Here is a 72,089-nt window from a genome sequence, read left to right on the forward strand (position 1 = left end):
TCTCTTCCCTTATTTTATCGCAATATCTACAGTCTATAGACAGAACGTGTTACTTTTTAGTTTGTCGACGTGTTTAAAAACATAACGTTTTAAACAAGTTATGTTTGCACAATGATGCCCGTTGTCAAGACAACTGGTACAAATGTTGCCTTAGATTGGATTAACAAGATCATGGTTGTACTTGGTTCCATATGTTTTTTCTGCCTCTGCAGTTGAGCAGGAAATAGAATAGTGATTTTACTCTGCTGCAACGACTTACGGGGGGAAACCCCTGAAATGTTTCAAAAGACAATCAGGGATACACACAGTGTATAAAATACAGTCTTCTTAGTCGTATCTATCCATTTAACTGGCTATGCTCATTTGCAATGCTCAAATAAAAATAGACAAAACAGACAAAACTAAAATGCTTAATGCTCACCAGTTGGTTGACCTCAAAAGTGTTTGCTTTTGCTATTGGCAAACTAAAATGCCCTATTGTCACATTGAAGCCAAAAGGTGTGGTGTGAGAGAAGTTTGAATGTGTTCAGACATGTTGCTTTTCCACCAAAGTCAATGAGAAGCACATTACGCCATCCATCCCACACAACAGATACTCTGTACCTGCAAAAAAAACAACAAACTTCTTTACTCCTTTACTTTAGTCTTCTTTACTCAATGGCTGTTTTTAAGTCTTGGGCTTGAAATTAAAGTCTCAAGCTTGATAGTAAAAAGTTCAAATCATTCTATATCCCTGCAAAAGCAGCAATACGTTTAAAGTTGCGTTGTTGTTTTGAATAACAATGCGACAAACAAAAAATGCCTACAATGATTTTATCAAAGCTCAAATCTGACCAAATGTTTTCTTTCCAGTCTCTGAAGAGAGTCTTGTGTAAGTCCAGTCTATCAGCAGGGAGTCCTAGTCAAGTCTCTCAGCAGGGACACACACACACACACACACACACACACTGTGATGGAAAATCTACATGTTGTTGTTTTTCTTTATGAACTTAGGTTTTGCTTACTATTCCGTGTATGTTCTTGCCATCCTGCTCTCCTTCAGGGTCATCCAAAATGTAAACCTTTGTGGTTGGTGATGTAATCTGTTCTCTCTATCTGTTCCTGTGTTATCTTCCTTTGGTTTGGGCCTGTTCATCAACCCTCTGGGGAGCTTCGGGAAACAAAGGGTTACATGGCACGGCCGCGACCCCTTATTTATTACATCCTGAGGAACTTCAATCAACTACGAGGGGAAACCCCTGAAACGTTTCAAAAGACAATCAGGGATACACACAGTGTTATCATATTGCTACTCAAGGCATTCCTCTGCACTTCCAATGTCTTCTTCCTCTTACCTGTAGGGTGAACACAGCTGTAGCACTTATCACTAATAAGGGGTCTGTTCCTTTAAGTATGACAGTAAGCCTGTACAGACACAACTGCTGAAGATACCACACATATATGAATGTTGTTACTGTTAGGTGTGTATTCCATTTGATGTTGTTGCATTCACAGCTGGACTTTATTCAGACTTTAATTAGCGATGCACTCCATAAAGATGACTGATGGCCCATGGTGCGGTATCAACCATTTATTTTCACACATCCACACCACAGATACACCGTAAGAGCTGAAAGCAAATAAAAAGGCACAATCATGCACTCGTAATATGACCATGCTTTCCCCACAGCTAGCTACCACCACGAGGTGAATAGCACTAGCTAGCATTAGCTAACTCCAAAAATGCATACTCTTACACATATATCAAAAACAAAAAAAACAGAACTTAATTCCACAGTTTATCAACACACATACCTGTTCGCCTTCCAGCTAGGTGCTATTAAAAGGATGAACAATGCTTCATATGTTTTGTGAACAGTTCTAAGCATGAACAAACGTGTTCACCTCTTAAACCTTCCTTTCCGTCTGAGTCGCGCACCGAGAGACGGCAGGTAAACGTCTCTGTGGCCTTTCAAAATAAAGGTCACACAACAAGGTGCAAGTAAAATTCGCTATGAATATTAATCAGAAACATATTTAGGGCACCATACAAATTTGAATGAACAAATGTGATATCCAAGGCACTATAAACCAATCTCAATAATATAAAATATGATAAAACAAAATTATATGGGTCATTTACAGATGTATCTGTATAGGCTTGGAATGCAGAACTTTTGAACATTACAACATGCAATCGATGTCACTTTACTGTATTTAGGATTTGATAAAAATATTGAAAAACAAAATAAATACATTATGGGGCCTATTTTAACTGTCTGAAACGCAATTAAGAAGCGCTAAACGGAAGTAGCTTTGTGGGGGGGTCTCTGCCGCTGTTACTATAATACCGGCGGATAAATGACCCTTTTCGGGTTGCCCTGAAGTAGCTTAATTACCCGTAGGTGTGGTTTGGGCGTAACGTCCAATAAACTAATGAGAGTGCCATCTCCCATCCCCTTTAAGAGCCATGAGCGCATTTGAACCTGACAAGTTGATATTTTGACAGCGCGTTTGCAGCCTCTGGTGAGATGCATGGCCACATGAATTTCAAACTTCAAATGGCTCAGTTTATGGCCAAATAATAGGGCCTAATTCACACATGGAATAGCGTTTTCTTCTGCATCTTCCGAAATGCATGTAAATTTCGGCAAAGAAAACAACACACATATGATATGCGGTCCTGTGGCCCCAACTGTTGGTCAAATTTAATAATATTTTAAATACATTAACACACATCGTTTCTTACCAGTATTGTATACATTATCTTTATCGACTTGGGTTCCTAATATGCATGTGGTCCCCTGTTAATGTACATTGCCATGGACTGTATAATGCGTTACGTGTTTAGTTTGCGTGTGTTTAAACAGATAGGGGCACACACGCGCGCCTGCATTCATTCATTCTTTTTAACACTCACTCGCGGTAAAACAATGTTTTCTCACAATCAAATACTCATAAATCCTAAAAGGGATGGGCTTGTACACGATGTCTGTGTCAAGAAAATGTGTCTTCTGTACGGTGTTTGCAGATGCATTGATTTAAATACAACTTATAACCGCTGTATCAGCTGTTCTTTCCCAAATAATTTAACCAACGTTATCATTTACCGTAAAAAGAGGCAGGGATGTAGCCTACTTTGCTGGAGTTTATTATTGTTCTTATTATTATTATTATTATTATTATTATTATTATTATTATTATTATTATTATTATTATTAATATTTTAACGCATGGCATAGCCTACTACAGTGTTCCTTCATGCAGCCACTATGGAAAAAAAATGTTTCCACAATCCACATCATCCTCATAATATTTCAATTAGGCAAATCGTTTGCATAAAATGTCTATAGCCTACTGGTGTGTAAGCTTGGATAACTGCGCTATCCACTAGTGCACTTAGACCAGGTATTTGTCAGTCAGTCGCAACTGCTTTATCGATCTGTAACATAGCACCATGTATCATTTGCGCCGGAACACGCCTCTGCGTGTGTGTGTGTAGACAAACACACACACACACACACACACACACACACACACACACACACACACACACACACACACACACACACACCCAACAGCAGATTATAAGGCTGCACACCGGTTAACCAGCCAAACCAGCCATCACAAAACACACGCAGAGAGATCTCAGGCATGGCAGCGTGTCACACTCCTTCTGTGTATCCTACTCAACCTCGCTCATAAACCGGTTCCAACATCACATCACCGCCCTGCGTTGATTTGGAGGAGCCCAGTAAATGAAATGGATTCACATCAAAACGTCCACACATTGTCCAGCTCGTCACAATTTCAAATGGTTCATCAAACATATTCACTTATTTATAACGCCAGACTATAGATGTATATGTCTGTGTTGATAGAATAATGTATGAAAAAGAGCAGTGGAAAAGTGGAATTTAACCTAGGTATCAGTCCGCCGCTGCCGTAGCCTACTACCAGGAATATAACACTGCTGCTGCTGAGACACAGCAAGTCCCACAAAATGCAATGCAAGGTTGGTTTTATTTCTAACATTATTCTATCAACACAGACATTTACATCGACCGTCTGACGTTATAGTTGATTTAAGAATGTCTTAGCTAGCATTGCCCGTTGCCGTGTGCTAGCCTAGCATGGGCAAACTCTGCAACTAGAAGGACTGAATGAAATGTGTTGAAAACTGTCTCCAATGATAAAGAACACCAAGGCTAATTTGGGAATCAGGCCCTATGTCCAAAATTCCGAACTACCCCTTTAAGGGTGAGATTGCCAAATGCATGTGTGACGGTCGGGATTATTGCCGCAGCTTTGTAGGGGTAACACAGTTCTTGGTCTGGAGAGGACTGAGTGGGACAGGATCTAGGTCCCCCACACCCAATGCCCATGGCTTCAATGTCCAGGTGAGTGGACACGTTGTGCGCTGTTTAGCCGTCTAGATCCACGGTAGCTTACTAGACAGGGGAGAAGTAGGATTCAGGATGTCCTGCGGGATCTCCTACAGTGTGTGTGCAGTGTTTGCGACCTGACACCTCCCCCCACTTTACTAAGGTTTGGCTAAACAGGTGAAGCGCCCCTACCCCCAGATAAGTAGCCCAATACAAAGTAAATAAAATAGAAAATGTCTGTCCTTTACCTCTGATGTTTACTTAACATGCAACACAGCTTACTTCAGAGAAATGGTTCAAAAGACACTTGTTCAACACAGTATACATACATTGGTTCCAATCAACAACAACATTTAGGAAAACAATCACATTTCAATGTTAAATCACCCGACGTGCATTTAACGTTTGAATCACCATCACAATCACAATCCAATTATAACACTTTATATATACAATAACAATTATAATACTCGGGCAAGAAAGACACTTGTTCTTCAGTCCTGAACAGGGGTATGTGCACGGAATGCACAGCGGTGCAATGTTCCTTCCAGCACAGTGCGTGTGGATGTGTGTGTGGGTGCGTGCGTGTGTGTTAGTTCGTTCAGTCACAGTTCTGTTCGGGCTGCGCACGGTGTGTGTGTCTTCTGTTTCAGTGTAAATGGTTAGGTGGGGTGCAGGGGTTACGATACCGCAGCAGAGATCGCACCTCGTGATGTGCGATGGCTGGCAGGGCAAACTTCTCCTGAAACGTCCCCAGCTTTCGGGCAGCTCTAGGCAACCACGTAGGACATCACACGGAGGGTCTCTTTTCCCCGTCGCTTTCACCGACGTCCAGGCTCGCTAACGAAACACCCAAAACCGCCGCACCACTCTCAGCAACCGGGCCGACGCAAACCCTAACCCTTAACCTAACAAAAAAAACTCAACGGAAAAACCAGCATACAACCGCACCACCTCGCCGTGCACACCGCCAGAGTGTACCGTTTGCATTCCTTAATCCAAGTCTGTACATCTTTGGTCATTGTCAGCCAGTAGTAGCTCCGCCTCATGAGGTCAAGGGTGCTCTGTTCCGCGAAGTGACCACCATGTTCATGCTGACTTTCAAACACTCGACGCTGCAGACTCCCTGGGACGATTAATTGCCGTATTTCTTCCCCGTCTCTTGGATTGCTGACAGAGCGAAACAAGACTCCCTTTTGAAGGCTCAGTCGCTCAAACTGTTGGGAGAGTCGCTTTAGCTTTGGATCCATGTCTCTAGTCTCTGACAGAGTGGGCTTTATGTGGTTCCACACAGCTGAACGGACAGGCCAGACACTGGGGTCCCGTTTTTGCTCCTGTTCTATCTCAGGCCAGCTGAAGCCACTCACGGTCCCCTTTATGGCATTCTGTGCCACCTTTTCCACCCTGAGTGCATCTGTTTTGTCCTTAGGCCCTGGCCAGAGACAAGCACGCACCTGGTCTGATCCCATGCGTATGAAGTCTTTTCCTGAATCTTCCTCATCCGGCTCTGTGGTCGCCGGGATTCTTGACAAGACATCAGCGTTCGCATTTTGTCGCCCGGGCTTATAACAGACTTCAAAATTGTACTCTGCAAGCTGGGCTACCCAGCGCTGCTCCACCGCTCCTAGGTTGGCAGAACCCAGGTAGCGCAGTGGGTTGTGATCGGATACAACTGTAAATTTGGAGTACATTAGATATTCTTTAAATTTTTCTGTCATCGCCCATTTTACAGCGAGCAACTCTAATTTGAAAGCACTATAGTTTTTGTCATTCTTTTCAGCTCCACGCAGACCTCGGCTGGCGAAGGCAATGACGTACTCGACTTCCCCCTGCTTCTGGCTTAATACGGCCCCCAGGCCCTGTAGACTCCCATCAGTGGTAAGTATGAAGGGTAAGCTAAAGTCAGGGTATGCAAGAACTGGCGGGTTCATCAGGCTATGCTTCAGTTCTTCAAAGGCATGTTGGCAGTCATCACTCCATCTGAACGGCTCTGCAAACCGGGCTTTACCTCCCTTGCCAACCAGAGCATGGACAGGCCGGGCTAGGTGGGCAAACCTGGGGACAAATCTTCTATAATAACTCATGAACCCCAGGACTTGCCTCACCTCTCTCACTGACTTAGGGGCTGCCCATGTCTCAAGGGCTCGCACTTTCTCATGACCCACCTGGATACCTCGAGCGGATATTATGTGGCCGAGAAACTTCACTTCGTCCCTCAGGAGGTGGCACTTACTGGGCTTCAGTTTTAAACCGTGCTTCCTGAGTCTATTGAAGACAGCCTCCAATCTCTCACAATGGGTGTCAAAGTCATTGGAAAAGATTATGATGACATCTAAATAGATGAGCAGCGCCTCACACGTCAGATCGCCGAGCACCACGCCCATGAGACGCTGGAATGTGGCTGGGGCGTTGCATAGCCCGAATGGCATCCTTGACCACTCAAACAGGCCGAACAGGGTGGTGACTGCAGTCTTCACTCGGTCTGCATCATCCATGGCTACTTGGAAATAGCCTGAGGTTAGGTCCAGGGTTGAAAACAGCTGTGCCTTCACATGCAGCACCCCTTCTTTCTCTTCCAGCTCTACAAGTTCCTTTTGCAGCACGTCCTGTGGCTTACAGATTATGGCGATCCGTGATCTTGGCTTCAGCATCACTGGCTTTTCACTGGAATTCAACACCCGGATAGGCACAAGCCCACCTGTGGTTGTAGCAAGAACATTAGCCACCAGGAGGATCTTCGGCAGGCTCACTCCAGAAGTGGCCTCCACTAACACTTGACAGCTTGCTTTTGAAGGCATGCTGCAATGACCTTCAAGGATGCGTTCGCTGAGTGGGGGAATGATGACTGTCTCCCTGCCTGCCACCTTAACATAGCCTATTCGGTCGCTCTGTCCGAGGGACCCCGCCTCCTTTCTGATGTTTGCTAGCACCCGGTGGACCTTAGCCTCAGTGCCCCGATATTTATCCATCTTTTTCATGCCGTCCGTGGCAACGAAAAGATCCTTCAGTTCACTTAGACATTCATTCCCAGGATACCAGGGGGACCTTTCATCCCTACCACATCTGGGCTTTCATCTTTAAGGACAAAGACACACTTCCTGCCGACGGTTTTCCCCATGCACTCAACCTCCGCCTCTAGGTATCCAAGGAGGGGAATTTCGAGGCCGTTTGCAGCAGTGATCTGGACCCAGTTGGCTGAGGACAACGCAGACTTCCCAAAGTACTCGATGAAGTGGGATTCCCGGATTGTGGTGACCTCTGAGCCAGTGTCCAACAGGCAGTCTGTCTTAACGCCTGCTATCTTCACTTCGACAATCAAGCAGTTTCCAAAGACACTTGCACTCGGGGCTTGAGGAGTGTTATAGGACTGCTTTGCAAAGTGACTTCTAATGACAGGGCCACCTGGACTCGGGTGCATCACCCCTACCGGGTTGTTCCCCACAGCCCCTGATGGCCCATCCCTTCCGAGTGGAGGACGTGCTATGCCCATAGCTCCCCTGTTCAAAGGACAGTATCTGCTTGTGTGTCCAGGCTCATTGCATGTGTAGCAGATAAACTGCCCCTCTTCATTCTTCAGAGGGGGGCTTCTTGCTTTCACGTCTCTCCCTTGTTTCATGGTAGTGCCCCTGTGATTCATCATCTGGAACAGTTCATCCTGACGCATGACTATCTTTTGTATTGCTTCATGCAGTACCTCCATCGTCAACTGCGAAGAGGGTTCATCGATCGCCCTAGTAGCGTTCATGGCACCTCTGGCACGGGAACTGATTTGCATGGCATCAGACGTCTGAACCTCTTCCTCTTCAGACCAGGAGATGGCATCTTGCATTAGCTCAGCAAAGGCAAGATGACCATTTTCCTTTAATCTTCTCTTGATCTCTCTTCTGAGGATATCATCTCGGAGCCCAAGCGCGAGCTGTTCTTTTAACATTCCCTCTGCATTGGGGACACGATTAGAATCTCTACGCCATATCCGCATCAGCTTTTCTTGGATGTCATATGCATAAGAACGTATGGTCTCTCCAGGCATCTGCTTACGTTCATAGAATTATTTGAGCCGGGTGCCTAAAGGCACTTTGTCGCCATAAGTCTTGCGTAGTGCTTCCAATATGCCCGCTGCATCATTAGCTTTGTCGTCCATCATATACTTCACCGTGAGTTTAGCTTCACCTTTAAGGTACTGTTTAATGAACTCCGCTTGGTCGTCTATGGGGACCTTCATGACTTTGAGGACAGATTCCATTGATGAGATCCATTCTTCAATATCCACATCACCTTGCTTGCCATTGAAATCCAAAATTTTGGGGATATACACCGTAGCTGCAGCCGGCTTCTCATTCTGCTGATCTATGACTGCCTTAGCTAACGCTAGAGCCTCTCTTTGCTCACTTCTAGCTTGTAGCAGGGCCTCAGCCTGGTCGTCGAATCTCGCCTTCATCTGCTCAAACTGTTCCCTCAGTTTCTCTAAATCGGCCATGGTTTCCACTAAAAATGATTGCTTAATCCATCCTGTTCGTGACGACAATTGTGACGGTCGGGATTATTGCCGCCACCTTGTAGGGGTAACACAGTTCTTGGTCTGGAGAGGACTGAGTGGGACAGGATCTAGGTCCCCCACACCCAATGCCTATGGCTTCAATGTCCAGGTGAGTGGACACGTTGTGCGCTGTTTAGCCATCTAGATCCACGGTAGCTTACTAGACAGGGGAGAAGTAGGATTCAGGATGTCCTGTCCTGAGGGATCGCCTAAAGTATGTGTGCAGTGTTTGCGACCTGACACCTCCCCCCACTTTACTAAGGTTTGGCTAAACAGGTGAAGCGCCCCTAACCCCAGATAAGTAGCCCAATACAAAGTAAATAAAATAGAAAATGTCTGAAAAAAAAAAAAAACGGGTTAAGAAAAGTTATTTGAAGTTCATTAATAAGAAAATGTGTATGTTAAATGTAAAGGTAAATGTTTGATATAGTTTACAAGGTACTGTTAAAAATACTAGTCCAGTAAAACTTAAGGGGTTTTAAGAGCATTAAAGATGCACTTCTTACAAACTGTTTATTGTATCAGAGACAAGAGAGATGAAAGAACAACACTGTGAGAAAAGGTGTGTTTTGAATTAAGAGTATTTTTTGGTGTATTTTGGTTTGTTTTAAGAACATGTAAAATATGTCTAATTAGACAACATATGCAGTAATATGATACTGAGTTTAAAATGCATGGACAATGTGAAGATAAACAGTAACCTTCAGTAAATAAACATGTTAAATGAAAAAATATAACTAATGAGGATTTGAAAAGACAAGCCACGTCTCCCGTGTCAGCATTCTTTTCTTGTGTTTCAGTTATCTATAATCTGTCCACGGGCGCTCCCACCTGGGACCCGTTACACAATCACACTCCCCTGCAGGCCCATATGCAGATGCATACACACACACACACACACACACACACACACACACACACACACACACACACACACACACACACACACACACACACACACACACACACACACACGTGCAATTGTTGATATGGCTGATCAGTCCGGGCACTGCCTGCGTGGTGAGGTACCATACTGCATGGAGCACGTCTGTGGCATGGATTCTGTTATGATCCATCTATTAATTCATAGGAGAGAAGAGAGAACCACTCTTCAGAAGATATCATATCGTCCCCCAAGAAGACACTGCGTGTGGTTGTTGCATTGCGTGTCGTTGTCTTTAGGTTAATTGACGTCAGTGCGGGACACAAGCGTTTCATTCGCTCGTGTGAACGAAACACTCGGCAGTACCACCCTCTAGTGGTTGTCCATCAAAATGACATCTGCAGTGAATATTACCTTAATATTAGTTACTACCAACTTATTCCCAATAATGTATTACCAATGAAATTTTGGTCAACCATTGACTTGACATCTTATCTTACTACTATATAATAGCAGACCTGTCGCACAAGTTACTCAAGTTGGTCAGTGCGCAAGTGCCAAGCAGCCTGCAGCTCACACACACACACACACACACACACACACACACACACACACACACACACACACACAGCAGGCGTGAACGCACACATACACCGCACGCACGCACATACACACCGCACACACACATACACACACGCACACAAACACGCACACACACGCACAAGTGCACAAACACACGCGCGCGCTGACGCAGACGTTTCAAGCAAAGGCAGCGCAAGACACCGCATACACATCGCACACACGCACGCACACACATGCACACCTGCAGCTCAGACACACACACACACAGTATGCGCAAACGCACACGTACACAACCCGCACGCACATACACGCCGGATACACACACACACACACACACACAAACACACATACACAAACACATGCACACACACACACACACACATACACACAGACACACACAAGGTATAGGTATTTATATAATATTATATCTAATATTAAGGCCAAAAGCTATGTGCACCTCGGATGATATTATGCATCATAAAGACTCCGTCTTACGTCTCTGGTACTTCCACAACAAGTAAAGACTCGTAGTGGGGGTTCACTCGGCCATGGTTGGGAAGAATTGGGGGAAAGGGACTTTGGCCGTGACTCTCTGAAGTCCATATTGAACCAAGACGTGGAGGAGAAAGGGATTGTACACACGGAGCTGAGCTGCCAGACTGTCCCCTCGCCGGAGCTTCCGGACTGCCGGGACTTTCAGAAATGGGGGACTCACTCAAAAAATCAAGTACAGACTTTTTTCAAAGTTTGTATGCGTCTGGTAGCACCGGAGACCCAAAACAGCACCCCACATCCCAGGAAAAGTGTTGTTTTCATAATATGTCCCCTTTAAAGTTACTTATCACTTAAAGTTTAAGTTTGGGATGAACTGGGCAGAAGGGTGAAAACAAAGCAACCTACAAGTGCAACACATTTGTGGGAACATCTACAACAGTGTTGGGAAGAGCTTCGCAAACAATATTTGATTTCCATTAGGAAGTGTGTATGGCTGTTATGTCTGCAAAAGGTGGCTACTTTGATGAGTCAAAAATTATAATACAAATCGTTTAACAAAAGGATTCCAGGATTCTTTATTTTTTTTGTCTACAAATTTTCGTTTATGTTTTCATGTATCTTTGTTGATACTGTAATGATTACGTCAATATTGAAGATATCACTGGACTTACAGGTTACACAAAACGTACCCAAGTAGACAAAGATTAAAGTATAACGTATGGCAAACATTAAATATTAAAATCTCCGAGGTCACCCTAGGTTAGAGAACCAACATGTTCTGTCCTATCAAGGGGTGCCTTCGGCTGTATTACTGTTTTTCTGTTGGCAATACACTGTATCTTTGGAACAGTTGTGTAATGAATTATCTTTGGCACTATTTAGAGCAGCATTACTCATTGCGCGGCTCGCAAGCCACATGCGGCTCGCCAAGCCTCTATTTGCGGCTCGCATGGCGGTAAAAATATACAGTGATATGATCATGCAGTGAATACAGATATTTAAAAAAACAATACAAACAATTATTTAAAAAATAAATCAACAGCGGCATTAAAAGGTGGAAATATAGCCTTGTCTAGAAAATATTTTTAAACTTGCTCGGCTCTACGCTGACAGCGGGGTTGCCAGATTGGCGGTTTTCCTGCATAACAAGAGAGAATGTGCTCTTTGGATGGACTTATTCTTATTAACTTATTCTTCAATAGCTTTCATGTTATGTGACCCAGTGTCTCCACATTATTCCAGAAAATAGCACACAGTCACACAAGTCTTAATTTTCCTCTCAAAGTGTACCAGATTGATGCATTCCAGGTTTAAAGGTACCAAATTTTCTTCCGGGGGAGCATGCCCCCAGACCCCGCTAAGGACCGGGTTCCCTCCACAGTTTCACAAAATTCTGCGGGAAACACTACTTCAGGGAGGACATATTATTAAGCAGGCATACTTATTTATGATTGGATTTATAGCTTTTGATACTTTGCGGTAAAAATGGCTCTCCTGTTGACGTCGTCCTGTCAGTGCGGCTCTCCTGAAAAAAATAGTGAATACCACTGATTTAGAGCATTACCTGTCCCACAATTACTGAAGCCATTCAACATAAACCTCAACTTTTAAAGCAATTAGCATCTGACTGGAATTGTGCAGAAAGGTATTATCTTTCTAGGCTGTTGGAATGGAAAACTAAATTATTAACAGCATATAGAATATTTGAACTGAATGATCATTTACTAAACTGAAACGTTAAATAATGGGATCAGCTGGACTCATTTTCATATTTTGTTTTACAAACTCTAAGGATGGACATGGAAACACAAGCAGGTTTATGATAATGATTTATTATCTGTGACAGTCACACTGCATTAGCAATCAAACCAATGTTATGCAATCAATATTAAAACTGTGCACAGTAAGATGTTGATGCATCTTATTCGACATTCTTCACATAATCTGACTCAGTGGTTTTTACAGTCACTGCAGTGTAAGCCACACCATTGTAGTTGCCGGTGGATTGGAAGAGCAGCTCGCTGCCATTCAGGCATGTGATCTTCACTGTGGCCGAGTAGGGGAGGTTGATGACTGCCCGTCCCACTGACGCCTCAACGCTCACGGCCTTTCCTGGTGGGACCGTCACATTGACCTCATCTGATTCGGTTATGGTCTGTGAGGAGGTCATTGAGGAGGTCTGCTCCGCTCCCACGGTCACGCTAAACCCACCAGTCACCTCCGCCACTTTCGGGATCCCTGCTGTAACAGACATGCTGACGGTGGACTCAATCTTGAAGGTGGTGCTCCAGGTGTTAGACTTGGTCACAGATCTGCTGTACGTAAATTTATGCTCTAGATCCGCAGTACCGCCATTTCCCCAATGCAAAGATTTTATATATTCTTTGTTTACCTACATTAAACAACACAGACAGAAAAACACAAAAAATATGTATATAGTTCGGGCAACACACAAGATAGTGCTTGAACAGAATATAATAGTACAGAAAATATCAACTTATTTATTTAGTCTTAGACTTTAACACTTTATTAATCCCACGGGGGAGAAATTCAAAAGATATACGTGCTGCCACTATTTTATTGACCTAATGTAATTAAGCAAAATAAAAAATACCCATATCAAATGATAATGTTAATACGGTGGACAGCACTCATCAAGTTGTCCTTCATGGAAGGCAAAGTGGGCCAACAAGCATTTGATCAGAACAAATCTTTCTTCAGTCTTCTTCAAAAAAAGCACCTTGTAACAACTGCTGATATAAAAAGGGCTTTATAAAATACATTTGATTAATATATAAGGGTAATCGCAGAGTCGCTCACCAGCTTCCGCAAAAGACTCAAAACTCACCTGTTCAGAGTTCATCTCGAGTCTGCATAGAAACCAATGCACAGCCACCATTGAATGTTGTACGTCCTGGCACTTGTACATTGCACTTATTCAAGGTACTTAATTGTGTAGAATCTACAGTAGCTGCTATCGTTGCTTTACACGGGGAATGGGTTAGCCTAGCGATTGTAATACTTGCACTTGGTTCTATGAACATCTTTACTGTACCGACAGCGATATATTGTTTCACTTCTTATGACAAATGTACTTATTGTAACAAATGCACTCATTGTAAATCGCTTTGGATAAAAGCGTCTGCTAAATGCCCTAAATGTAAATGTAAATGTAATCTGCCCTATGAAAGATAGGTATAAGACATGCTTTTGTTAGTGATAGAAAAGAGGAAGAATACGTGCCAATTTCTGTCCGGGATACAACCTACGACAAAAAGGTGCTATTCATGCATACAAATTATCCCACTTCAATGGGTTAATAAAGAAACACTTGTTAATTGAAATGCGTTGGCCCACTTATCCTGCCATATTCTCAGACTAAGGTCTTCTACAAATAGCAGCACTCACCTGGGGTGTGTACACAGCCAGGCTGGGATAGGTCATGTCGGTTAGCACAGACGACTTGATGGCATTGATGAAGAGGAATCCCATAGAGTCGATGTCTGAGCCAGCCCTCCCCTCCAACCCCAGGCAGACTCCAGACCCCACGTCGATAGAGTACTCTGTCTTCAGGCCCCAGCTAGTCATGTACTGGAAGAACTCGCGATTAGAGCTCGTCCAGAACCTGATGCCACCCAGACGTGTTCCGGCACCGTTCCCCCACAGGGACAGCTTGGTGATGCGCTCGCCAAGTTCGAACGTAAACTCAGTGAAAGTGACTGCTTTTCCAAAGGTCTCCACACGCCCATCGGTCAGTTCTGCCCGCACAGCTTTGATCTGCCAGCCGCCCACTGCCACTCCAATCTTCTTGAGGGTGGCACCATTGTCAAGGCCAGTGAAATAAAATGGACCGCCTCCCTGTCCACCGATGACTTCCAGTGTAGTCGCCATGTTTAATAACCTGAAACAGAAATGTACATCAATTTATTCATGCATCCTCCAAATGCTAGACAAAAGATGCAGACATTTCAAACTGTAAAAGGAAATCAAAGAACAAGATTCAAGGCAGAAAACGTATGGACGACCAAAGCTGGCGTTGTATACATATAAAAGAATACGTTATAATAAGTTTTTTTTTTCTTTTAAAGAAAGTAAGACTAAGTGGATTATTATTATGAAATATTTGTCACAACATAACCTTTCTCAATAATGCAATGTTATTTAATTACTCACCAATTGCCTTAATTATTTCTTAATGGTGATTGTCAGGTGCATTTCTGAATTATCCAGGATATTAAATTATTTAAAAATGGGGGTCATGGGAAAGGAAATGGACATTCTGCAATATATACTGTCTATAGTATATATATATATATATATATATATATATACTGTATGAAGTATATACAATATATATAGCAGCATTATGCCCCACCTAGAATTTTTTTCACCAGCTGCCATTGCACATATTTATGTAAATGTATACTATTAAAAGGAGTACAACAGACAGCGCCGACACAGAATGACATTTGATTGGTCTGCCCCTCCTCTCCACGCATAGACTTCACTAGTCCCGTCTCCGGCTCAAACACTCAAACGTCTAAGGGAAATAACATGGAGTTTGCAAATGCAAACTGCACCATGTGTGATCAATTCAAATGTTAAAATGTAAAACTCATTAACTCATTAATGATTAATGTTCTAATTTTTTATATAAATTCAATCAAGTCAATTTTAATCACCATTTTAGAAAGTGGGCCTATGGGGATTCCGTTGTGACATCATATAGCATTATGGGTGTAGGAGACACATCTTTCAAAGTTTAGCTATACTACTCTGTGAATCGATACGTCGAGGCGACACACAACGCACATCTTCACAAGGTTCACGACTGCGTCGAAGCGTCTGCGGGGTCACAGAGTTTAGATAAATGGAAGAGCGTTACAGAACTTTACTGTCGTGTCCCCTCACAAGCCCACAATGCAGCTCTTCGTTAGGTGGTCTGCCGCGGCCCATTGGCTATCCCGCACCCAGCCCCCCCCCCTCTAAATATCTCTGTATTATTTGTGATTTATTTAAACTGCGGCACACTTACACCTTTCTATGCACTTTCCACAATCCTAATAAAAAATGAAAAATAAACCTAATTTAAAAAAAGTTAAAGTCAATGATAAGTCTTTCAACGGCATATAAACTACTTACCAATCAGTGTGTTCCTGTCCTTGCCAAATGACCAGTATACGGTAAGAGAAGTGTTTTTATAGATAATGTCGATGGTATTCGGAAACGCCCACAACCTTTTTGCCAAGCCTTTTGCCCTTTTGCCCTTTTGCAGAGCCACACCCGCCGGTGGCAGCGCGCCAATAAGATAAATAGTGGATGTATAGAACTATATTGCTATTTATTGTGTTCATTTATTCATTACTGGGAACTGCAAACTAAATTGTCCACTGCATTTTCTATACAGAAGTTATGCTCGGAAATACTGCACTGGCATCAGAAAAGGCCATCTAAGCATCAAGCAAACCCCTGGCTTGGTGGCTCTCAAGGAATCCCATGAATTGTCCCCACATTTCAAAGAAATATTTCATTTTCCCCTTGGAGGCATATGTCAATTTTTCTAAAGCTAAACAGTTGGAGAGACTTTTGAGCCAATGACTCACTGTCGGAGTCTCCATACTTTTCCATGTGACTGCTATGCAGTGTTTAGCTAGTAGGGAGCAAAGAATAACATTTTTTTTGTTCAGACTTGTCATCTTTAAATCTTTGGAAGTACTCAAAGGAGAAAAATGCGGGGGCGGACAGGCAACACAGTGAAAAGATGCAGTGAAACAATATTCCCTCTTCAAGACCACATTTAATACATAAATCTGGGTTATTGTCATCAAAGCGATGTAACAGAGAGGGAGTTATGTATGTACGCATGATCCATTTAAACTGTAATAGTTTATATCTGGTGTTAATAGTCTGGGTTTGTGCATCATGGCAAACTCTCTCCCATTCATCCTCAGCAATCTCTACATCCAAATCTCTAGACCAGGCCAATATACTTTTATCTGATGATTCTTTAGATTCATTCACAAGGATCTTTTATATCAAGTAGACCTGTCCACGTCCGTCAAGAACAGCCTTTTCGAGACTAGACAAAGGTTGTCTATAGGGGGACTGTTTGAGTGCTGTCAAAATATAACTCCCTACAAAATATAATGTTTTAAAGGGATATTATAAATTGTTTTCAAATCATCAAAGCTATAAAGCAGATCATTCTCATTATACATATCCATAACTTTACTAATCCCTCTCTCCGCCCACAATTTAAAGCCAAGGTAATTTTTGCCTGGAGAAAATCTGCAGTTTCCCCAAATCGGTGTAAAGCCTGATATATCTGGTTCTATTTTAAAGTAAGATTGAATTTTATACCAGACTTGTAAAGTCTGTAGCTAACTACTAACAGGCATATATATTTGGACATGACTACACGTGAGTTCCCAGTGTTCGGCTTAATCCAGAACTGCCAAACGTATCCTTCTTCTTCTACTTGGCACAGAACAATGCCCTAGGCTATGACACTGACCTCGAGTGGTCACTACCTATCATTACCTCTCCCCCTTTAAAGATGTTGCCCTTATTATTTCACATGAACTTCTAGTGTCTAGTAAACATTTAAAGCTTCTGTATCAGGGATGTAAATTAACACCCGCCACACGCCATTGGCGGGTGGATTTGTATGGTGGCGGGTGGATTGTGTCACTTCGCCCGCCACTGTGTCGGGTAATACTTTCAAGTCAGGTCCGTTCAAATTTGCATATTTAATACATTCGTCATACGGCGCTGCACAGTTCCACAACCATTACTGTCAACATCCGGCCCCCTTCTTCTTCTACGCCTCTTTTGCTGAACTGCGACTGTCAACATCCGGGATAATATACCGGTAACCATAGAGATAATATGCCGGTATCAACATTCGGTATATTTTTAATAAGAGATGGCAAACATCGGACAGTGGGCAACACCGTGACCGGCTGGTGTTTGACGGGACGAGCCAGACAATGTTCTGTGCTCTCTGTCGTAAACATGCTTCGGATGGCCACAGGTCCAATAGTTTAGTGAGTGGGACACAAAACCTAAAATTGAAAGCCGTGAAGGACCACGAGTCCTCAAAAAGTCACCTTCACGTTTTGAAAATTGCCAAGGGAAAATCAGCGCCCGACCCCACGACAGCGATGAGGACGCTTGTAGCCTCAAAACAGCCCAGCTTGAGTAGCTAGTAATAGCTTGAAAATACTATCTTAGGGGTAGTATTATTGAGGAGATATTCAGGGTACAAATGTTCACACATACGGCCCATCAGGAGAATATCAGGACTTACACGTGTGTCTGAAAGCAGCTAGTGTGTGAGCATTTGATTACATCATAAAATATGACAATTTATGGTAACAAGGGTAATTATTCAATGGAAAGTGTAGTATACTATGCATGCAAATCAATTATTGAATAGCTTTTACTGTTATTCAGGGATGAAAAGTGCATTGACATTTCAAAATGCAAGGCAACTACTATTGGTTAGTTGAAAAATAATAATCATCATTGTGATTAAACATCTCTTCCAGTGTCCTGGCCAAGACAGGCAGCAGTAGCTTACAGTCACACATAGCATACACACAAAACATAAGAAAATTAAAACAACTAAAACAGTCCACAGGGGGAAGGGGGGATATCAATATCGCCATTTGGGGAGGCTCAAGGAGGAGGGCAATATTACGTTTGAGCAACAAAGTGTAGTCTTGTGGTGGACTCTGTAGACATAATTCACCATACTGTGTAAGTGATATGTTTTCGATCTGTGTTTTAGGGACACTGTCTCTTTAAGAATCACGTGACTTCTGTGTTGATATGCCGGTCGGTGCGATGTTTGAATTTAACCGTTTTTATATGACTAAATGAACGACTCGCCGTTGGTTGTCGAGGTGAGAAATTGTCTCTTCCCTCATTTTATCGCAATATCTACAGTCTATAGACAGAACGTGTTACTTGGTAGTATGTCGACGTGTTTAAAAACATAACGTTTTAAACAAGTTATGTTTGCACAATGATGCCCTTTGTCAAGACAACTGGTACTAATGTTGCCTTAGATTGGATCAACAAGATCATGATTGTACTTGGTTCTAGGGCTGCACGATAAATCGTTATAAAATCGCGATCTTGATTCACCCCCGTGTCGATTTAAGTTTTAAATTAATCGATTTATTCAATTCTTTTTTTTTTATGAGCCGAGTCCAACTGACAAACGCGACTTTCTTCTGTGAGTTTAAAACATAGGTCCATGGTTTAAAAGCACTCCCAAGCGCTCTCTCCCTTCTAGGTTCTGAGAAGGGCTTCACCCTCAGCCAATGACGAAGCGCCTTTTAGTCACGTGTTTCACTCATGGAGCAGCAGAGAGCGCAGCAGTTCGGAAAGATAGTGCGACTGCGAGTGCGACAAGAGATGAACAGTGAAGACAAAATGGATTTTGATGATGAGGACCCAGCTACTAGTGGCGAGAATCAGCCAACCCCTCAGACACAAAAGGAACTCGTTCCAAAAAAAAGCTCGCATTCGGTGGTGTGGAAGTATTTCGGCTGTAGTATTTGTATTTGTTTTCGGCAAAACAACGAGGGTCAGTCTAAAGGGATTTGCAAGGCATGCTTTGCAATCATTGCGGCACCGCAAAGTAACACCACAAATCTATACCAGCACCTCAATCGTCACCACAAAGTGCAATATGATGAAGCTGTACAAGGCAAGAAAAAGTCTGAAAGTCGTCCAACATTAACAACACAGACATCCATTACTGACACCTTGCACAAGGCAACCCCATACCCACATAACTCCAGTAGGAGTAAGGAAGTAACGGACGGAATTGCTTACCATCTAGCAAAGGATATGATTATCGATATGGTGAAGTTTAATCTTAATCTGGTGGGGGCAAAATACATCTGTATATCTACCGTTGTCTGTGTTGGTGAAGAAATACCTATGCATTCCAGCTACCAGCTCACCTTCTGAGCGGCTGTTCAGTACAGCGGGCAACATTGTGACATGCCACTGTGCATAACTAAAGCCAGAGCATGTGGACAGACTTGTGTTTCTTGCCAGGAATCTTTAAGTGCCATGTTCAGGGTCACATATAGGGTCATATGAGAGGCCCATGTTCCAAAGAAAGGATTTGTGTTTTATTTACGCTTATTTATGTTAAAGTTGGTTCAGTATACTCGTTTTTGATACTGCACCTTTTTGTTGTCATGGTTCATGTGTGCAATAAAAAAAAAAGAAAAAGAAAAGGTTTTTTTTATTTGTGAGAAAAAAATCGTGACAGAAAATCGTGATATCGATTCTAAGCAAAAAAATCGTGATTCACATTTTTCCCTGAATCGTGCAGCCCTACTTGATTCCATATGTTTTTTCTGCCTCTGCAGTTGAGCAGGAAATAGAATAGTGATTTTACTCCGCTGCAACGACTTACGGGGGGAAACCCCTGAAATGTTTCAAAAGACAATCAGGGATACACACAGTGTATAAAATACAGTCTTCTTAGTCGTATCTATCCATTTAACTGGCTATGCTCATTTGCAATGCTCAAATAAAAATAGACAAAACAGACAAAACTAAAATGCTTAATGCTCACCAGTTGGTTGACCTCAAAAGTGTTTGCTTTTGCTATTGGCAAACTAAAATGCCCTATTGTCACATTGAAGCCAAAAGGTGTGGTGTGAGAGAAGTTTGAATGTGTTCAGACATGTTGCTTTTCCACCGAAGTCAATGAAAGCACATTACGCCATCCATCCCACGCAACAGATACTCTGTACCTGCAAAAAAAAAAAAAAAACTTCTTTACTCCTTTACTTTAGTCTCCTTTACTAAATGGCTGTTTTTAAGTCTTGGGCTTGAAATTAAAGTCTCAAGCTTGATAGTAAAAAGTTCAAATCATTCTATATCCCTGCAAAAGCAGCAATACGTTTAAAGTTGCTTTGTTGTTTTGAATAACAATGCAAAAAACAAAAAATGCCTACAATGATTTTATCAAAGCTCAAATCTGACCAAATGTTTTCTTTCCAGTCTCTGAAGAGAGTCTCGTGTAAGTCCAGTCTATCAGCAGGGAGTCCTAGTCAAGTCTATCAGCAGGGACACACACACACACACACACACACACACGCACACACACACACACACACACACAGTGATGGAAAATCTACATGTTTTTGTTTTTCTTTATGAACTTAGGTTTTGTTTACTATTCCATCTATGTTCTTGCCATCTTGCTCTCCTTCAGGGTCGTCTAAAATGTAAACCTTTGTGGTAGTTGATGTAATCTGTTCTCTCTATCTGTTCCCGTGTTATCTTCCTTTGGTTTGGGCCTGTTCCTCAACCCTCTGGGGAGCGTCGGGAAACAAAGGGTTACATGGCACGGCCGCGACCCCTTATTTATGACATCCTGAGGAAATTCAATCAATAGATTACCATCTGGTTAACAAAGGCTTTTGGTTTATTGGGGGACAGCTGCCATGAAGAACCCAATCTAAGTGTATAAGAACACCTGACTTTAGCCACTCAGCGGACTTCTCCTTGCGAACCTTTAGAAAAGTGAAGTGAGACGCAGGGCGAACTCCCATCTGAGGCCTCAGATTATTGTATTGTATGCTTGAGTTGAGCAAGATGTTCTATGTATTTTCATATGTTATTCTGTGATATACTACATGTATAATTGTGTGTTACAATGAAACTGTTTCCAATGTTTCCTGATCAAATTCCCCAGAGTCAGCTTATAGAGCAGGGGTCTTCAATGAGTTTTGCTATAGGGTCCGTTTAGAGATCAACAACATGATGGGGGCCACAATATAAGGTGCCCAGATTTCTGAGACAAAATCCGGGGACATTTTCGGTTCAGAGGCGTAAAAACCTCCAAATCATGTAGTGTTTTTTTCTTTGAAAAACTAAAACGGGGACACTGCCGTTACCATTCATAAAGCAGTTTCTCTCACCCCATTTCTCCATAATTGCAAAGGAATTGATGAACAATTCGTTTTTTTCTCTGATCCAAGTAGCTGAAATCAAGAACATCCATAAAATCAGCTGTAATAAACAGGGATCAGCCAGACACTTCACCCAAACAAAGGCCTCCTCCTTACACCATATGATTTTCACAAGATTTAGAGAAGACTTTTAAATGGAAAATGCCACAGTTCATGTTGAATGACAAATTGAGGGTATATGGTTTTAAAAAATACTAGAGTTTTCGCAGGCGTTGCATGCGTTCAACCTCTAGTTGTAATTAAACCCATAGCAATAATGTGGAAACCCCAGTCGATAATCTAACAAATTTCTGAGCGCATAATATAATAACATTTTGCCTATAATTTCAACGTATAACATTCGTTTACCAACAAATGACTCTTAAAAGCAGTGCCAACATTTTAATATTTTCAACCATTTAGCCATCAAAAGGCAACAGGCTGATTATCATTTAGGGGGCCACTCAATGACATGCAGAACCGTCATCAACAAGACCACTGAAGTGGTGTGAAAAATACCAACTTTCTACTCCTCATTCACATATAAGGTAATTTACATTTCTTACAGAGAAAATACTACCTCAGGGGTAGTATTATTCAGCAGATTTTCAGGGTACAAATGTTCACACAACGGCACATCAGGAGAATATCAGGACATACACGTGTGTCTGTAAGCAGCTAGTGTGTGAGCATTTGATTACATCATAACATTTGACAATTTATGGTAACAAGGGTAATTATTCAATGGAAAGTGTAGTATACTATGCATGCAAATCAATTATTGAATAGCTTTTACTGTTACTCAGGGATGAAAAGTGCATTGACATTTTAAAATGCAAGGCAACTACTATTGGTTAGTTGAAAAATAATAATCATCATTGTGATTAAACATCTCTTCCAGTGTCCTGGCCAAGACAGGCAGCAGTAGCTTACAGTCACACATAGCATACACACAAAACATAAGAATAATAAAACAACTAAAACAGGCCGCAGGGGGAAGGGGGGATATCAATATCGCCATTTGGGGAGGCTCAAGGAGGAGGGTAATATTAAGTTTGAGCAACAAAGTGTAGTCTTGTGGTGGACTCTATAGACATAATTCACCATACTGTGTTATTGATATGTTTTCGATCTGTGTTTTAGGGACACTGTCTCTTTAAGAATCACGTGACTTCTGTGTTGATATGCCGGTCTGTGCGATGTTTGAATTTAACCGTTTTTATATGACTAAATGAACGACTCGCCGTTGCTTGTCGAGGTGAGAAATTGTCTCTTCCCTTATTTTATCGCAATATCTACAATCTATAGACAGAACGTGTTACTTTTTAGTTTGTCGACGTGTTTAAAAACATAACGTTTTAAACAAGTTATGTTTGCACAATGATGCCCGTTGTCAAGACAACTGGTACAAATGTTGCCTTAGATTGGATTAACAAGATCATGGTTGTACTTGGTTCCATATGTTTTTTCTGCCTCTGCAGTTGAGCAGGAAATAGAATAGTGATTTTACTCTGCTGCAACGACTTACGGGGGGAAACCCCTGAAATGTTTCAAAAGACAATCAGGGATACACACAGTGTATAAAATACAGTCTTCTTAGTCGTATCTATCCATTTAACTGGCTATGCTCATTTGCAATGCTCAAATAAAAATAGACAAAACAGACAAAACTAAAATGCTTAATGCTCACCAGTTGGTTGACCTCAAAAGTGTTTGCTTTTGCTATTGGCAAACTAAAATGCCCTATTGTCACATTGAAGCCAAAAGGTGTGGTGTGAGAGAAGTTTGAATGTGTTCAGACATGTTGCTTTTCCACCGAAGTCAATGAGAAGCACATTACGCCATCCATCCCACGCAACAGATACTCTGTACCTGCAAAAAAAAAGAAAAACTTCTTTACTCCTTTACTTTAGTCTCCTTTACTAAATGGCTGTTTTTAAGTCTTGGGCTTGAAATTAAAGTCTCAAGCTTGATAGTAAAAAGTTCAAATCATTCTATATCCCTGCAAAAGCAGCAATACGTTTAAAGTTGCGTTGTTGTTTTGAATAACAATGCAAAAAACAAAAAATGCCTACAATGATTTTATCAAAGCTCAAATCTGACCAAATGTTTTCTTTCCAGTCTCTGAAGAGAGTCTTGTGTAAGTCCAGTCTATCAGCAGTGAGTCCTAGTCAAGTCTATCAGCAGGGACACACACACACACACACACACACACACACGCACACACACACACACACACACAGTGATGGAAAATCTACATGTTGTTGTTTTTCTTTATGAACTTAGGTTTTGTTTACTATTCCGTCTATGTTCTTGCCATCTTGCTCTCCTTCAGGGTCGTCTAAAATGTAAACCTTTGTGGTTGTTGATGTAATCTGTTCTCTCTATCTGTTCCTGTGTTATCTTCCTTTGGTTTGGGCCTGTTCCTCAACCCTCTGGGGAGCGTCGGGAAACAAAGGGTTACATGGCACGGCCGCGACCCCTTATTTATGACATCCTGAGGAAATTCAATCAATAGATTACCATCTGGTTAACAAAGGCTTTTGGTTTATTGGGGGACAGCTGCCATGAAGAACCCAATCTAAGTGTATAAGAACACCTGACTTTAGCCACTCAGCGGACTTCTCCTTGCGAACCTTTAGAAAAGTGAAGTGAGACGCAGGGCGAACTCCCATCTGAGGCCTCAGATTATTGTATTGTATGCTCGAGTTGAGCAAGATGTTCTATGTATTTTCATATGTTATTCTGTGATATACTACATGTATAATTGTGTGTTATAATGAAACTGTTTCCAATGTTTCCTGATCAAATTCCCCAGAGTCAGCTTATAGAGCAGGGGTCTTCAATGAGTTTTGCTATAGGGTCCGTTTAGAGATCAACAACATGATGGGGGCCACAATATAAGGTGACCAGATTTCTGAGACAAAATCCGGGGACATTTTCGGTTCAGAGGCGTAAAAACCTCCAAATCATGTAGTGTTTTTTTCTTTGAAAAACTAAAACGGGGACACTGCCGTTACCATTCATAAAGCAGTTTCTCTCACCCCATTTCTCCTAAATTTCAAAGGAATTGATGAACAATTCGTTTTTTTCTCTGATCCAAGTAGCTGAAATCAAGAACATCCATAAAATCAGCTGTAATAAACAGGGATCAGCCAGACACTTCACCCAAACAAAGGCCTCCTCCTTACACCATATGATTTTCACAAGATTTAGAGAAGACTTTTAAATGGAAAATGCCACAGTTCATGTTGAATGACAAATTGAGGGTATATGGTTTTAAAAAATACTAGAGTTTTCGCAGGCGTTGCATGCGCTCAACCTCTAGTTGTAATTAAACCCATAGCAATAATGTGGAAACCCCAGTCGATAATCTAACAAATTTCTGAGCGCATAATATAATAACATTTTGCCTATAATTTCAACGTATAACATTCGTTTACCAACAAATGACTCTTAAAAGCAGTGCCAACATTTTAATATTTTCAACCATTCAGCCATCAAAAGGCAACAGGCTGATTATCATTTAGGGGGCCACTCAATGACATGCAGAACCGTCATCAACAAGCCCACTGAAGTGGTGTGAAAAATACCAACTTTCTACTCCTCATTCACATATAAGGTAATTTACATTTCTTACAGAGAAAATACTACCTCAGGGGTAGTATTATTCAGCAGATTTTCAGGGTACAAATGTTCACACAACGGCACATCAGGAGAATATCAGGACATACACGTGTGTCTGTAAGCAGCTAGTGTGTGAGCATTTGATTACATCATAACATTTGACAATTTATGGTAACAAGGGTAATTATTCAATGGAAAGTGTAGTATACTATGCATGCAAATCAATTATTGAATAGCTTTTACTGTTACTCAGGGATGAAAAGTGCATTGACATTTTAAAATGCAAGGCAACTACTATTGGTTAGTTGAAAAATAATAATCATCATTGTGATTAAACATCTCTTCCAGTGTCCTGGCCAAGACAGGCAGCAGTAGCTTACAGTCACACATAGCATACACACAAAACATAAGAATAATAAAACAACTAAAACAGGCCGCAGGGGAAGGGGGGATATCAATATCGCCATTTGGGGAGGCTCAAGGAGGAGGGTAATATTAAGTTTGAGCAACAAAGTGTAGTCTTGTGGTGGACTCTATAGACATAATTCACCATACTGTGTTATTGATATGTTTTCGATCTGTGTTTTAGGGACACTGTCTCTTTAAGAATCACGTGACTTCTGTGTTGATATGCCGGTCTGTGCGATGTTTGAATTTAACCGTTTTTATATGACTAAATGAACGACTCGCCGTTGCTTGTCGAGGTGAGAAATTGTCTCTTCCCTTATTTTATCGCAATATCTACAGTCTATAGACAGAACGTGTTACTTTTTAGTTTGTCGACGTGTTTAAAAACATAACGTTTTAAACAAGTTATGTTTGCACAATGATGCCCGTTGTCAAGACAACTGGTACAAATGTTGCCTTAGATTGGATTAACAAGATCATGGTTGTACTTGGTTCCATATGTTTTTTCTGCCTCTGCAGTTGAGCAGGAAATAGAATAGTGATTTTACTCTGCTGCAACGACTTACGGGGGGAAACCCCTGAAATGTTTCAAAAGACAATCAGGGATACACACAGTGTATAAAATACAGTCTTCTTAGTCGTATCTATCCATTTAACTGGCTATGCTCATTTGCAATGCTCAAATAAAAATAGACAAAACAGACAAAACTAAAATGCTTAATGCTCACCAGTTGGTTGACCTCAAAAGTGTTTGCTTTTGCTATTGGCAAACTAAAATGCCCTATTGTCACATTGAAGCCAAAAGGTGTGGTGTGAGAGAAGTTTGAATGTGTTCAGACATGTTGCTTTTCCACCAAAGTCAATGAGAAGCACATTACGCCATCCATCCCACACAACAGATACTCTGTACCTGCAAAAAAAACAACAAACTTCTTTACTCCTTTACTTTAGTCTTCTTTACTCAATGGCTGTTTTTAAGTCTTGGGCTTGAAATTAAAGTCTCAAGCTTGATAGTAAAAAGTTCAAATCATTCTATATCCCTGCAAAAGCAGCAATACGTTTAAAGTTGCGTTGTTGTTTTGAATAACAATGCGACAAACAAAAAATGCCTACAATGATTTTATCAAAGCTCAAATCTGACCAAATGTTTTCTTTCCAGTCTCTGAAGAGAGTCTTGTGTAAGTCCAGTCTATCAGCAGGGAGTCCTAGTCAAGTCTCTCAGCAGGGACACACACACACACACTGTGATGGAAAATCTACATGTTGTTGTTTTTCTTTATGAACTTAGGTTTTGCTTACTATTCCGTGTATGTTCTTGCCATCCTGCTCTCCTTCAGGGTCATCCAAAATGTAAACCTTTGTGGTTGGTGATGTAATCTGTTCTCTCTATCTGTTCCTGTGTTATCTTCCTTTGGTTTGGGCCTGTTCATCAACCCTCTGGGGAGCTTCGGGAAACAAAGGGTTACATGGCACGGCCGCGACCCCTTATTTATTACATCCTGAGGAACTTCAATCAACTACGAGGGGAAACCCCTGAAACGTTTCAAAAGACAATCAGGGATACACACAGTGTTATCATATTGCTACTCAAGGCATTCCTCTGCACTTCCAATGTCTTCTTCCTCTTACCTGTAGGGTGAACACAGCTGTAGCACTTATCACTAATAAGGGGTCTGTTCCTTTAAGTATGACAGTAAGCCTGTACAGACACAACTGCTGAAGATACCACACATATATGAATGTTGTTACTGTTAGGTGTGTATTCCATTTGATGTTGTTGCATTCACAGCTGGACTTTATTCAGACTTTAATTAGCGATGCACTCCATAAAGATGACTGATGGCCCATGGTGCGGTATCAACCATTTATTTTCACACATCCACACCACAGATACACCGTAAGAGCTGAAAGCAAATAAAAAGGCACAATCATGCACTCGTAATATGACCATGCTTTCCCCACAGCTAGCTACCACCACGAGGTGAATAGCACTAGCTAGCATTAGCTAACTCCAAAAATGCATACTCTTACACATATATCAAAAACAAAAAAAACAAAAAAAACAGAACTTAATTCCACAGTTTATCAACACACATACCTGTTCGCCTTCCAGCTAGGTGCTATTAAAAGGATGAACAATGCTTCATATGTTTTGTGAACAGTTCTAAGCATGAACAAACGTGTTCACCTCTTAAACCTTCCTTTCCGTCTGAGTCGCGCACCGAGAGACGGCAGGTAAACGTCTCTGTGGCCTTTCAAAATAAAGGTCACACAACAAGGTGCAAGTAAAATTCGCTATGAATATTAATCAGAAACATATTTAGGGCACCATACAAATTTGAATGAACAAATGTGATATCCAAAGCACTATAAACCAATCTCAATAATATAAAATATGATAAAACAAAATTATATGGGTCATTTACAGATGTATCTGTATAGGCTTGGAATGCAGAACTTTTGAACATTACAACATGCAATCGATGTCACTTTACTGTATTTAGGATTTGATAAAAATATTGAAAAACAAAATAAATACATTATGGGGCCTATTTTAACTGTCTGAAACGCAATTAAGAAGCGCTAAACGGAAGTAGCTTTGTGGGGGGGTCTCTGCCGCTGTTACTATAATACCGGCGGATAAATGACCCTTTTCGGGTTGCCCTGAAGTAGCTTAATTACCCGTAGGTGTGGTTTGGGCGTAACGTCCAATAAACTAATGAGAGTGCCATCTCCCATCACCTTTAAGAGCCATGAGCGCATTTGAACCTGACAAGTTGATATTTTGACAGCGCGTTTGCAGCCTCTGGTGAGATGCATGGCCACATGAATTTCAAACTTCAAATGGCTCAGTTTATGGCCAAATAATAGGGCCTAATTCACACATGGAATAGCGTTTTCTTCTGCATCTTCCGAAATGCATGTAAATTTCGGCAAAGAAAACAACACACATATGATATGCGGTCCTGTGGCCCCAACTGTTGGTCAAATTTAATAATATTTTAAATACATTAACACACATCGTTTCTTACCAGTATTGTATACATTATCTTTATCGACTTGGGTTCCTAATATGCATGTGGTCCCCTGTTAATGTACATTGCCATGGACTGTATAATGCGTTACGTGTTTAGTTTGCGTGTGTTTAAACAGATAGGGGCACACACGCGCGCCTGCATTCATTCATTCTTTTTAACACTCACTCGCGGTAAAACAATGTTTTCTCACAATCAAATACTCATAAATCCTAAAAGGGATGGGCTTGTACACGATGTCTGTGTCAAGAAAATGTGTTTTCTGTACGGTGTTTGCAGATGCATTGATTTAAATACAACTTATAACCGCTGTATCAGCTGTTCTTTCCCAAATAATTTAACCAACGTTATCATTTACCGTAAAAAGAGGCAGGGATGTAGCCTATTTTGCTGGAGTTTATTATTGTTCTTATTATTATTATTATTATTATTATTATTATTATTATTATTATTATTATTATTATTAATATTTTAACGCATGGCATAGCCTACTACAGTGTTCCTTCATGCAGCCACTATGGAAAAAAAATGTTTCCACAATCCACATCATCCTCATAATATTTCAATTAGGCAAATCGTTTGCATAAAATGTCTATAGCCTACTGGTGTGTAAGCTTATGTTGCAGTTCCGACCTACCATGGTACGTCAAAATAGCAACACTAACTGCGCTATCCACTAGTGCACTTAGACCAGGTATTTGTCAGTCAGTCGCAACTGCTTTATCGATCTGTAACATAGCACCATGTATCATTTGCGCCGGAACACGCCTCTGCGTGTGTGTGTGTAGACAAACACACACACACACACACACACACACACACACACACACACACACACACACACACACACACACACACACACACACACACCCAACAGCAGATTATAAGGCTGCACACCGGTTAACCAGCCAAACCAGCCATCACAAAACACACGCAGAGAGATCTCAGGCATGGCAGCGTGTCACACTCCTTCTGTGTATCCTACTCAACCTCGCTCATAAACCGGTTCCAACATCACATCACCGCCCTGCGTTGATTTGGAGGAGCCCAGTAAATGAAATGGATTCACATCAAAACGTCCACACATTGTCCAGCTCGTCACAATTTCAAATGGTTCATCAAACATATTCACTTATTTATAACGCCAGACTATAGATGTATATGTCTGTGTTGATAGAATAATGTATGAAAAAGAGCAGTGGAAAAGTGGAATTTAACCTAGGTATCAGTCCGCCGCTGCCGTAGCCTACTACCAGGAATATAACACTGCTGCTGCTGAGACACAGCAAGTCCCACAAAATGCAATGCAAGGTTGGTTTTATTTCTAACATTATTCTATCAACACAGACATTTACATCGACCGTCTGACGTTATAGTTGATTTAAGAATGTCTTAGCTAGCATTGCCCGTTGCCGTGTGCTAGCCTAGCATGGGCAAACTCTGCAACTAGAAGGACTGAATGAAATGTGTTGAAAACTGTCTCCAATGATAAAGAACACCAAGGCTAATTTGGGAATCAGGCCCTATGTCCAAAATTCCGAACTACCCCTTTAAGGGTGAGATTGCCAAATGCATGTGTGACGGTCGGGATTATTGCCGCCGCTTTGTAGGGGTAACACAGTTCTTGGTCTGGAGAGGACTGAGTGGGACAGGATCTAGGTCCCCCACACCCAATGCCCATGGCTTCAATGTCCAGGTGAGTGGACACGTTGTGCGCTGTTTAGCCGTCTAGATCCACGGTAGCTTACTAGACAGGGGAGAAGTAGGATTCAGGATGTCCTGCGGGATCTCCTACAGTGTGTGTGCAGTGTTTGCGACCTGACACCTCCCCCCACTTTACTAAGGTTTGGCTAAACAGGTGAAGCGCCCCTACCCCCAGATAAGTAGCCCAATACAAAGTAAATAAAATAGAAAATGTCTGTCCTTTACCTCTGATGTTTACTTAACATGCAACACAGCTTACTTCAGAGAAATGGTTCAAAAGACACTTGTTCAACACAGTATACATACATTGGTTCCAATCAACAACAACATTTAGGAAAACAATCACATTTCAATGTTAAATCACCCGACGTGCATTTAACGTTTGAATCACCATCACAATCACAATCCAATTATAACACTTTATATATACAATAACAATTATAATACTCGGGCAAGAAAGACACTTGTTCTTCAGTCCTGAACAGGGGTATGTGCACGGAATGCACAGCGGTGCAATGTTCCTTCCAGCACAGTGCGTGTGGATGTGTGTGTGGGTGCGTGCGTGTGTGTTAGTTCGTTCAGTCACAGTTCTGTTCGGGCTGCGCACGGTGTGTGTGTCTTCTGTTTCAGTGTAAATGGTTAGGTGGGGTGCAGGGGTTACGATACCGCAGCAGAGATCGCACCTCGTGATGTGCGATGGCTGGCAGGGCAAACTTCTCCTGAAACGTCCCCAGCTTTCGGGCAGCTCTAGGCAACCACGTAGGACATCACACGGAGGGTCTCTTTTCCCCGTCGCTTTCACCGACGTCCAGGCTCGCTAACGAAACACCCAAAACCGCCGCACCACTCTCAGCAACCGGGCCGACGCAAACCCTAACCCTTAACCTAACAAAAAAAACTCAACGGAAAAACCAGCATACAACCGCACCACCTCGCCGTGCACACCGCCAGAGTGTACCGTTTGCATTCCTTAATCCAAGTCTGTACATCTTTGGTCATTGTCAGCCAGTAGTAGCTCCGCCTCATGAGGTCAAGGGTGCTCTGTTCCGCGAAGTGACCACCATGTTCATGCTGACTTTCAAACACTCGACGCTGCAGACTCCCTGGGACGATTAATTGCCGTATTTCTTCCCCGTCTCTTGGATTGCTGACAGAGCGAAACAAGACTCCCTTTTGAAGGCTCAGTCGCTCAAACTGTTGGGAGAGTCGCTTTAGCTTTGGATCCATGTCTCTAGTCTCTGACAGAGTGGGCTTTATGTGGTTCCACACAGCTGAACGGACAGGCCAGACACTGGGGTCCCGTTTTTGCTCCTGTTCTATCTCAGGCCAGCTGAAGCCACTCACGGTCCCCTTTATGGCATTCTGTGCCACCTTTTCCACCCTGAGTGCATCTGTTTTGTCCTTAGGCCCTGGCCAGAGACAAGCACGCACCTGGTCTGATCCCATGCGTATGAAGTCTTTTCCTGAATCTTCCTCATCCGGCTCTGTGGTCGCCGGGATTCTTGACAAGACATCAGCGTTCGCATTTTGTCGCCCGGGCTTATAACAGACTTCAAAATTGTACTCTGCAAGCTGGGCTACCCAGCGCTGCTCCACCGCTCCTAGGTTGGCAGAACCCAGGTAGCGCAGTGGGTTGTGATCGGATACAACTGTAAATTTGGAGTACATTAGATATTCTTTAAATTTTTCTGTCATCGCCCATTTTACAGCGAGCAACTCTAATTTGAAAGCACTATAGTTTTTGTCATTCTTTTCAGCTCCACGCAGACCTCGGCTGGCGAAGGCAATGACGTACTCGACTTCCCCCTGCTTCTGGCTTAATACGGCCCCCAGGCCCTGTAGACTCCCATCAGTGGTAAGTATGAAGGGTAAGCTAAAGTCAGGGTATGCAAGAACTGGCGGGTTCATCAGGCTATGCTTCAGTTCTTCAAAGGCATGTTGGCAGTCATCACTCCATCTGAACGGCTCTGCAAACCGGGCTTTACCTCCCTTGCCAACCAGAGCATGGAGAGGCCGGGCTAGGTGGGCAAACCTGGGGACAAATCTTCTATAATAACTCATGAACCCCAGGACTTGCCTCACCTCTCTCACTGACTTAGGGGCTGCCCATGTCTCAAGGGCTCGCACTTTCTCATGACCCACCTGGATACCTCGAGCGGATATTATGTGGCCGAGAAACTTCACTTCGTCCCTCAGGAGGTGGCACTTACTGGGCTTCAGTTTTAAACCGTGCTTCCTGAGTCTATTGAAGACAGCCTCCAATCTCTCACAATGGGTGTCAAAGTCATTGGAAAAGATTATGATGACATCTAAATAGATGAGCAGCGCCTCACACGTCAGATCGCCGAGCACCACGCCCATGAGACGCTGGAATGTGGCTGGGGCGTTGCATAGCCCGAATGGCATCCTTGACCACTCAAACAGGCCGAACAGGGTGGTGACTGCAGTCTTCACTCGGTCTGCATCATCCATGGCTACTTGGAAATAGCCTGAGGTTAGGTCCAGGGTTGAAAACAGCTGTGCCTTCACATGCAGCACCCCTTCTTTCTCTTCCAGCTCTACAAGTTCCTTTTGCAGCACGTCCTGTGGCTTACAGATTATGGCGATCCGTGATCTTGGCTTCAGCATCACTGGCTTTTCACTGGAATTCAACACCCGGATAGGCACAAGCCCACCTGTGGTTGTAGCAAGAACATTAGCCACCAGGAGGATCTTCGGCAGGCTCACTCCAGAAGTGGCCTCCACTAACACTTGACAGCTTGCTTTTGAAGGCATGCTGCAATGACCTTCAAGGATGCGTTCGCTGAGTGGGGGAATGATGACTGTCTCCCTGCCTGCCACCTTCACATAGCCTATTCGGTCGCTCTGTCCGAGGGACCCCGCCTCCTTTCTGATGTTTGCTAGCACCCGGTGGACCTTAGCCTCAGTGCCCCGATATTTATCCATCTTTTTCATGCCGTCCGTGGCAACGAAAAGATCCTTCAGTTCACTTAGACATTCATTCCCAGGATACCAGGGGGACCTTTCATCCCTACCACATCTGGGCTTTCATCTTTAAGGACAAAGACACACTTCCTGCCGACGGTTTTCCCCATGCACTCAACCTCCGCCTCTAGGTATCCAAGGAGGGGAATTTCGAGGCCGTTTGCAGCAGTGATCTGGACCCAGTTGGCTGAGGACAACGCAGACTTCCCAAAGTACTCGATGAAGTGGGATTCCCGGATTGTGGTGACCTCTGAGCCAGTGTCCAACAGGCAGTCTGTCTTAACGCCTGCTATCTTCACTTCGACAATCAAGCAGTTTCCAAAGACACTTGCACTCGGGGCTTGAGGAGTGTTATAGGACTGCTTTGCAAAGTGACTTCTAATGACAGGGCCACCTGGACTCGGGTGCATCACCCCTACCGGGTTGTTCCCCACAGCCCCTGATGGCCCATCCCTTCCGAGTGGAGGACGTGCTATGCCCATAGCTCCCCTGTTCAAAGGACAGTATCTGCTTGTGTGTCCAGGCTCATTGCATGTGTAGCAGATAAACTGCCCCTCTTCATTCTTCAGAGGGGGGCTTCTTGCTTTCACGTCTCTCCCTTGTTTCATGGTAGTGCCCCTGTGATTCATCATCTGGAACAGTTCATCCTGACGCATGACTATCTTTTGTATTGCTTCATGCAGTACCTCCATCGTCAACTGCGAAGAGGGTTCATCGATCGCCCTAGTAGCGTTCATGGCACCTCTGGCATGGGAACTGATTTGCATGGCATCAGACGTCTGAACCTCTTCCTCTTCAGACCAGGAGATGGCATCTTGCATTAGCTCAGCAAAGGCAAGATGACCATTTTCCTTTAATCTTCTCTTGATCTCTCTTCTGAGGATATCATCTCGGAGCCCAAGCGCGAGCTGTTCTTTTAACATTCCCTCTGCATTGGGGACACGATTAGAATCTCTACGCCATATCCGCATCAGCTTTTCTTGGATGTCATATGCATAAGAACGTATGGTCTCTCCAGGCATCTGCTTACGTTCATAGAATTATTTGAGCCGGGTGCCTAAAGGCACTTTGTCGCCATAAGTCTTGCGTAGTGCTTCCAATATGCCCGCTGCATCATTAGCTTTGTCGTCCATCATATACTTCACCGTGAGTTTAGCTTCACCTTTAAGGTACTGTTTAATGAACTCCGCTTGGTCGTCTATGGGGACCTTCATGACTTTGAGGACAGATTCCATTGATGAGATCCATTCTTCAATATCCACATCACCTTGCTTGCCATTGAAATCCAAAATTTTGGGGATATACACCGTAGCTGCAGCCGGCTTCTCATTCTGCTGATCTATGACTGCCTTAGCTAACGCTAGAGCCTCTCTTTGCTCACTTCTAGCTTGTAGCAGGGCCTCAGCCTGGTCGTCGAATCTCGCCTTCATCTGCTCAAACTGTTCCCTCAGTTTCTCTAAATCGGCCATGGTTTCCACTAAAAATGATTGCTTAATCCATCCTGTTCGTGACGACAATTGTGACGGTCGGGATTATTGCCGCCACCTTGTAGGGGTAACACAGTTCTTGGTCTGGAGAGGACTGAGTGGGACAGGATCTAGGTCCCCCACACCCAATGCCTATGGCTTCAATGTCCAGGTGAGTGGACACGTTGTGCGCTGTTTAGCCATCTAGATCCACGGTAGCTTACTAGACAGGGGAGAAGTAGGATTCAGGATGTCCTGTCCTGAGGGATCGCCTAAAGTATGTGTGCAGTGTTTGCGACCTGACACCTCCCCCCACTTTACTAAGGTTTGGCTAAACAGGTGAAGCGCCCCTAACCCCAGATAAGTAGCCCAATACAAAGTAAATAAAATAGAAAATGTCTGAAAAAAAAAAAAAACGGGTTAAGAAAAGTTATTTGAAGTTCATTAATAAGAAAATGTGTATGTTAAATGTAAAGGTAAATGTTTGATATAGTTTACAAGGTACTGTTAAAAATACTAGTCCAGTAAAACTTAAGGGGTTTTAAGAGCATTAAAGATGCACTTCTTACAAACTGTTTATTGTATCAGAGACAAGAGAGATGAAAGAACAACACTGTGAGAAAAGGTGTGTTTTGAATTAAGAGTATTTTTTGGTGTATTTTGGTTTGTTTTAAGAACATGTAAAATATGTCTAATTAGACAACATATGCAGTAATATGATACTGAGTTTAAAATGCATGGACAATGTGAAGATAAACAGTAACCTTCAGTAAATAAACATGTTAAATGAAAAAATATAACTAATGAGGATTTGAAAAGACAAGCCACGTCTCCCGTGTCAGCATTCTTTTCTTGTGTTTCAGTTATCTATAATCTGTCCACGGGCGCTCCCACCTGGGACCCGTTACACAATCACACTCCCCTGCAGGCCCATATGCAGATGCATACACACACACACACACACACACACACACACACACACACACACACACACACACACACACACACACACACACACACACACACACACACACACACACACGTGCAATTGTTGATATGGCTGATCAGTCCGGGCACTGCCTGCGTGGTGAGGTACCATACTGCATGGAGCACGTCTGTGGCATGGATTCTGTTATGATCCATCTATTAATTCATAGGAGAGAAGAGAGAACCACTCTTCAGAAGATATCATATCGTCCCCCAAGAAGACACTGCGTGTGGTTGTTGCATTGCGTGTCGTTGTCTTTAGGTTAATTGACGTCAGTGCGGGACACAAGCGTTTCATTCGCTCGTGTGAACGAAACACTCGGCAGTACCACCCTCTAGTGGTTGTCCATCAAAATGACATCTGCAGTGAATATTACCTTAATATTAGTTACTACCAACTTATTCCCAATAATGTATTACCAATGAAATTTTGGTCAACCATTGACTTGACATCTTATCTTACTACTATATAATAGCAGACCTGTCGCACAAGTTACTCAAGTTGGTCAGTGCGCAAGTGCCAAGCAGCCTGCAGCTCACACACACACACACACACACACACACACACACACACACACACACACACACACACAGCAGGCGTGAACGCACACATACACCGCACGCACGCACATACACACCGCACACACACATACACACACGCACACAAACACGCACACACACGCACAAGTGCACAAACACACGCGCGCGCTGACGCAGACGTTTCAAGCAAAGGCAGCGCAAGACACCGCATACACATCGCACACACGCACGCACACACATGCACACCTGCAGCTCAGACACACACACACACAGTATGCGCAAACGCACACGTACACAACCCGCACGCACATACACGCCGGATACACACACACACACACACACACAAACACACATACACAAACACATGCACACACACACACACACACACACATACACACAGACACACACAAGGTATAGGTATTTATATAATATTATATCTAATATTAAGGCCAAAAGCTATGTGCACCTCGGATGATATTATGCATCATAAAGACTCCGTCTTACGTCTCTGGTACTTCCACAACAAGTAAAGACTCGTAGTGGGGGTTCACTCGGCCATGGTTGGGAAGAATTGGGGGAAAGGGACTTTGGCCGTGACTCTCTGAAGTCCATATTGAACCAAGACGTGGAGGAGAAAGGGATTGTACACACGGAGCTGAGCTGCCAGACTGTCCCCTCGCCGGAGCTTCCGGACTGCCGGGACTTTCAGAAATGGGGGACTCACTCAAAAAATCAAGTACAGACTTTTTTCAAAGTTTGTATGCGTCTGGTAGCACCGGAGACCCAAAACAGCACCCCACATCCCAGGAAAAGTGTTGTTTTCATAATATGTCCCCTTTAAAGTTACTTATCACTTAAAGTTTAAGTTTGGGATGAACTGGGCAGAAGGGTGAAAACAAAGCAACCTACAAGTGCAACACATTTGTGGGAACATCTACAACAGTGTTGGGAAGAGCTTCGCAAACAATATTTGATTTCCATTAGGAAGTGTGTATGGCTGTTATGTCTGCAAAAGGTGGCTACTTTGATGAGTCAAAAATTATAATACAAATCGTTTAACAAAAGGATTCCAGGATTCTTTATTTTTTTTGTCTACAAATTTTCGTTTATGTTTTCATGTATCTTTGTTGATACTGTAATGATTACGTCAATATTGAAGATATCACTGGACTTACAGGTTACACAAAACGTACCCAAGTAGACAAAGATTAAAGTATAACGTATGGCAAACATTAAATATTAAAATCTCCGAGGTCACCCTAGGTTAGAGAACCAACATGTTCTGTCCTATCAAGGGGTGCCTTCGGCTGTATTACTGTTTTTCTGTTGGCAATACACTGTATCTTTGGAACAGTTGTGTAATGAATTATCTTTGGCACTATTTAGAGCAGCATTACTCATTGCGCGGCTCGCAAGCCACATGCGGCTCGCCAAGCCTCTATTTGCGGCTCGCATGGCGGTAAAAATATACAGTGATATGATCATGCAGTGAATACAGATATTTAAAAAAACAATACAAACAATTATTTAAAAAATAAATCAACAGCGGCATTAAAAGGTGGAAATATAGCCTTGTCTAGAAAATATTTTTAAACTTGCTCGGCTCTACGCTGACAGCGGGGTTGCCAGATTGGCGGTTTTCCTGCATAACAAGAGAGAATGTGCTCTTTGGATGGACTTATTCTTATTAACTTATTCTTCAATAGCTTTCATGTTATGTGACCCAGTGTCTCCACATTATTCCAGAAAATAGCACACAGTCACACAAGTCTTAATTTTCCTCTCAAAGTGTACCAGATTGATGCATTCCAGGTTTAAAGGTACCAAATTTTCTTCCGGGGGAGCATGCCCCCAGACCCCGCTAAGGACCGGGTTCCCTCCACAGTTTCACAAAATTCTGCGGGAAACACTGCTTCAGGGAGGACATATTATTAAGCAGGCATACTTATTTATGATTGGATTTATAGCTTTTGATACTTTGCGGTAAAAATGGCTCTCCTGTTGACGTCGTCCTGTCAGTGCGGCTCTCCTGAAAAAAATAGTGAATACCACTGATTTAGAGCATTACCTGTCCCACAATTACTGAAGCCATTCAACATAAACCTCAACTTTTAAAGCAATTAGCATCTGACTGGAATTGTGCAGAAAGGTATTATCTTTCTAGGCTGTTGGAATGGAAAACTAAATTATTAACAGCATATAGAATATTTGAACTGAATGATCATTTACTAAACTGAAACGTTAAATAATGGGATCAGCTGGACTCATTTTCATATTTTGTTTTACAAACTCTAAGGATGGACATGGAAACACAAGCAGGTTTATGATAATGATTTATTATCTGTGACAGTCACACTGCATTAGCAATCAAACCAATGTTATGCAATCAATATTAAAACTGTGCACAGTAAGATGTTGATGCATCTTATTCGACATTCTTCACATAATCTGACTCAGTGGTTTTTACAGTCACTGCAGTGTAAGCCACACCATTGTAGTTGCCGGTGGATTGGAAGTGCAGCTCGCTGCCATTCAGGCATGTGATCTTCACTGTGGCCGAGTAGGGGAGGTTGATGACTGCCCGTCCCACTGACGCCTCAACGCTCACGGCCTTTCCTGGTGGGACCGTCACATTGACCTCATCTGATTCGGTTATGGTCTGTGAGGAGGTCATTGAGGAGGTCTGCTCCGCTCCCACGGTCACGCTAAACCCACCAGTCACCTCCGCCACTTTCGGGATCCCTGCTGTAACAGACATGCTGACGGTGGACTCAATCTTGAAGGTGGTGCTCCAGGTGTTAGACTTGGTCACAGATCTGCTGTACGTAAATTTATGCTCTAGATCCGCAGTACCGCCATTTCCCCAATGCAAAGATTTTATATATTCTTTGTTTACCTACATTAAACAACACAGACAGAAAAACACAAAAAATATGTATATAGTTCGGGCAACACACAAGATAGTGCTTGAACAGAATATAATAGTACAGAAAATATCAACTTATTTATTTAGTCTTAGACTTTAACACTTTATTAATCCCACGGGGGAGAAATTCAAAAGATATACGTGCTGCCACTATTTTATTGACCTAATGTAATTAAGCAAAATAAAAAATACCCATATCAAATGATAATGTTAATACGGTGGACAGCACTCATCAAGTTGTCCTTCATGGAAGGCAAAGTGGGCCAACAAGCATTTGATCAGAACAAATCTTTCTTCAGTCTTCTTCAAAAAAGCACCTTGTAACAACTGCTGATATAAAAAGGGCTTTATAAAATACATTTGATTAATATATAAGGGTAATCTGCCCTATGAAAGATAGGTATAAGACATGCTTTTGTTAGTGATAGAAAAGAGGAAGAATACGTGCCAATTTCTGTCCTGGATACAACCTACGACAAAAAGGTGCTATTCATGCAGACAAATTATCCCACTTCAATTGCTTTTCGGAGTTAATAAAGAAACACTTGTTAATTGAAATGCATTGGCCCACTTATCCTGCCATATTCTGACTCAGGTCTTCTATAAATAGCAGCACTCACCTGGGGTGTGTACATGGCCAGGGTGGGATAGGTCATGTCAGTTAGCACAGACGACCTGATGGCACTGATGAAGAGGAATCCCATAGAGTCGATGTCTGAGCCAGCCCTCCCTTGCAACCCCAGGCAGACTCCAGACCCCACGTCGATAGAGTACTCGGTCTTCAGGCCCCAGCTAGTCATGTACTGGAAGAACTCGCGATTAGAGCTCGTCCAGAACCTGATGCCACCCAGACGTGTTCCGGCACCGTTCCCCCACAGGGACAGCTTGGTGATGCGCTCGCCAAGTTCGAACGTAAACTCATTGAAAGTGACTGCATTTCCAAAGGTCTCCACACGCCCATCGGTCAGTTCTGCCCGCACAGCTTTGATCTGCCAGCCGGCCACTGCCACTCCAATCTTCTTGAGGGTGGCACCATTGCTAAGGCCAGTGAAATCAAATGGACCGCCTCCCTGTCCACCGATGAATTCCAGTGTAGTCGCCATGTTTAATAACCTGAAACAGAAATGTACATCAATTTATTCATGCATCCTCCAAATAATCGACAAAAGATTCAGGCATTTCAAACTGTAAAAGGAAATTAAAGGACAAGATCCAAGGGTGAAAACTTATGGACAACCAAAGCTGGCGGTGTTTATACAAAGGTCGATCAGCAAAGTCACAACTTTTCTCTGTTTTGGGACCTCAGTGGTGGAACGAGCTCCCTACCGAAGTCAGGACCGCAGAGTCGCTCACCAGCTTCCGCAAAAGACTCAAAACTCACCTGTTCAGAGTTCATCTCGACTCTGCATAGAAACCAATGCACAGTCACCATTGAATGTTGTACGTCCTGGCACTTGTACATTACCCTTATTCAAGGTACTTAATTGTGTAGCATCTACAGTAGCTGCTATCGCTGCTTTATACGGGGAATGGGTTAGCCTAGCGATTGTAATACTTGCACTTGGTTCTATGAACGTCTTTACTGTACGGACAGCAATATATTGTTTCACTTCTTATGCACTTATTGTAAGTCGCTTTGGATAAAAGCGTCTGCTAAATGCCCTAAATGTAAATGTAAATGTAGATAAAATGATACAAAAATTAAAGGGGTTGGCGTTAGCACTATGCCATTTCCAATGCTAACACAAACATAGTATGAATATTACCGTACATGTATAAACATTACCAGGCCATTGGATAAGGCACACACACACAGTGTGTGTGTGTGTGTGTGTGTGTGTGTGTGTGTGTGTGTGTGTGTGTGTATGTGTGTGTGTGTATGTGTGTGTGTGTGTGTGTGCGTGTGTGTGTGTGTGTGTGGTAATCGTGAGAATTCCCGGTGGGCCGTTAACGTTTTGGGGCTACCGGGCTGATTACTGCGGGATAACAATATTGTGTTTATAAAAGTTCGGCCAGCCAGAGCTGTGCGCTCGCAGCCTCTGACTTGCTGTCTGAGTCCCACATACAAACACACGCAAGCGTTCACAACCCGTTAACGTCGCAACCAAGTCTTTATTAGCAGAGGGGAGTAAATGAGCGGCCCCTCCCCAAGTGGCACAACCAAGATGTGCCCCCTCCCCCGCCAAGTGGTACAACCCAGGTAGGCCTTAAGCTGCTATTGGTCAGAAAGCTAATGACGTAACAGCTATGACAACATTGAACTCTGGTGCAGCGTAGAGAGTGTAAGGGTTATCCTGGGAACGGTTAGTTTAGTGATGCTAATAAGACAGGGCTAGGAGGTAGCAGAGAAAACACAGCTACCGGTGTGCACACTGCACAATGTTATAAGTTCAACAAAGGATAGGATGCAGTTTCTAGGAACAAGTTGTGAAATTACAGGACAAATGTTATGATTACAATTTATGGAGAAATATAGGAAAATATATGCTATAATATGTAGGCCACAGAATCCACTTGTGATTTTTTCAGAAACTAGAATTGTGTAGTGCAGTGTTTCCCCCACGCTCACAAAGCAGCGGCCCGCCGCCGCTGCTGAATTTTCTCCGCCGCTGCAATAAACATCCTTCTCCTAATTTTTTTAAATTTTTTTTACGTAGCTCCTTTTAGAAAATGTACAGCGCGTAACGTCAATTGCGCAGCACGCGGCACATCGTCACGTAACCAACATCAAAGAAGAAAAATACACAGCGAGTGTGGCAGTTGTTGGCAGTAGGCTGCCCTACACGGTTGCAAAGTTACATTGATTCTAGCAGTAACGAGTGAAGCGGAAGATCGAAGAAAGAAGGAAAGAGTGAGCCAGACAGAGAGACAGACAGAGAGAGAGAAAGTAAGTTGCTAAAATGTGTCGCTACATGACCACCAGTGTTAAAAACCCTCTGAGCCCAATCATTTTATTGTATCTGTAAACCGCAACCTCCGTGCCGTTTTTCCTCTAGTATTGTGTGTGTGTGTGTGTGTGTGTAGGCCTATGTGTGTGTGTGCGTGTTGTCGCTCTTTTTGGGATAGCAACCATGTTTAGTGTTTAAGCATTAGGCAAAAATCTGTAAATAAATTGTGCAAATTATATTTGCGTTGTGGCATTTTTTGTTTAAATATTACTATACAAAAATATAAAAATCTGTAAATGAAGACACAAAAAGCAAAGTTACAACACCAATAATCCCATCTACAGTAATACACAGGACTGTTTGAATAGGATTTAAGTGCATATTCTCCTCTCAAAGTGCACCAGATTCATGCATTCCAATGTAAAGGGTACAAAAACATTTCGGCCGGGGGGGCATGCCCGCGGACCCCCCTAGAGGGTTCGGGGAGCACACCACCGCTGCTGAAAAAAATCCTGCGGGAAACACTGTTGTGGCTTGTACACATTAAAAGCACCCGGGGGGGAGCGGGTTAATATTAACTACATATAAATGATTATTTTGATACAAATTGTGTTTTTATTTCTCTAGAAGTGTTACAATGTTTATTAAAAAGACATTATCGCTTTTACAAATGGATTTGTCTATTTGAGTGAAATCAAAATCATGTTTTTTAACGTATGGCCTTGATGCCCTGGCATGTGGCCTTGTTGAGGCCATCCAGTTTCATTTCTTGCTCTAAAAATAATTCCACAGGTCTGGACCTCAGTGACCTCAGAGCTGGCTACCGGCATGTATACACATATGAAGCGGAATTTACTTATATAAGAAGCTAGCGAGCGTGACTGTTCCCCTTTAAGAGGTACGATTTAAGAGCTGTTATTGTTGTGTAATTGTTTACAAATGTGACAACCGTCTATCATCTATTAATGAGTGAGATGCACTCTGAAAATCAGTTTGGAGTTGACTGCATCTGCCTCTGTATCACTGCAAAAAAACGCAAGCAAAAATTACAGTAAATTAAATGAACAGTACATTTTACTGTTGTAGTTGGTTGAGGTGGAGTTCATTCTGAACTATTTTGTTTTAAACTGTAATGGTTATTTTCATTACGGATTATTCTGCTGATTCTTTTCTCCATTAATTGATTGATTGTTTATTTAGCGAGAAATGCCGTCAGGATTACCCAGAGATCAAAATCCCATAGATCCCGGTTAGACCACCCTGGATCCTCCTTACCTGTCTTGGTGGCTCCGCTTCTGGTCTTTCTTCCCTTTCCAGGAACTGCTGGAATCGTCAGTACGGATCTGACCTCACTGTAGAGAGCCCCTTTGAGTCTTCTCTTATAGCCGACCCTAACCACGCCCCTCTGCCCACACCGCAGATGCTAACCCTTACCCTACGGAGTGACGACACCAGAGATGTTCGCTGACATAAGTTATGGCAAGATAGGGGAAGTTGTCCGCCTCCATTCATTTCAATGAGGGAAGGGCGGCAGAGGGGAGGCGGTTACAAAAGCGGCTGAAAACCAGGAAGCGGTTGATGCCCACGTGAACGCGCACAGATTTTGCCCTACCGCTCAACTTTCCCCGTGTCGAAACTGTCGGTGGCAGCCGCCCGGCGGCAGCAGCAGCAGCAGCAACGGCAGCCGCTTATGAAAAAGCCTGGCCTTTCACACCGCCGCGCTGAACCCTCCGGCAGCGAGGCGGTTATAAGGGCGGTTGCCACGCGGCGGTGTGCAAGCACCATTACTCTGCTAAAAAACACCTGTCTTAACGCACTCAGGGCCGGCGATCGGCATAGGCGACCTAGGCGATCGTCTAGCTGTGTGTTCACACCAAACGCGACGGGGCGACAAGATCCCATTCAAAGTGAACGTAGAGACGCGTATTGGGCGAATTGTTCGCTAGAGAAAACCGGCGACAAGTTTTGATTTGTCGCGCCACACTTTCGCCCTGCACAGGCGAGCGCGTTCACGAGGATTTGTGGCACGACAAATTCACTCGAGTTGAAATATTTCAACTTTGACGCGAAATCCGCGTGATGACAGCCAATCAGCGTTCAACAGCGTGGCCACTGAGTGACATGTGTAACGTAACAGCCAATCAGCGTTCAACCGGCAAACTCGTGAACCGCAGCATGGAGGAGAAAGTGATTGTTGCCGTTTGCGACTCCCGGAGCTCTATATCAGACATGCAAACGGCGCGCTTTTTGGCGCGAGTCGCTTTTTTATCATACATTTTGGGGACCTGTGTGGTTGGTGCAGATCCGAAGAGTTTCTTTTTTTTGGCGCGTGCAGGTGTCAATAATCCGTAATCTGACTGAGACCCCTCGAGCCTTCGAAGTAAAGAAAAGTGATTCCGGAAATGATTTGTTAGGGGACCAATCTCAGCCCTTGCCGTCGCGTCAACGGATAGTTAAATATTGGATGCGCATGCGCACGTAGAGCTACGGAGAAGGTCTCCGACAGGGTCTCTCGTAGGCGTCGATTCACTGGGGACGCTGTGGACAAGTACCTACTAGTTCAGGTAACTTTGATAACTTGTTTAACTAAGTGGATGTGGTAGGCTACACCACTGGATGAGACCACTGCCACATAAATAAAGGTATGACACAATCTTTTTGCTTAAGATTAGCTGGTGCTGTGGCGAGTGTTTTTTGCAGTCAAGTGGTCGGTTCTTTTAACTCTTGCAATTGATTTTAGCCATAGCCACCAAGTAACATAACTTATCCACGGTTTGCGTTCGTACAGTGTTGGGTATATTGGAGATGACGATAGTGGAGTCGGTGGAGTCAGTCTCTTGTTGACACAAAGTGACTTTTGGTCATTCTTGCTTTGCTTGAATTCTGTAATAATTGTGGTGGGGAGTGCATGAGTTTTGGTCAGAATGCCTGATGTAGATTGGATGGATGCGTGTTGTGAATTGAAAACAGCCAGCTCATGATGTGATATAGCGTTCACTGACAGGGGATATCGTCTTTTATTTCTGAAAATAAGCCCAGACAGGGCGAACCGAATCTTGCTTCGCCCTGAAGGGGCTTACTTTCCTGATAATAACCGGCGTTCTATACGTTATCCCTTACATACAATACATGTCAGACGGCTAGAGTATACCAAGAAAAGTTGAAGATGATTTAACTTTATGCAAATTACTACTTCATTCTATCGTTCTGACTTTGCTCCTATCATTATTGTTGTCATGCTGGACCAGCTATGCTGAACTTCTGCATTCACTTTAAGAATGAGAGAGTTTGAGGAGAAGGATGCACTTATTGTGCAGCAGCTGGGCGCAGGGTGCAAGTGCAGTTGGAAGTGGTCATGGCTAAAATTAGAAGCCACGACTGAGGTGAATTCAGTGAAGCATAACCTTCCACTGTCTGACTTTTCAAAAAAATTGAGAAAAAAGGATGTGCTAAATGCACACTGCATTAAAGAAATTTATTATGCCAGCAGGGGTGTACATGCCCTGAATGCACACTGTAAGGCAGACATTCATCGGGAGAAAGTGACAACAATAACAATAACTACACAAAGTGTTGCACAGCTTCTCCGAAACCCTCTTCCAGAAACCCCCAAAGCAGCAGATAAGATCAGGGACAGTGCCAGGCCTACACTGCCAGTACATGTGTGTGATCGCATATCCAATGCAGAGGTGTGTTTGTCTGTGAAAATAAATTAACTTAGTTTAAAAAGTCACTTTAACATAGTAACTAATATATTTCTTATAGGCAATGATCCTGGCTTATATCGCTGAACACTCCCTACCTCTCTCAATTGCACCTGATCTAGTGGAACTGACTCAGAAACTGTCTGCTGACAAAGTAGCACTGAGTAGTGTCAACCTTTCCAGAACTGCTGCCTCATACAAGATGGTGCATGGCCTGGGCCACAAATTATCTGAGAGAACAATCTCCAACTTGAAGCATTATCCTTTTTCATTAAATGTGGACGAGAACACATGCAGCAGCAACAAAAAGGTGCTTGCAATGCTTGTAAGCTACTTCGACCAAGAGCAGAAGAATGTTGTGGTTGAACACTTAGGCTCTCTTGAAATTCTTAAAGTCAATGCTGCTACCTTGGAGAAAGCCATCTGTGACTTCTTCAAGGAAAAAGAAATTCCCTGGTCCAACCTGGTCAGCATAATGTTGGACTCATGCAACGTTATGCAAGGCGGCAAATCGGGATTGGAAACCAGAATCAGACAGAACCATTGCCCAACACTTCTCGATGTAGATGGTGATTCCTGTCACCATGTGTACAATGCTGCAAAAAAGTTTGCAGAGCCCTTTGAGAACTACCTGGAGCAGTTGTTCATAGATCTCCATACTGACAACAAGTGGTCATCAGATCAGGTAAATAAATGTACATTTTACACTTTTAGCTTAAGTGAAATTACTAGTTTGTTTGCATATTTTCTCTAATGCTTTGAATGGTGTCACTTAGTAATCTAAGAGGATATGTTATGTCTTAATTTGCAGCTCATGTACCTCAGAGAAGTCGCAGAGTACATGGACATACCTGCCACAAATCATTTTTGGGGGGATAAAAGCTAGTTCAGTATTTACTGAAATTTGCCTTTTTTGTGCATTTACGGGAAGTAAAACCCTGGTCCACAAGCTACATGAAAAGCAGCTTAAATTGTTTGTCAACTTTCTGGCATGCTTTGTCAAACCTGAGTATCTGAAGATGTTGCCCAAACCATTGGTGGAATTGTACTTGACCAACCTACTAATTGTTATACTCTGCGTACTTTGTTCATATAAGTGAAAGAGTGCCGAGTAGTTGTGGAAAGAGGCCAGGTTACCCTAACAAAAAAAACACTGTCACAGTAGTTTGATGGTAATATGGCTTCACTATAGAGAAAGTGTGCTGCATCTATTAACCCTTAAAAAAAACTTTTTTGCATTTCATGTTTTACAGACAAACAAGGATTTTCTTCAGAAATTGGCCAAGGCCTACGTGGCTTGTGGCAAGTGCATGCAGACAAAACTGCCACTTCGAAGTTTGACTCTACAAGCCTTGTCCTCTATCGATCCTATTGTGAGAGGCCATTCGGAGGCAGGGGCTCAACTGAAGAGGCTGGCTGGGCTCATGAAACACCTCGTTCCTCAGGAGAGTGACATCACCAGGGAAATAATTCGGTACACCATCGACCCAACACTGGCCCAGTACCAAGAGGGAGACAACATGGTCATGTGGTGGGCCAATGTTATGAGCACAGGGAAATATCCAGCCCTCAGTGGGGTTATCAGAGGTGCCATATCCATCTTCCATGGGCCCATGGTTGAGTCTTCCTTCAGCCTCATGGGAGACATAATTGACCCTAAAAGTTCAAACATGAACATTTCTACTTTTAATGCGATCCAGACAACTAAGTATGCCATGAAGTCAAGGTGCATGACTGCTACCACAATGTTCCAAAGAGCTGATGTGAAGTTTGGACCAGTACACAAGAGACTGTGCCAGAACATGAGGTCTGCTGGAAGAAGGGATAAAGCACAGAGAGAGGAGAGGCTGTTGGAAAGAGGAAGGAAACAGGTGGAGTATGGCTACCAGAAAACATGTGCAAGTGCACAAGAGAGCAAGAGGACTGCACAGGAAGAGGACAAGAGAGCACGGCTGAGACATGCAGCTAAGCAGACGAATGCTGCTAGGCGTAAAGCGCTAGAAACCCTCCAAGTGAATGCAAAGAGATCAAGGCAGTGATGGATGCCTGGCATCTTCGCTTTAAGCAGAAATGTGTACAGATAATTGTTATAAAAATGTTTGGTGAAAGGAAAAATAAATAAAACAGAATTCACTACTTAAAATCTGTCCGTCTGTCTCTTATGAAGCAGTGTATATTAAATTGAATTTCCTATTTATTGAAGCATATAGCATAGGCCTTCTCATGTTAATAGGATATTACGCCGTCATATTTTTTCCGACTTCGGGTAGCTCTCTCTTTTTTTGTCATACATGTGTCTGCATCCCTGCTATATATAATTGTTCAGAGCGGACCAGTAACCTTTCTTAAACGTGCAAACAAAATAATCGTTGAGTTTTTACATGTTCTAGAAATGTTCATTAATTGACCGTCCTAATGTTTATTTTCTTGTCTTCTACTACTTTATTACAGTATGGACGGGGGAGATTTGGACGTAGCCTACAATCCCAGGTGTGGAGAACACTAAAGAGCCATCTCTCATTCATCGAGTGGACTCATTGGTTGGAGAATGACCATAAAGATTCTGCTCCCCTAGGCAGATTGCTGCATGACATTCGCCACTTATTCAAATTGTAGCCTACAGGTTGAAGCAGTCTGCATTCTGGTCACTTTGCCATAACACTGTCATGTGTTTTATCAAAACACCATCAGTAACATTTAAATTGAGTTGATGTAGACAGCTCTTTTGTTTGTCCGACCTTTTCAGTGTTCAGTGCCTGTTTGTGAGAAATGCATTGTTTGAAAGGTAAGCCTTTCTTTATGTTTCATGTTAATATGCCATTCATCAACAGTGGTTTGGGGTTTTATAACTAAAATTAACGTGCCTAACTACTGGTGAACGAATGATTCAAAAGCTTAACTACTGGTGAACGACGTTGCAGGACATATACGGTACAAGTTTGTGTTGATTGCATGGAAAAGGGAATAATCTTAACAAATTATATGGTAAGAGCCTGGTAATACCATGGAAACAAACAAGGCTTCCTTTTACAGTACCGTTTCAGCTTACTTACTGGGTAAATTGTCATGTTTTACTTGGTAACGTTGCAGAAAATATTTGGTACAAGTTCCAGTTAACTGCATGGACAATGGAATAATCTATTACAAAGGATATGGTAAGAACATGGTATTACCATGGAAACAAACAAGGCTTCGTACCCAGTATTTAAGGAGATGTACCATGACACTAGAGGAAAACTGTTCCTGCGGCGGTTGTTACCAGGTAAGTATTGCTATAATTTTTCAACTTAAATAAAAACAATTCCATAGTTTCTAAATCTAATAAACCCTTTATTAATGCGTGTATCAATGAACAATAACAGTGAGGAAAAGCAATTTATTGGAAAGTACTATTGTGGAGTGCGGTAAATGACGAGACAAGAGACGGAGATGGGTCGGGTCAGCTTTACTCTCCACTTCAAAACTAAACAAGTTACTCCAGCATGAGTTCAAACGTAACAGCCGTAAACCAGAACACCCGTCAACCCGAACTGTCGTAAACCCTTTTCCTTAAAGGAAGCGTCCCTTGGTGAATGTCTTTATTATGTTGTTGTGGGTCACCACACAGGCCCCCCCAGAATTCACCCAAACCAACAGGTCCAGAACCGACAGGGAACCTACAGAGAACAATGGACACCCACTAGTGTTAAACAGAACATGCTAGCATATAACAGCCCCCAGAAAAATCAACGCCTAGGGGGGTGGACCAGGCGGCCTGAACGGCTGCGCCTAACAGGAGAAGGGCAAAAGGCAGGAGCAGGTGTCGAGGCCGCCGCAGGGCCAGGTGTCGAGGGTGCCGCAGGGCCAGGTGTCGAGGGTGCCGCAGGGCCAGGTGTTGAGGCCGCCGCAGGGCCAGGTGTTGAGGCCGCCGCAGGGCCAGGTGTCGAGGGTGCCGCAGGGCCAGGTGTCGAGGGTGCCGCAGGGCCAGGTGCCGAGGCCGCCACAGAGCCAGGTGTCGAGGCTGCCGCAGGCGGGCGCCCCCGCCGCGGGGGCTGAGCAAGCTGGAGCGGTTCGCCAACATCCACATGAGCAGGCTTGAGCCGGTCAATAGCTACCCGCTCAGGCCTGCCCCCCATATCCACAGCAAAGTTCTTAGGCCCACCCTCCAAGACGCGGAAGGGGCCATCGTAGGGGGGCCGAAGCGGGGTACGGTGGCCGTCGTGGCGGGCGAAAACGTACTTGGCTGACGGTAAATCCCTGGGAACGTAGGACCGGGGGAGACCATGGTGAGACGTTGGAATGGGAACGAAAGCGTCCGCAATGTCCCGGGACGCAGCACGATGGGAGGCAGCCGACTATGGGGCCGTGGTGTCCGGAAGAAACTCCCCAGGGACGCGCAGGGGCTGGCCTTACACCAGCTCTGCCGACGAGGCCTGAAGATCGTCCTTGGGGGCGGAGCGAAGGCCCAGCATGACCCATGGGAGGCGGTCAGCCCAGTCGCTGCCCGTAAGGCTGGCCCTGAGCACGGCCTTCATGTCCCGATGAAACCGCTCGCAAAGCCCATTGCTCTGTGGGTTACAGGCGGTGGTACGGTGGACCTTCACCCCCAGGACCTCGGCGACCGCAGTCCAAAGCTCCGACGTGAACTGCGGCCCCGGTCCGAGGAAAGGTCGGATGGTGTGCCGAAACGGGCCACCCAAGCCATAACGAACGCCCGGGCCACCTCAGCTGCTGTAGTGGAAGACAGGGGAACCACCTCTGGCCACCTGGTGGTCCTGTCCACCATGGTGAGGAGGTAGGTGTAACCACGGGAGGGTGAAAGCGGGCCCACCAGTTCCACATTCACATGGTCGAAACGCCTCTCCGGCACTTTGAAGAGAGCCAAGGGGGCTTTGGTATGCCGAGTCACCTTTGCACGCTGGCACGCCACACAGACAGCGGCCCAGGCCCTGACGTCCTTCCGCAGGCCAGGCCAGATGAACTTGGCCCCCACCAGCTTGGCAGAGGCCTTCACCCCCGGGTGGGAAAGGCCGTGGATCGTTTCAAAGACCCTACGCCGCCAGCCAGCAGGCACAATGGGGCGCGGTTGGCCAGTGGAGACGTCGCAGAGGAGCGTAGTGTTGGCCGTGCCAAATACCACATCCTCCATGAGGAGCGCCTTGGGGGCCTCCCTGTAGGCCTGTACCTCAGAGTCCGTAGCCTGATCCCCAGCCATAGCTGCGTAGTCGAGGCCCAAGTGGACGGAACCAATAACCACCCGAGAGAGGCAGTTGGCTACAAAATTGTCCTTGCCGGCCACATGCTGAATGTCCGTGGTGTACTCAGAGATGGTGGAGAGCTGACGCTGCTGCCGACCAGACCATGGCTCCGAAGACTTGGCCATGGCGAACGTCAGCGGCTTGTGGTCAACGAAAGCCGTGAACCGACGGCCCTCCAACAGGAAACGGAAATGACGGGAGGCGAGGAAAGAGCCAGGAGCTCCCTGTCGAAGGCGCTGTATTTCCTCTCGGTGTCACGGAGCTTTCTGCTGAAAAAGGCCAGCGGCTGCCAGGCTCCGCCCACCCACTGCTCACACACAGCCCCTACGGCGTAATCAGAGGCGTCCATAGTAAGAGCAACAGGGGCGGTCTGAGACGGGTGCGCCAGCAGAGCAGCGTTGGCCAACGCGGTCTTGGCAGCATCGAAAGCAGCCGTCATCTCTGTGGACCAATCCAACACGTCTGCCGGCCTCCTGCCCCGCAAGGCGTTGTACAAGGGTCGCATGAGCTGGGCCGCATGGGGGAGGAAACGGTTGTAGAAGTTCACCATGCCCAAGAACTCCTGCAGGGATTTCACAGTGCGCGGGCGTGGGAAACTGGCGATGGCGTCCACCTTGGCCGGGAGGGGAACCGCCCCCTGCGGGGTGACGTGGTGGCCGAGGAAAGTGATGGAGGACCGGCCAAACTCGCACTTGGCCGGGTTGACAATGAGACCATGCTCACTGAGCCGACCGAACAGCTGCCATAGATGCGTCAGATGGTCGTCGGCAGACGCACTGGCAACGAGAATGTCGTCCAAGTAGACGAACAGGAACGGCATGTCCCGCAGCACAGAGTCCATGAGGCGCTGAAACGTCTGTGCTGCGCCCTTGAGGCCGAAAAGCATCCTCAGAAACTCAAAAAGTCCAAAGGGCGTGATGACCGCCGTCTTTGGGACATCCTGCGGGCGGACGGGCACCTGATGGTAACCGCGTACCAGGTCCACCTTTGAAAAGATGGCGGCGCCGGCCAGGTGTGCGGAGAAGTCCTGAATGTGCGGTACCGGGTACCGGTCGGTGGTGGTGGCGTTGTTCAGGCGACGGAAATCACCACAGGGCCGCCAACCGCCATCAGCCTTGGTCACCATGTGCAGGGGGGAGGCCCACGGACTGTTGGAACGGCGTACGATGCCGAGGCGCTCCATGGCGGCGAACTCCTCCCTGGCGATCGCGAGCTTGGCAGAGTCGAGGCGCCGGGCCTCGACTCTGTACAGACCGGGGGGCCAACCGTGGTGATGACTCTGCATAAACCGTGGTGATGACTCTCTTAGCCACAGCCAATGAAAACCTGGGCGTGGTGATGTCGGGAAACTCAGCCAGCAGGCGTTGATACAGGTCCCCGGTGGCGAACGTGTTCGCAAGACAAAGCCCCCCCACCCCGCCCAGCGTGCAGGGGTACGAAGCAAAAGAGAGGGCATTGATCAGGCGGCAGTTCGTTACATCCACCAGCAGCCTGTAGGCGCAGAGGAAATCCGCTCCCAGGAGTGGCGTAGACACGGCAGCCATGACGAAATCCCAGCCGAAACGCCGGCCGCCGAAACACACCTCCACATACCTCGTGCCATAGGTACAAATGGGTGTGCCGTTGGTGGCGTCCATCGGGGGGCCATGGCCGCCAGCCACAGTGTCTACAGGCGTCGCCGGCAGGATGCTGCGCTGAGCCCCAGAATCGACCAGCAGCCGCCGGCCGGACAAGGCGTCAGTGACGAACAACAGCTTGCAGTCCCGACCAGCGCTCACAGCTGTTAACGAGCGCTGGCCCGGACGTTTCCCAGGGCCCCAAAACTGTAAGGCTGGCGACACTGCTTGGCCTTGGCCCCAAACCTGGCATGGTAGTAACAACACCTGTCGTCACGCTGTCGGCGGGCTGTCACAACGGCTGCGGTGTCCGGGTCGTACCCCGGGGGCGGAAGCGGGGCCGACGTGTGCTGGGGGGGCAGCAGCGCATGGACAAACTGCTGCCTGCTGGCGAGGAAAATCCTGTCGGCCTCCACAGCCACCGCCCGGTAGTCCTTGGAGGCAAAGAGGGGGGAGCTGGCCAGAGCGGTGCGCACGGGTGCTGGAAGCTGCCGCAGGAATATGTGGCCGAAAAGGAAGGAGGGATCCGCCGAGCCCAGCACGGCCAGCATCCTCTCCATCAACTCGGACGGCTTGCCGTCACCCAGGCCGGTCAGGGAAAGCAGGCGGTCCGCCTTCTCCAGCTCCGACAGTTCAAAAAGGCCCAGGAGGAACGTCTTGAGTGCGTCGTACTTGCCGACAGCTGGAGGAGCCTCCAACCGCGCCATAGACCTGGCCGTCGTCGCGGCATCTAAGGCTGCTACCACGTGGAAATATTTTGTGACGTCCTGCGTTATTCCTCTCAGCTGGAACTGGAATTCGATGTGCTGGAACCACGACCGTTGGCTGTGCTGCCAAAAGTCTGGTAACTTGACGGTGGCAGCATAGATAGCGCCGACGTTAGCCGCGTCGGTAGCCACGCCGTCAGCGGCGGCTGGCGCCACAGCGGGCGCGTTGTCATCACCGTCGATGTGCAACTTATTATGTTGTTGTGGGTCACCACACTATATTCATTTCTAGATAATACATAATTAAACTTGGGCTGTTACCAACATAAACCATGGATAACTACAGTTGTAACTTGAATTGATGGGTAATAGAAGAGGTTTTTCTAAGAATTGGTTGAATACTTTCCTAGGAAGTTCACAATTATATCTGAGTTATTACCAACCTAAAACAGTTACAACTGCACCGTACTTAGTTCAATTGATGGGTAATAGAGGTTTTTCTTAGTACTTCAGCTGTAGTTCCTTAACTTCTTATTACCAGTGGTAATTACCCAATAATATACTATGATTTACCATAGATTAACCAGGTAAATATCTAGTAATTAGGGGACTGTAAAAGGAAGGGTTACCACAAAGGGTGTACATGAAGGAGTTGGATATGCCATCCAACCTCAGAAACATTATTTTGAAACTTCCCTATAAGCTAAGGGAAAGATGGAGGACGGTTGCATGTGATCTGCAGGATCAAAAAGGACGAGTTTTGTTCACTGACCTTGTGACCTTTTTGGAGAAACAAGTTGCGATTGTTTCTCACCCGCTTTTTGGCAACATTCAAGATTCACAACCTGCCAGCCACAATAAAGCCCCCAACACAGATTATGAAAATCAAAGGAGAGAAAGAAGCACATTGGCCACCAGCATCACTGCAGTGAATGAAGGAGATTGAAGCTATGACGACAATGAGATCAAGTCCTCTTCTGATCAAAGTAACATCAAATGCTGTTTATTTTGACAACAAACAAGTCACTCGATGGAGAAATACTCACTCTTTAAGATGAAGATGCATCAGGACAAAATATGTTTCATGAAGAAAAAATGGATTTGTTTTCGGTTGCCTAAAGGCCGGCCTCATAAGTAAAGACTGCAGGAGTCCCTTGGATTACAATGTGTGTCAGAAGAAGAGTCCCTCAGTACTTCACATTGAGATAAAGGATAGAGGTACATCCTTTAAAGAAGTACAAGCATCTGTGAGTTCTCCACTAAGCGTTTCACCTGGACAGCCTCAGGACATGTGGGCATATAGGGGCCAGTGATGAGGACAATGCCGTCTTTTCCATTGTTGCAGTCAAAGTTAAAGCACACATAAGCGACACAATTGTGCAGACGTATGCATTTCTGGACCAGGGGAATTTGGGAATTGCCAGTACATTGTGTAGAAATGGAGCAACAGTTGCAACAGACCAAGAAAGATCTTTCTGAGATGGAGAAATTGCACATTGAGAAATTAACCACCAGACACAAAGAGGAACAACAGTTGAGGAAAGGGCTGGATGATGAAAAGGCTACCCACGCAAAAAAGGTTTTCATATGATATTTCCATGCAAAGAAGAAAAAGTTTTGTGATTTTACAGAAGGAGCCAAGAACTGCAAAAAGAACTGCAAAAAGGAGCCAAGAAAAGCAAAATTATCTGATAATAATTATCTCAGATAATTTTGCTTGTTTCATATAATTTCAAGAACTGGTTATCTGATGCCGGCAGGGCCAGCGCTGGCCATTTTGGTGCCCTAGGCGCAGGGGCTTTCAATTACGGGGTTTGTCGTATTGCCCTCCAAGCTTAAGTAAGGATTTTAAATCCGCACTAACAGTTAATCCCCCGTTCTCTCCCTTGTCTGTTCCATTTGGGAACATGTTTGATAATCATGTTTTATTTTGCTTGTTTCATATAATTTCATTGATTAATTAAGGGCGCCCCCAACACATTTGCCGCCCTAGGCGAATCGCCGGCCCTGAATGCCGGTCACCCACATGTGCACAACAAAATGAAATGTTAATGAACCTCCAGACAACCAGAGTGTTGCTTCTGATGGGATTATTCCAGAGGACAGTGTTTCAAACATTTCATCTCCTAAGGGGTCTCATTACAAAGCCAATTCTCATGTATCCAAAGCCTCATCATCCACTCCCTCTGCAAGAATAAAATTTGAAGCTGATAAAGCAGCACTCACGTAGCGAATGGCTGCATTAAAAATGAAACACTCTCTGGAAGCCAATGGAGAGGAACTTAGAAAATAAAAGGAAAATTTTGCTCTGGAAACCGAACTGGCAGCAGCAAATGCAAAACTTCATGTGCTGGAAGTCAACTCAAAGTGTGCTTCTAAAGCATCCAACGTAAGAATGAACTCTTATTTTGAAAGAAACCGAGCTCAAATAACAGGCCACCTGAATCCACATGCAGATCTTTTGTCCCAACAAATGCAAATACAAGAGAAATTCTGGCTGGACCACAGTCTCAAGGGCCGGTTGTCAGGCCTAAACAAATGACTGTGATATAATTTGACTTCAGGCCAGCAACAGACATTCAAGCACATGGCACACAAATGGTACATGATGCTCAACAATGTGGACGTGAATCCTATCTCAATCTAGGAGGCAACCGTAACACCCAAAACGATATTGTGAACATCATGCAGCGTCAGAATGACCGCACAACATTGCTGGTTCAGAAAAATTTGTCGTTTGCTCGGAGATGGTTTCCTCTGTATCGGAGCAAAGCCTTCTGCACCATGATCATGGTCCTTGTTGTGCTTTTTTTCAGTAAGTATTTGTTGTCATGATTAGGAGAAAGGACATCATCGTTTCCTATTGTTTTCATTCTAATGAGAAAAAAGCAGCACTTTTCTCTGTATGAGGGATAGTTTATGGCTGTTCCCAATTCAAAGTGAAAACTTCCCTAAGATGGCTTTACACTTGGATATAATGCTGTTTGTTGTAAATGTACAAATGTACGAATGTTAAATCATTTCAATCAGCTGTACAGTTGGATCATTGCTGTTTGTGCAGTTTGCACATGTTTTGGCCTTAAAAAGGTTGGTTGCATTCAATCATTCATTCATTCATTTACGCTGTTTGGGAGGTCCAGAAGTACTCCTCGCCCCAGACAGCACAGGAGGCCACACTGAACCGCACCCTGTTTGACCACCTCCACATGAAGCTGTTCAGAGCCCAGAGGAACATCTACATCTCAGGGTTCTCCCTCTTCCTGTGGCAGTCAGAAGAAAGTAAGTAAGTACAATTTATTTATAAAGGCACATTTAAAAAGAGTTTTCACTGGCCAAAGTGCCGTACATGGTGCAAATATACTGGTCACTGTTGAGAACATATAAAAGAACACATACCACATACATAGACAGTACATGAGAAACATAAAAATAACAACATTGAAATAACAACAAGGCGGCAGTTCATTCCAAAGGCAGGGGGCAGCCACAGCAAAAGCTCTGTCACCTCTCTGTTTTAATCTAGTGTGTGGAACGTGCAGGAGACCCATGCTACATGATCTAAGGGACCTGGGAGCTGAGTGGTGGTGGATGAGCTCTGTAAAATCATAAGTAGGGTTTTAAAATTAATTCTGTGCTGGATGGGCAACCAGTGGAGGGAAGCTAGGATGGGGGTTATATGACCCCGCTTTCTGGATCCAGTCAGCAGCCTTGCTGCAGAGTTCTGGACCAGCTGAAGGTGCGAGAGGAGTGATTGAGGAGTCCTAGGTAAAAGGAGTTGCAGTAATCCAGCCTTGATGTGATGAAAGCATGTATCACTTTTTCCAGATTGTGAAATAACAAGTGGGGTTTCATCCTCGAAATTACTCTGAGCTGGTAAAAACAATTTTTTGCTTTGACAAGCAAATTGCTGCTGTAGTCACGAGCAGACTACAGCAGCAATTTGCTTGTCAAAGCAAAAATTTGAGTCAAAGATGACATCCGGGTTTCTGGTGTGGGGTTTGACATAGGGGGTGAGAATACCTAGGTTGGCCGTGCGAGGGGCTTTAGATTTGGACGCGCCAAATATAATGACTTCCGTTTTTTCATTGCTAATTTGGAGGAAATTACTTCCCATCCAAACTTTTACCTCCTCAAGGCAGTCAAGGAGGGGCATGTGAACTTCACTGTGGCCGAGTAGGGGAGGTTGATGGCTGCTCGTCCCACTGACGCCTCAAAGCACAAGCTCTTTCCTGCTGGGACCGTCACATTGACCTCATTTGCTTCGGTTATGGTCTTTTCATTGGTCATTGAGGAGGTCTGCTCCGCTCCCAACGTCACGCTAAACCCACCAGTCACCTCCACCACTTCCCGGATCCCTGCTGTAACAGACATGCTGACGGTGGACTCAATCTTAACGGTGTTGCTCCAGGTGGTAGACTTGGTCACAGATCTGCTGTACGTAAATTTCTCCTCTTGATCTGCAGTAGTGCCGTTTTGATATAACAGCGATTTTATATATTCTTTGTTTACCTATATACCCAACACACAGACACAGAAAAATACAAAAAAAATATGCATATTGTTCAGGAAACACACAAAATAATACTTAATAACCAGTACAGAAAATATAAACTCATTTATTTTGTCTAACATTTAGACTTTAACACTTTACTAATCCCCCGGGGGAGAAATTCAAGAGATTTAAGTGCTGACACTATTTTATTGACCTAATGTAATTAAGCAAAAGACATAACTGTCAACCCCATATCAAATGATAATGTTTATACGGTGGACAGCACTCATCAAGTTGTCCTTCATGGAAGGCAAAGTGGGCCAACAAGCATTTGATCAGAACAAATCTTTCTTCATTCTTCTTAAAAAAAAAGCCTTGTGACAACTGCTGATATGAAAAGGGCTTTATAAAATACATTTGATTGATTATATAAGAGTAATCTGCCCTATGAAAGATAGGTATAAGACATGCTTTGTTAGTGATAGGAAAGAGGAAGAATACGTGCCAATTTCTGTCCTGGACACAACCTACTACAAAAACAGGTGCTATTCATGCAGGAAAATTATCCCATTTCAATTGCTTTTCGGAATTAATAAAGAAACACTTGTTAATTGAAATGTATTGGCCCACTTATCCTACCATATTCAGACTCAGGTCTTCCACAAATAGCAGCACTCACCTGGGGTGTGTACATGGCCAGGGTGGGATAGGTCATGTCAGTTAGCACAGACGACCTGATGGCACTGATGAAGAGGAATCCCATAGAGTCGATGTCTGAGCCAGCCCTCCCCACCAACCCCAGGCAGACTCCAGACCCCAGGTTGATAGAGTACTCGGTCTTCAGGCACCAGCTAGTCATGTACTTGAAGAACTGGCGATTAGAGCTCGTCCAGAACCTGATGCCACCCAGACGTGTTCCGGCACCGTTCCCCCACAGGGACAGCTTGGTGATGCGCTCGCCAGGTTCAAACGTAAACTCAGTGAAAGTGACTGCATCTCCAAAGGTCTCCACACGCCCATCGGTCAGTTCTTCCCGCACAGCTTTGATCTGCCAGCCGCCCACTGCCACTCCAATCTTCTTGAGGGTGGCACCATTGTCAAGGCCAGTGACATTAAGTGGGCCGCCTCATTGTCCACCGATGACTAGTCGCCATGTTTAATAACCTGAAACAGAAATGTACATCAATTTATTCATGCATCCTCCAAATGCTCGACAAAAGATTCAGGCATTTCAAACTGTAAAAGAAAATTAAAGAACAAGATCCAAGTGTGAAAACTTATGGACAACCAAAGCTGGCGGTGTTTATAGATAAAATAATACAAAAATGAAAGGGGTTGGCGTTAGCACTATGCCATTTCCAACGCTAACACATACATAGTATGAATATTACCGTACATGTATAAACATTACCAGGCCATTGAATAAGACACACACACACACAGTGTGTGTGTGTGTGTGTGTGTGTGTGTGTGTGTGTGTGTGTGTGTGTGTGTGTGTGTGTGTGTGTGTGTGTGTGTGTGTGTGTGTGTGTGTGTGTGTGTGTGTGTGTGTGTGTGTGTGTGTGTGTGTGTGCACTCTGATTACCACACACACACACACACACACACACACACTACGTGTGTAGTGCTGATCGACCTTTGCTTGCTCTTAGCGATGGCGGTACCAGACGTCCAGCTGAGGTAGTTGAGCGGAGGGATCGAGCTGGGGTGTGTGGCTTTACTAATGCTTGGAGGTAGGCAGGGGCAGTTCCATCGACTGCCTTGTATGCCAGTACCATCATCTTGAATCTGATGCGAGCTATTACAGGGAGCCAGTGGAGGTCTCGGAAGAGGGGGGTTACATGTGAGAACTTTGGTAGGTTGAACACGAGGCGCACTGCCGCATTCTGGATGCGCTGCAAGGGTTTAATCGCAGAGGCAGGGAGTCCAGCCAGGAGCAAGTTGCAGTAGTCGAGGCGGGAGATGACCAGTGATTGGACTAGAAGCTGAGCTGCTCTTGTTGAGGTTAAGCCTCAGGTGATGGGCAGTTGTCCAGGTGCTGACTTCAGCCAGACATTCAGATATGCGTGTTGCAATCAGGGCTTTGTCAGATGAGGGAAAGGAGAGAAATAGCTGAGTGTCGTCAGCATAGCAGTGATAGGAAAAGCCGTGGGATGTAATTACAGAGCCCAGAGATCTGGTGTAGAGGGAGAACAGAAGGGGCCCCAGTACCGAGCCTTGAGGGACACCTGTATCAAGCGTGCAAGATTTGGACAAGGAGCCATTCCATGTTACCTGATAAGTGCGATTCATCAGGTAGGACGTGAACCAGGAAAGGGCAGATTCAGCTATGCCAAGCTCGGGGAGAGTGGCGAGGAGGATCTGGAGGTTCACAGTGTCAAATACTGCAGACAAGTCAAGGAGAATGAGAACCGATGAGAGGGACGAGGCTCTGGCCGCCCGGAGGGACTCAGTCACCGCGAGGAGAGCCGTCTCAGTGGAGTGTGCTTTTTTGAAGCCTGACTGGTGAGGGTCAAGCAGGTTGCTAGATGAAAGATAGGAGGACAGTTGGTTAGCGACGGCACGTTCCAATGTTTTAGAGAGGAATGAAAGAAGAGATACCGGTCTGTAATTCTGGATGTCAGTGGTATCAAGCGTTGGTTTTTTGAGGAGAGGCTTTATTCTGGCAGTCTTGAAAGACGTTGGAACAATGCCAGAAGTGAGGGAGGAGTTAATAAGTGCGGTTAGAAATGGCAGGATGTCGTTTGACACAGCCTGGAGGAGGGAGGAAGTGTCAAGGGGGCAGGTGGTGGCATGGTTAGATGTTATAATTCTGTTGACCACGTCTGAGGTGAGAGGGATGAATTGGGTAAAGACAGAGGTGGGGGTCGGGGGAGGGAGGATGGTGGCAGTGATAAAAGAGGAGCTAATGTCCTTTACTTTCTGGGTAAAGTAGGTAACAAAGTCATCAGCAGTGAGGCAGGAAGAAGGAGGAGGGGAGAGAGGGTTGAGGAGGGAAGAGAACAAGGAAAACAGTTTCCTGGGGTTTCTCAGCTGCCCGCAAGAGAGTTTTGAGGTTGCGGCGGGTGGTGACAATGTGGGGACTAGAAAGGAGGAGGGGAGAGGACTTTAAGGGGAGAGAAAAAGCAACAAAATGATGGTCAGACACGGGGAGTGGGGTAACAGAGAGCAGAGGTGCCACAGGACCTTGTGAATATCAGGTCAAGCTGGTTCCCTGCCCTGTGTGCGGGAGGAGAAGGGGATAGTATTAAGTCAAAAGATGGCAAAAAAGTTGGTTAATTCAGGTGAGTGCAACTTCTCTGGCAGGATGTTAAATGGTGTGCCATTTTCAGGAAAGCACCTGAGAATGGCTTCCATTTCGTCATAGAAGTCACGAAGGGGACCAGGGGGACGGTAGATTACCACAATGAAGAGATTAATAGGAAGGGTGACAGTGACAGCGTGGAGTTCAAATGCAGATCTGGCCAAGTGTTCTAGTGGAAGGACCTGATAGGTCCACATCGGAGAGATGAGGAGTCCGGTCCCTCCGGACTCCTCATTCTAACGATAATTGAAGTACGACACATAGCTACTATACCGTGGCCTCTAAGGTCTTCCTCGAGAGACTCCCACAGAGACTCCCTTGGTCTTTGTTTCCCGGGTCTTGACTCCCACAGAGAGACTCCCTTGGTCTTTGTTTCCCGGGTCTTGACTCCCACAGAGAGACTCCCTTGGTCTTGGTTTCCCGGGTCTTGACTCCCACAGAGAGACTCCCTTGGTCTTTGTTTCCCGGGTCTTGACTCCCACAGAGAGACTCCCTTGGTCTTTGTTTCCCGGGTCTTGACTCCCACAGAGAGACTCCCTTGGTCTTTGTTTCCCGGGTCTTGACTCTCACAGAGAGACTCCCTTGGTCTTTGTTTCCCGGGTCTTCGTTTGCTGGGTCCTGACGCTACTAACACTTAGCCTTTAAATGCACATGGTAGCTCAGGCAGCCTTAGCTCCGCCCAGTCAATCAAGCCTATTGTTCACACCTTGTGACCGAAACTACACTCAACGACTATCAACAACAACACAGCAAAAACCAACACTGCAGGTACTAGGGTTAAAGTTAGTACAACCAATTGCAATGCCAAACACTATAATTCTTAGCTTCAAGACTCACCACAGCTAGATATGAGACGACCTTCTTAAAGACAAAATGTAATGTAACTGAGTTTGTCAGCTTCCTAACTTTGCTAAATAGGCAGCCTTAGCTCCGCCCAGTCAATCAAGCCTATTGTTCACACCTTGTGACCGAAACTACACTCTACAACCTTACTATCTAAAACCAACACTGCAGGTACTAGGGTTAAAGTTAGTACAACCAATTGCAATGCCAAACACTATAATTCTTAGCTTCAAGACTCACCACAGCTAGATATGAGAAGACCTTCTTAAAGACAAAATGTAATGTAACATATATGCTTTAATATGTAGGCCACAGAATCCACTTGTGATTTATTCAGAAACTAGAATTGTGTAGTGGCTCGTACACATTAAAAGCACCGTGGGGGGAGCGGGTTAATATGAATTACATATAAATGATTATTTTGAAACAAATTGTGTTTGAATCTCACTAGAAGTGTTACACTGTTTATTAAAAAGGCATTATCGCTTTTAGAAATTGATTCTAATGGGGGATTAATTAATTAACTAATGGGGATTAGCAATGTGTGGGTCTATTCCGGTCATGCGCAATGAGTGCACTCTGAGGTAGGGAGACAGACAGGTAGTGTCAAGAAAATAAGCACGTAAGCTGTAATAACTGCACATAGCCACAAGGGACGCAGGACCAAACATATAAGCTGTAATAACTGCTCATGGCCAAAAGATGACAGCATCATCACACTTATGAGGAAGCCGAAGGCAGGCTCTCAAAACCATAGCCAGTCAGAGCACGTAGGCCACGCCTACTCCATATCTAAACAGAGCAGGACCCCGATGAGGGGAGAGAACCTCTGGAGGCAGGGCAACCTCGGATGCTATGCTAAGCGTCGCTCCTCGCGTGAGTGTACGATTCCCCTCCTATTGCTTCATAGTTACCATACCGATACTAGGCCAAATAAAGTAAGATAAAAGCGATCCAGTACCTTTTCTAAATAACGCAACGCCAGTAGTTAGGAAAAACTCACAACCGAGAGTATAGTAGTCGAACATAACTTTACTGAGGATCCACACAGGGGAGCGGGGAGCGCGCACGGAGACAGGCAGGAAAACACCAAAAAAAAGGAAAGGCAGGCGACGGCGCATGCGCCGATGAGGGTAAAACAATAACAAGCCAGCGGACTGGCGTGACCACCTTTCTTCCCCACCCCCTCCTAACCAGTGGGAGGCATCAGTGCAATACAACATAGCAGCAGAAACCACATGCTGAACCCATGGCGACCAAACATACAAATAGACGACCCATCTAGGCAAACTACACAATACACAGCTTCACAACCCAACGCATGAGAACAAAACAACATCACATAAACACAGTATAACGTCATAAGATATTAGAAAAAGGATACGCCACAGGTCCATCACAAGTCCACGACATAGTCACTGAGATGAGATGGCAGGCGGCGCGGCCTGGCGCATCGCCTGGGGGGAGAGGGCGCACTACCAAGGCCATCGCACGCCGTCCCCGGAGCCTCCAGCAGATCGAGCGATGGGGCAGTAAAGTCAGTTGGTTGACACACCGGCACAAGGCGGGGCCCAACGGGGCTCACAGGGGTGGGCACTGATGCTATTTCAGGGGGAATAGCAGGCGGCACGGGGGGTTCCACCTGGGGCGCAGCCAGGGACCTAGGACTGTCGTCGTCAGATGCGTCATCGTAGCTGGTGGACCGAATGGCATCATGGCAGGTGACAGGGACTTTGTAACAGTCCGTCGACTTGACTCGATAGGTGAAGTTCCTAAGTTGTGATCCGGCGAACTTGCGCAGACCACACCAGAGACCCTCGATGGAAACGACGAGATATCGGTCGCGGTTGCATGCTTTGTTGCGGTCAGTGCGAATGTAAACTAGATCGCCAACCTCGATTGGAGAGGGGACCAAGGTCCTCCCATGAGGGGCCTTAGATTTCTCACTGTGAGCGTGATTGTTGCTTCGCACATCGTGTTGTCTGCGTATAAGCTCCTCATCAGCTAGGGGCAACTGAGTGCAGGTGAACTGGTCTCTCTGTGTCCACATTTCCCGGGCAGACAGGCCACGTGAACGGAGTCTGGAGTTCAAGCAAGCGGTCGCTATGGCCAAGAGTCTCGCTGATATAGGACCACCCCGTGGCTGCTGCCGGAGCAGTTCCTCCTCTAACTCCTGCACTGCCTTCTCTGCGACAGGGTTTTTATTAAGGTTCTTCGCTCGCCCCAGCTCCAGTGAAATTCTGTGCTGGGCAAGGAGCGAGTCGGTGACCAGGGCCCTAAAGGCAGGGGCTGGGTCTGTCCGGATCACGGCAAATAGACCATCTAGGGGGCGCAATTCCACACATAGCCTGATGAGTCCATCCCACAGGGTCTGGCTACCCTCATCCTCCACGAGCATGGCCACTGTAAAGGATGTCACACACTCACGTACCACTAGCACTAACTGACGTGCTCGCTTCATGACGTCAGCAGCGAAGGTGATGCCGACAGCAGCTGGGGGATCAGACGATGACTGTTCCACAATGACCTGGGGGGTGTGACGAAGGGCAGCACAGGAATGACAGCCATCAGTAACCTGGCTGACGGACTTGTCGAGGTCAAGGGCAGAGAAGTATCTCCCTACTGTCTTCCTGAGCTGATTCGCCGTTGGGTGACTAAGCTGCAAGTGTAAAGCGGTCACCAGGCCATCCAGAACCTGTCTGGGGACAATGATGCACTCCCTTGATGGGGAGAGAGGCTCATCACGTTTCACGATGAGCATGCCATCACTGGCTATGGACGCTATGCTAAGGTATCTTTTGATGTCCTTGATTTTGTCATCTTCTTAGACGGCCGTGTCCCTTGAGTGAGATGAGCATGGGTGCGACGCAGATCAGAGCATTCAGACTGTAGGGACCGCCATGCTGTCCTGCTCGTGAACGGAAGTCTTGCGCGACCAGCCAGGATATCATCACTGGACAGCAAGCGCACGACTCAGTCCTGAGTCCGTTGCACAAAGCTGCACACTTGGCACGCCATGTCAGTGCAGTCAGGAGGGTTACGGCTGGCAAAGTCAGATGGGAGAATGGCAGCGCCAGCCACATGTCGGACCGATACTTGGAACCTGCTTGCCGTAGATAGGAATATAGACACATGGGGACTAGCAGAGAACTCACCCCTGCAAAGCTTCTCATAGGCTTGCACACATGGTTTGCTGTCGGTCAGGACACAGGCCCTGTGCGATGACTGAATGATGTAGGGACCAAAGTGTTTGACAGCCGCAGCAATGGCAAGAGCCTCCACCTCACAGGGCAGCCATGTTAATTGATGGTTGCGTAACTTAGCGCTGAAAAAGCCAGCAAGGGCAAGCTTTTTGTTGCGCATTATGTACAGGGTAGCGGCTATGCCAGGTCTCCTAACGGCGCCATCAGACACAATCCATAGCTGATCATCTGGACGTGGCAGCGTGACTGAGCGGCTGGAGGAGAGGCACTCCTTAACTTTACTGAAGGCACAGTGTATTTCTTCAGTCCAAGTAATGTTCTCCTGTGACGTCTTCCCTGCGATGGCATCGTCCAGAGGAGCAAGGAGGGCAGAGCAGTGTCGGATCACACGGGCCATTACCTTAACCGCTCCAATGAAAGACTTCATGCCTCCTCGACACTCGATGGGGGCTTGGCTGAAGCTTACCCTGGGACCACACCCACCCCAGCACGTTTGTAGAGTGAGGGTTAATGACAGTCTTTGACGCCGAAAGGCGCAGGTTGCAGCGTCTCAGAGCATGTAGGACCGAGGACCAGTTATTCACCAGCTCCTCTGGGGAGTTGCCGCCACAATACAAATCATCAGCGAGCTTCGCCACCACACCGGCTTGAAGCAGATCACCCAGCACACGGCACATGAGTTCTTCGAGAGCCGTCTCTGATCCAGGCATGCCCATAGCCGAGCGTGCATAGACACAGACTTCTTGGAAGGGAGTAACAACGCCACAGTATTTCATGGATTCGTGCGACAGTGGTATTTGGTAGAAGGCATTTGTCAAATCAGTCGCTATCAGGTGTCTCCACTGAGCAATTTGACGTATGGTGCTGTCCACATCAGGCATTAGAGATGGCTGGGGTTTTGAATATCGGCCAACATCAGCAAAAGCAGTCACCAGACGATAACCGCCACTCTGTTTTCTGACTAGGAAGGGTTGAGATATTCCACTGACACACCTACATCCTCTGGGCGTCGGAAGACCCCCAGACTCTCCAGCTCATCGAACTTCTGTTGCAACTCGGTAAGTTTGTCTCTGCCATATAAGGGTAAGCGGCCTTTGCGTTGAGGAGGCTCAACCAGACCCATGTTCACTTTGGATTCGAATGGGCCTACAGCGCCATTGTAACCCGAGATAGCAGGTTTGAAAACCTCATCATATTCGTCCAGCAAGGTATGAAACCTATCTTTAAAGCCGGGAGGGAGTAGGTTGTCTGGATCCACTTGGATGCCCCGAGAGTGTTTAACACCTGTAGTTAGCACAGGGAGGTGTCTGACTATGGGCGTGATAGTGTAAGAGTCCGGTGCTGGGTGTGGTGTGGACGGTGGTGAGAGGGGTCCACTTGGCAGAAGTGCTGGTGGCGCTTCAAGACATGAGGCTCACTCGAGAGGTTTGGGATGCGGACCCTGCCTGCAACGCTTGATATCACTCCAGGGTGAGGCCAGGCATGTGACATTTCACACTTGTGCGCACTGTGCGCATCCAGGCGGGGTTCCAAGACATATGCCGAATCGGACGGAGCATCAGGTGGGAGGCATATCTCCACAAACTCACCCGGCCAAATGGTGGTTGAAGTGGGAGGGGCATGGAACTGTATGGTGCGGCGGACAGCGTTCCTGATGAGTTGGGAGTCAGCGGAGCCGTAGGGGAATGCTGTACCATCGGCTACGGTGACCAGTCTTTTAGCAGGACGCAAAGAAATGTCATTTGAGGACATGAAGGGGGTGCCTGCCAGTATGTCCACATCCAAGTGTTCAACTACGAGGCCGTCAAAGTGGAATTCATTTGAGTCACGACAGAACGTGAGGCGGGTCTCTCCTACCACCTTCATGGAAGAGGAACCGTCGGCCTGGTGAGCCGACTGGGAGCTCGGGGTCACAAGAGCACCAAGGCGGCGTGCCGCTGACAGTCTTATCATGTTGCACGTAGCACCATTGTCAAGAATAATGCGTGCATGGTGGTGTTTGCAAAAGGTGTCGATGTATGGAGATTGCCGAACTTGTACAGCGCGAGCAGTGTGGGGCTGTGTCGGCTCAGGGCACTCGTGAGGAAGTGGCTCATCAGGATACTCATGGTACACGGCTGTGTCGTCAGGATCCTCGTCAAGCACAGAAACAATCTGTCTTGCCTTCAGCATGAATCTACGGTCCTGTTCGGGCAAGTACTTGCATGCGCTGAGGAAGTGTGTGTTGCCCTGTAGTGCTATCTGTCTTGTCGCGCTCAATGAACGACTTCGCGAATGTTCTTGAACTCAATGAACGACTTCGCGAATGTTCTTGAACCTTCCTACGTCAATCGACGCGATCGTCCGCGATCATCTGTTGCCAGGCAGGTTTGGAATGGATTACGTATGGATTACGTACCCGGTACAAATTTGGCACCCGGTACAAATTTGGTGTGACAGCGCCGAAACTGACTCGCTTGTTTGGTAGCTGGAGGCAGGCTGCTTCCAGAAATGTGTATCTCACTCAAAAAATCATGTACAGACTTTTTTCAAAGTTTGTATGCGTGTGGGAGCACCATATACCCACAACAACACCCCAAATCCCAGGAAAAGTGCTGTTTTCATAATATGTCCACTTTAAGAAAAAGTAAGTGGTTGGAAACTAATAAAGTGACAGCTGAATCAAAAGCGCAAAGCATTGCCAAAAATGCAGAAATGTAGAAGTTCAAATGTATTGCCCTGCACTGCTGGTGTGTGTGTGTGTGTGTGTGTGTGTGTGTGTGTGTGTGTGTGTGTGTGTGTGTGTGTGTGTGTGTGTGTGTGTGTGTGTGTGTGTGTGTGTGTGTGTGTGTTTAAGAGAATAGCGAGCCGGTGTGTCATTAAAAGTAGCCCAATAGAGCGGGAAAAGCAGCCCAATCTGGCAACACGGCCTGACAGCCTCACGCTCCAGCGTCAACTTAAATCAATGAGACCAACTGAAAACGAAGCCGGAAACTAAAACTGTTATTCTGAATAAAGTTTAAATTATATCGAAATTCCGTTTGGATATTATTGAAGATACAAGTGTAGATATTTTTAATGGTTTGAACGATGGTAAAAGCAGTGGCGGCTCCTGACAAATTTCTCAGGGGGGGCAGAAGTTGTGATGATGGCTAAGATGACCCATTCAATGGGAAGAAGAGGAAATGACACACTGCTATTATTATGAACATAACTGTATTTGGCTGGCAATATGCAATCAATACAACTATTTACAATTCAACATTTGGAGAGTACAACATAACACATCTCACCATCTAAGAACACACTCACTCATCACTTTTATTGAAATTTAGCTCGCCTCTCTTTCAAGCAAGCAAAGCGATCAATCACCGTCTCGTTGAAATCAGGCATGTTCCTGACCAGCTCTCTCTCCATGGAAAGCATGCCCAATGCATTCAGACGTTCCTGTCCCATTGTATTTCTCAGGAATGTCTTGATCCTCTTTAAGGTGGAGAAACACCTCTCAGCTTCAGCTGTTGTCATCGGAGTGGTTATGAGGATGTTCAACAGCGCCACAGTCTCAGAGAAGGTTTCCTGGAGGTTGTAGCTCTGTATAACCTGGTACAGAGCCAGTGCACCGTAGCTGCCCCTGAAGTCTGGACTTTCATAGATGAGAGAAAGCTCAGTCCTGAGCCTCTCCTTGTGTAGCATGGGGTATGCCCTCACGGTGGTATTCAGAGCCTCTTCAGGGAATGTTGTCCGATGCTGGTCAAACAGCTCTGCCTCTAGCAGCACGGCACTCACAAGGTGGCTGGTGAAGGCGAACCTGGCTTTGGCATGGCCCAGGATTGTGTCACAGATCTGTTAAAATTATAAAAATGTATAGTCAGTAACACACAATTGTTAAAAAAAAAAGAAAAGAAAAATCTACTAGTGATGGCATGAATGTGGCCATGATCTACTGTATCTACTGTCTCACAGTTCCAAAGTATTTATTTTGTTATTCATGCAGACTTATTACTGTATCCTTGTGTGCTTATAATGGACAAGTAATGGGTGAGTAATTACTGAATCCAACTGTAAAAACAGAGGCTGTGACTTTATCACTTGGTTCCAACACTTGAGTATGCCTACATCATTGGTCAGTAATGAATGCAGATACCTCTTTTGACTGCTCTGCTTCTCTTGTTCTCCCAAGGCTCTCCTTGATCTTGTGGTACCTGGGGCTTCTTGCTGCTGCTGTTGAGAGGAGCTTTGGTCCCTGAAGGGAGACAGATCAAAGGTGTTAGAATATGAATGAGACAGTATGTCAGTGATATTATCAATAATAACTATCTTTAAAAAAAAATTATCTTACCTGATGGCCTGAATACTGCTGGTGAAGTTCTGCAGGGCACGTTTGATGAACACCATGTCAATGTCCCTCTTCTGCAGCTGTTGGTACATCATGTCAACATGAGGCATGATTTGATGAAACTGCTGCAGGAAAAAAACAAAATCTTCATCCTGCAGCATCCTCAGGAAGCCAGACGCCTCCCTCACCGTGGTGCTGTCAAAGGTGCTGTCTGACCTGATGGTCTCAAAACACTCTATGAGGTCGCCCAGGTTCTCATAGACAGTGCTCACGATCCTGCTGTTGAAGTTCCATCTTGTGGATGATGCTCTAGGCAGCCTTCGTGCAACAATCTGGTCGAGAAGGGCTGTGTGTTTGGGTGACCGGGTAAAAAAACTGGAAATCCCACCAAGGTCAGAGAAAAAAACTCTCACTGCTGAGATGTGTGAAGTGGCCTGCTGCATGATCAAATTCAGCTGGTGTGCGTAACAATGCAAATAATGGGCATTTTTGTTCTCTTCTCGTGCACACCAGCTCTCTCTCCTCTCATCACACTGGCACCGTCGTAGGCTTGCGCAATGAGTTTACACTTATCATCAGTGAAAACGCTGTTCAGTCTCTCCAAAATTGCATCGGCAATGGAGCTGGCCGTTGCTGACAAGATGGGGACAAATTCAAAGAACCGTTCTTGCACAGCGTGTTTTCCATCTACGTATCTCAGCACCAGCACCAACTGAGTCTGTGTAGAGACGTCAGTGGTTTCATCTGTTTGGATTGACACGAATCTTGCTGATCTCACCTCCTCCACGATACGCTCTCTGATGACAGATGCCATGCAATCCAGCAGCTCATTCTGCACCATCTTTGATGTGCCCTTAAAGACTGTGGCCGTTCTTAAGTGCTCCTCAAACACCTCGTCCAGCGACGCCACTAAATCAACCAGTCCACGAAAAATCCCCGGGTTGCTGGACCTCTCACTCTCATCCTTGCCTCGCAGAGCTAACTCAAACACGCCACAGAATTTCACACAGTCGATAAGGCGGCCTAGGATGTGCCGGTTCTTGCTCACCTCATCGTTGTGATGGCGCACGGCTATCCTGTAGCTCTCATCCAGCTGTGTGGCAATGTTCACTCTCCCAAATGCCGACAGTTTTAGGCAGCTGCCCATATGCATCTTCGATGCTTCGTGTTTCTTCACCTTTTCTGAGAGGTGGTGCATATCAGTAAAACCCGTCTTTGTCCAGGCGGTGTCAGTGTTTGCATCCGTTAGCACACAGGGGTAGCAAAACAGAGCGTTAGCCACTTCACAACCTGCTAGCCATGTTTTCCGCTTGTACCAGCTCCGGGAAAATCCACTACTGTATGTTTTCCCCGCTTTTGTTGACACCTGCTTTATGTTTAAATTTGGTCTGGGTGGTCCCAATTCTTTAACAGCCAATTTATCTGCATTGCTTCGACGACTGAACGGTAATTCCCTCAGGGAAACGATGGAGTTGCAGTTGCCAGCCATGATGATTCAGCGGTCTCCGCCGGACGCGTGCGCTGTACGTCCGAGCACGCATCAGTGCGTATGACGAATTCACATTGGCAAGCCCCCCCGGAGCCCATAGAAATGCATTGTATCGGTCCAATTTTGAAAAAAAGAGTCTCAACATGTTAGTCTATGAGAGCGCCAGGGGCTATTTTCAATCTGACTGATATCGCCCCAAGGGGGCGGGGCTACTGGTTGGACAGTGACATCCAGGCTGCTGATTGTCGCAGCGATATTCAGGCTGCTGTTTGGACTATACTATTAAGACTTAGACCGGCAAAATAAACTCTTTTCGCTCTCTTTTTCTCCGTTTGGCTTAGGGAGGGCGGTGCACTATCGCCCACTATGGGCCAGCCGCCCCTGGGTAAAAGGTTGAAATTAAACCGAGTTACGATGTCTTAAGTAATTTAAGTGTCAGAATTGGCAGACGGCTTCAATGGGACCAACTGTAGAAGATGACGGTTTGAAACTAAAACTGTGATTCTGAAGAAAGTTTAAATGATATCGAAATTCCGTTTAGATATTATTGAAGATACAAGTGTGTAGATTTGTTAAATGGTTTGTGTAATGTCTGTAGCGAACTACTAACAGGCATATATATTTGGACACGACTACATGTGGGTTCTCAGTGTTCGGTTTAATTCAGAACTGCCAAACGGAACAACGCAATGCATTAATGTGTATCCTTCTTCTCCTACTTGGCACAGAACAATGCCCTAGGCCAGTGGTTCCCAACCTTTTTG

At 45.1% G+C, this 72,089-nt stretch overlaps 2 protein-coding genes and 2 long non-coding RNA genes across 4 annotated transcripts in view; all 4 read right to left on the minus strand.

The window, feature by feature from the left end:
• Positions 1 to 1,926, minus strand: part of LOC307081028 — a 2,504-nt gene extending 578 nt beyond the window's left edge. Inside the window, exons 1-3 of the long non-coding RNA XR_013812115.1 lie at positions 1,795 to 1,926; positions 1,005 to 1,609; positions 1 to 603 (exon numbers count right to left, since the gene is read on the minus strand). The exon at positions 1 to 603 is cut by the window's left edge and continues 578 nt beyond it. This is a non-coding gene — a long non-coding RNA (uncharacterized lncRNA). The remainder of the gene's footprint in view (positions 604 to 1,004; positions 1,610 to 1,794) is intronic.
• A 10,747-nt stretch (positions 1,927 to 12,673) lies between these two features.
• Positions 12,674 to 16,031, minus strand: LOC307080334 (aerolysin-like protein). The gene is made up of 3 exons (XM_079743001.1): positions 16,004 to 16,031; positions 14,270 to 14,762; positions 12,674 to 13,253 (listed from the first exon to the last, which is right to left on the minus strand). Exons 2-3 carry the CDS (start codon positions 14,750 to 14,752, stop codon positions 12,783 to 12,785), a joined length of 954 nt encoding a protein of 317 aa, XP_079599127.1. The 5' UTR covers positions 14,753 to 14,762; positions 16,004 to 16,031; the 3' UTR covers positions 12,674 to 12,782.
• Positions 16,032 to 25,613: 9,582 nt separating this feature from the next.
• Positions 25,614 to 28,114, minus strand: LOC307081082. The gene is made up of 3 exons (XR_013812122.1): positions 27,983 to 28,114; positions 27,184 to 27,788; positions 25,614 to 26,794 (listed from the first exon to the last, which is right to left on the minus strand). It is a non-coding gene; the product is annotated as an uncharacterized lncRNA (long non-coding RNA).
• A 10,807-nt stretch (positions 28,115 to 38,921) lies between these two features.
• Positions 38,922 to 43,757, minus strand: LOC307080903 (aerolysin-like protein). Its single transcript, XM_079743867.1, has 3 exons — positions 43,691 to 43,757; positions 40,148 to 40,640; positions 38,922 to 39,497 (listed from the first exon to the last, which is right to left on the minus strand). The coding sequence occupies exons 2-3, from the start codon at positions 40,628 to 40,630 to the stop codon at positions 39,027 to 39,029; spliced, it is 954 nt and encodes a 317-aa protein (XP_079599993.1). The 5' UTR covers positions 40,631 to 40,640; positions 43,691 to 43,757; the 3' UTR covers positions 38,922 to 39,026.
• Between the last annotated feature and the right edge of the window lie 28,332 nt (positions 43,758 to 72,089).

The sequence above is a fragment of the Pollachius pollachius genome (assembly GCF_949987615.1).
Source record: "Pollachius pollachius genome assembly, chromosome: 9".
NCBI classification, from domain to species: Eukaryota; Metazoa; Chordata; class Actinopteri; order Gadiformes; family Gadidae; genus Pollachius; species Pollachius pollachius.

Coding starts and splice junctions, on each gene's coding strand:
- LOC307080334 (XM_079743001.1), bottom strand. CDS start 14,752: ATGGCGACTACACTGGAAGTCATCGGTGGACAGGGAGGCGGTCCATTT. Junction 13,254..14,269: donor TGGCTGTGTACACACCCCAG/GTGAGTGCTGCT, acceptor TGTTTAATGTAG/GTAAACAAAGAATATATAAA.
- LOC307080903 (XM_079743867.1), bottom strand. CDS start 40,630: ATGGCGACTACACTGGAATTCATCGGTGGACAGGGAGGCGGTCCATTT. Junction 39,498..40,147: donor TGGCCATGTACACACCCCAG/GTGAGTGCTGCT, acceptor TGTTTAATGTAG/GTAAACAAAGAATATATAAA.